Genomic DNA, 72089 nt, shown 5'->3' with positions numbered 1-72089 from the left:
ATGAATGTGAGTTCCTGTTGCTCTGCATCTCTGTCAGCACTAGGTGTTCTAAGAGTTCCAGATCTTGGCTATTCTAATAGGTATCTAGTGCCATCATATTGCTGTTTTAATTTCTATTTCTCTGATTTCAGATTATATGGAGCATCTTTTCATATAATTATCTGCCCTCTCTATGTCTTCTTTGGTGAAATATCTATTAAGGTCTTGGGCTTATCTTTTAATAGGGTTATTTGGTTTTTTATTGTTGATATTTAAGAGTTTTTTGTATATTTTGGATAACAGTCCTTTATCAAAAATATCTTTTGCAAATATTTTCCTTCTGATTCTTCTGTTATGTGTATTTTACACGTCTTGTAGTTGTCCCACAGTCCTTAAATATTCTATTCCCCTTTTTTTCAGCCTTAGTTCTCTTTGTTTTCCAGTTTTCAAGGATTTTACAATACTTATATATCCTCTAGTTCATAGATTCTTTCTTCAGTTAAGTTCAGTCTGCTAATAAGCTCATCAATGCATGCTTCATTTTTACAGTAATTTTAATCTCTAGCATTTCTTTTTGGTTCTTTATTAAAATTTCCATCCCTCTGCTTACATTTCCCATCTGCTCTTGCATACTATCTACATTTTCTATCAGAGCTCTTAGCATATTAACCATAGTTGTTTTAAATTCCCAGTCTGATAATTTCAACATCCCTGCCATATCTGATTCTGATGTCTTCAAATTGTGCTTTCTGCCTTTTGATGTGTCCTGTAGCTTTTTCTGGTAGCCAGATAACATGGCCAGGTACAAGAAATTGCTGTGAAGAGTTCTGTAATAATGGAGTGATGAGATGTGGATGGAAGTAAAGTATTCTATAATCCTATAGTTAGTTACAGTTTTTTAGTGAGCATGTGTCTCTGAACTGTGAACTTAATAAGAATTTCTTAGTTTTTTCTCCCCCTTATGTAGGACATAATGGATAGAGTGGGCTGAAGTTAGGTACTTCCCAACCGCTTTGGTTATTTACATTTTGATAATACAGCAGATAACCAGGGCTCTGGTCTATCTAGGTTCCCTGAGGTCAGTTCTTGTTAAAAAGAAAGGAGCACTCTGTAATATGTCATAATGTTTCCTCTTCCCCTCCTTCTGTATGAGCAGATTTTTCTTCTGTATTTACTGTGGGAACCTGGTTGAGCTTTTGGAGGTAAACCTCACAATATTCACCTCCTTGTCTTTTTTCCTGACTTTAATGCCTAGCTTCTAAAGATTTACAGACACATTTACTTGTTGTAGGAATGAGATAAACACATATTATCAAATTAAGGAAGTTAAAGGCATGTGTCTATTAAAAATTTTAATATAAAATTTAAATTTGTTAGAATAAAGCTTTTGGTAGTTTCAAATGTATCTGTTATAAATTCTGGGATTTTATGGCTGCAGTTGTTGCTTATGGATGTGTTTTCTTCCTTTTGTTATAATAAACCTACATTTATTCATTTTATTATTTTCTTCGGTGAATTAACATCTGACTTTCCTGATCTCTATATTTTATATTTCCTTTCTATTACTTTATTTTCTGCTCTTATGTGTATTATTTCCTCATTATTTAGGTTAATTCTAAAGTTAGTTGCTTTATTCATTAATTTTTCATATGTCATATTTATAATATAAAGCATTAGGCTGCATCCTATGAGTGGGCTAAATTAATGCAACCACTTTTGTCCCATAAATTTTAATTTGCTTATAACTATGAACTAGTAGTTTTACTCTTAAGTATATATTCTAGAGAAATACTTGCACACAAATACCAAGATATATATAAAATAAAATCCATAGAATAATTAGTTGTTACTACAAAAAAGCCATACATGTGTATATATTTCTTTATATATAGTTAGATATAATGAAGTTATATATTATAAAGATATATATATATGTGTGTGTGTGTGTGTGTGTGTATAGAGATATATGAGAGAGAGATTTATTTAAAGGAATTGGCTCACACAATTATAGAAGCTACAAAGTCCAAAATCTTCAGGTTGGGTTGGCAGGTCGGATACTCAGAGAAGAACCAATATTGCAGTTCAAGTCCAAAGACCATCTGCTGGTTTAATAATCTCTTGTTAGGGTGAGGTCAGTCATTTACTCTTTTCAGGCCTTCAACTGACTGAATGAGAGTCACACACGTTGTGGAGGACAACCTTCTAAACATACGTTGCACCAATTTAGGTGTTAATCTTATATAAAATCACCATCACAGAAACATCCAGTGTAATATTTGATCACATATCTGGGCACCCTGGCCCAGCCAAATTGACACATACAATTAACCACCATACAAGGGATAGAAGCAAGAATGGATCTATTTATTATAGCTTCCAATGACCCACTATGAGACATTTCACTGTCTGTTCCTACAACTCTAGGATCTACAGGCTTATATATTCTGATTCAGAAAAATTGGTACACTTTAGCTAAGGGTCATAGCAAGAATCTCAGTGAATTATAGCTATGGCTTCTTCCTCGTACTTTTGGCTACTAGTACCAAAGGAAGAGGAAGAAATGAGTTATCATCACATCATGAATAATTGCTTCCAGTCATCGGAAGTAGAGATACTATTAAACAGTAAGAGAAAGGAAGAATATGTGTGGGATCCAGAAAAAAATTAAAAAGGCATTTATTTAGGTGTCTCTTGATAATCCCTTGCCTATTTTGTTTCACAAACTTATCAAATGAAGCTTCAGAAGAGCAAGCTGGCAGAGATTAGGATCATTGGTGATGAGGGTTTGGGTTACACCACCAGGTAAACCCTCTCAGACAATCAAACATGGTATCTGAGGGCAAGGGGACTTTAGAATAAATACTAGGAAAGAGAGGTGATGAGTATCAATTGCAGCATTGAGTTGAGGTCAACTTTATGGGTACAGACTCTAGTTTGTCCAGTTCACATCTTGCTTCTAAGAAATCCGTATAATGAAATACCCACCAAACACTAAGAGGAGCTGTCTTTCTATATATATATATATATATATATATATATATATATATATATATATATGGAGATTTTTTTCTATGCAACAGTAGTGCAACAGACATGAGGATGTGCCTCTCACTTTCTCCACTAAGGAAGGAAGTTCTGCCATTTGCAGGTAGTGTGGTCAGCAGACAGCATATAGCTGTCATCTCCTTCAGGGTCTGCCTCAGCCTCAGAGAGCCTGTTCATCCAAGGTCATGTCTTTCTAGGGCAGCCCATATCCTGAGACTGAGCAAGGTGGAGGTTTAATAGACTGAATATTTCAGGCTGAGGGAGGATGACCCTGAAGAACAATTCTTATCCCAGAGCTCTCTACCAGGTTGGCTGTGGTTTCAGTCAGCCTGCACAGCAATTTCATTTCTTTCCTTGTTCAAGCTACTTTTCCCCAACTTCCATAGCATCTTCTTGCAGAAGACTGAATGGTGGACATACACTATAAAAGAGAATATGGAAGATAGCATAGGAAACTTTATACACAATAGACGTAGATGCATTTACTCAAACTTGAAATAAAACATATTCCATTCAAGTATTTTGAAGACTATACTGTTAATATGGCTCAAAAGCATCTCATCTGATAATATTATTATTTTAGGAACTGGATTAAATGTTTAATGGGCATCAAAATTGGAAAAAAATCTGGAGCTTAAAAATCAGCTCTAGGACTTCCCTGGTGGCGCAGTAGTTGAGAGTCCACCTGCTGAAGCAGGGGACACGGGTTTGTGCCCCAGTCTGGGAAGATCCCATATGCCATGGAGCAGCTAGGCCCATGAACCATGGCCCCTGAGCCTGCACGTCCGGATCCTGTGCTCTGCAACGGGAAAGGTTACAACAGTGAGAGGCCCACGTACTGCAAAAACAAACAAACAAACAAACAAAAACAGCTCTAATATTAGTTTGATTTTGAGGGGAAAAAATTATAAAAAAAATTTCAAGATTAGACTGATGCTCATCAGTAGTATTCTATGGCAAAAATTACATGGGCAGTACATGACAAAACATGATACAACTCCTTTATTTTTACATAGAATGTGCTTAACAAAACTAAAATTCTGGATGACAAGTATTTCTTGGAGAACACACATAAGCTCGAACCCGCGCATGTGCAGACACACACACACATATCTTTTAGTATTTAAACTACCATGTAAGACTTGACATCTAATAATTAAGCTAAGTCATCAAGAATATGTGTCAGACTAAATGGTAGTGACATCTGGGTAACTAAATAGCTCCAACTTGGTGTGGGAAGAGAGTTGATAATTACAGAGGTCCATTTGTATCTATCCATCCTTTGCTATGATCCATTGTCATATAATTGTATGACATCAGTTATAGAAACATACCAGAAAAGTTTGTATGAGTATGAATTATATTCTTTCCTTCCTAAAATGCATATTTGTTGAATTTCTGCCACTAAATAAATGGTCTGTCCTCAACCTAAATCCAAAAAATTTATTTCCAAAGTCAGGTTTTCCTTCTATGTGGTTATAATTTCCAAATGACTCCTGAGAACAAAGTCTTTTCAGCTCCATAGAGATGTTGTCCCATGAGGGGCTTTTAACTTCTGAACTCTCCACATGTCAGCCTAGGGTTACAATTGTGTTTCTCTTGTATACCTTAAAAATCTTTAAATATAATACCTTGTACCCACAATTTGTCTTGAGAACATGATATAGTTGTGTAAAAGATATAATCAGAACACAGATGTACATAAATATAATTATTACATAGATATAAAAAATAGCTTACAATCATGACTATTTAGCATTTTGTTTAGCTCTTTGTCCAGTCATGAACATATTTTAGTTGATTCAATTCTAAACTCAAACATTATGAAGCTATGTTTTGAAACTCTACCATATCCTGAGCATTATATAAAACCATATATGACTTATGGCCAAAGGTAACAGACATACTAATTCTAAAGGACACTTCAAAGTGGGTTAAAGTAAGTGTTCTATGTACTGACTAGTTCAGAGGAAAGCAAAATCACTTAAAGTTAGGAAATTACTTTTCTAGGGCCTGGGGAGGTGGATACAACTTAACTTTACAATTAAAATGTACATTAAATTGACCAAATAATGAGCCATATTTCACTTGGTTTCAGAGATTTAGATGGTCTGAAATGTGGTTTTCTGTTAGAGTCACACATTAGTTTGCCCACCCCTAATGGACTATAGAAAAAAAGACCTACTTACATTTGTTCTTTTTTACTTCAACAGATTACTGCTCAGAGTCTCTTCATTTTCCAAAGATTATCCCATTTATATTGCAGTGACTTGTTCAAAATTAATCATTCATAAGAACCACTTTAATTTCTCTTTAGGTAATAAGGTAGGAGTTTGACCAGAGAAGGCAAAATCAATTTTTTTTTTCTGATTTCTTAAATTAAAGTGATAGGCTCTGTGGGTGCCTCTTCATAGAATTTTCAGCTTGAAAAGGAAATTTTCTTCAGTGTGGTGCTAAGCACAGAAATAAAGTCTTCTTACAGGGTTGTCATGGTAACATGCATGTATCATTTTTCCTGCTCACATGTAAAATTTGTTCCCTAACATCTTCTGTATGTGTATTTGCTTTTTAAACTTTGTATAACTTGTGCTACATTTTGGAAAGATTCATCAAGTTTAGATTACAACTAAATTCAATAATTAAATTAATTGATTTGAAAAAATGTATGTGTAAGAATCTACTGAGTTCATAGAAATAAATGTGAAAAAAAAATAGCAATTAGTAGCACTGTGTAGGTTAGCATCAGGCAAAATTAAAAAAAAAAATATATATATATGGTTCATCAGTTTAATTCACTTCTGATGTGGTGTACTCATTCACATACAGTTAAGTAGAAACAGGTCTGTTGGAAGAGATTGCTTACAAGTGAATCAGGGCAATCTTTTTGCTACTGCTATAGCTGTTCCTACTTTAACCACCATTATTATTACTATAAATATATAGTTTATTTAACAGTGTGTGTGTGATGTATGTGATAAACACCTTACATTTCCTGTTTCATCATTAAAACTACTCTGTGCCATAAGCAGTGTCATTATTTACAAAAAAAAAAAAAAAAAAAACCTAACCAAAACAAAACGAACAACAACAACAAAAAATGCTTAAAATTTTGAGCTCCTACTCAATTTGGAAAGAAAACAAGCTTAATTCCAAAATGTATGTTTTTGACATTATGCTACACTTCCATTTCAGGAAGATCATTATGGAAATCCACTAGAAAAGAAAAAGCAAGAATTGAGTTAGAAACCAAGAAATGCAGTTTTCTCTCAAAAATGCTGTTAAAAAAAAGTGCAAACAGAAAGTTCCATGACCAGTTGAAGAAGCTGTGCCCTGGATATTTCATTAGGTCACATTTTGAGTCATGAGCACCATACTAAAAATTATAAAGTATATATAGATATAAGTAATTTCAACTTGTGTACTGAAAAATTCCCTGTGGTGCATAACATGATGTTAGTTTCTCCTTGAACAAAAAATTATGTCTATCATTCAAAAAGTATATGTGTCACAAAACCATTTTGCAACTGAACCTCATTCTGTCACAACCTGACCCTTCTGGTCACAAGAGAGTTCTTGCCCTCTTTTATTTTTCTCTGAAAGATTTATCACCTTCTAACATACCTATTTCCTGCAGAGAATACTACAATATTCTGCCTAATATGTCTTCAGGTGGAATCAGATAATCATTGAATAGCTGCTACAAATTTCAGCTGCAGATTGATTATAGTTTCAACTGTCAATGAGAAATGCCTTGGTCAAAGTTTAACCTGAAAATACACCCCCACACAGTTATCAACCAGTGTCCAGTGATAAAGGAATCCAAAGGTAGGCAGCCTTGCCTCAATTTGGAACGACTCTGAATGTCTCTCCAAGCTCCAAAGCTTCCTGTATGATTGGCTGAGCCTCATGTGTTACCACATTAATAATCAACTCCCTGTCCTTCTCAGTTCTGTTGTCCACAGTACTCAAAGTTATATAATCTCCTAGAGGACTGTCCAAAAAACTTCTCCATGAAATATTTTATTTCAGAGTATGAGATTTTTATATAAATATAGCTATGGAGCAGATAAACATTTGCTTTCCCTTGAAATTGTAAAGAAATCTACTGTTCTTCTCAATTTATGTGTGGAAGCCAGCCACACTAGGGTCTAACCCAGACCATCCACCCAGCAAGCACCAAATGAGGTAAGTTCTAGCAGCCAAACAGGTCAGAGTTCAGTATCACCTACCAGCATGTCCACAATAGTCAGCCTGCCTCAAAAGAAGGGCCCACACATACCATATATACTCTGGTCACACTAGAGCATATAGCTCAGGTGACCAGAAGGGAGTGTGTGGCTGAGACAGATATGATATCTCCTACATAAGGTGACTTCTTTAAAAATCAGGAAATGAAAACAACCAACCTAATACTTAGAAATAAACACAGATTAGGCAAAATGAGGAGACAGAGAAATATAATGCAAGAGAAGAATAATACAAAACCCCAGAAGAAGAACTAAGTGAAGTGGAGATAAACAATCTACCAGAAGAGGAGTTCAAGGTAACAATTATAAAGGTGCTCAATGTACTCAGGAGAAGAATGGATGAACGCAGTTGCTTATCAGAGTTAGAAAATATAAAGAAGAAGAACCAAACAGAGCTGAAGAATAAATAATGAAAATGAAAAAAATACATTGGAAGGAATCAACAATGGATTAGATGATACAGAGGAAAAGATCAGTGAACTGGAAAATAAAGTAATGGAAATTACTGAACAGAAGCTGAACAGAAAAAAAGGAAAAAATAATTTTAAAAATTGGGATTGTTTAAGAAACCTCAGGGATAACATCAAGCATACTAACATTTGCATTACAGGGTCTCAGAAGGAGAAGAAAAAGAAAGGGGCAGAGAACTTATTTGAAGAAATAACTGAAAAATTCCCTAAGCTGTGAAATAAAACAGACATCCAGGTCCAGAAAGCACAGAGAGTCCCAATAAATATAAACTCAAAGAGGTCTAACCAAGACACATTATAAATAAAATGGCAAAAATTAAAGATAAATAGAGAATATTAAAAGCAGCAAGGGAAAAGCAACTAGTTTTATACAAGGGAAAGAACATAAAACTGTTAGATGACTTTTCAACCTAAACTTTGCAGGTAAGAAGAGAGTGGCATGATATATTTAAAGTTATGAAATGAAAAAAAAATTTATAGCCAAGAATACTCTACTTGGAATGATGACATCATTCAGATTTGAAGGACAGATAAACATTTTTGTAGAAAAATAAAATCTAAAAGAGATCAGCACCACTAAATTGGCTTTACAAGAAATGTTAAAAGGACTCCTCTAAGCAGAAAAGAAAAGACCACAACTAGAAATATAAAAATTATGAAAAGAAAAGTCTCATTGGTAAAGTCAAATATGCAGTAAAGGTAGTAGACCAACTATTTATAAAGCTACTAGGGAGGTTTAAAGACAAAATAGTATCATCATTAACATATACATGAACCTCATAATAACCACAAACCATAAATCTACAATAGATACACACAAGTAAGAGCAAGGAATCCAAGCATAGCACCAAAGGTAGTTTTCAAATCACAAGGGAAGTGATCAAAAGAAGAAGCCAGAAGCAAATAGAAATAAACAAACAAGCAAAACAAACAAAAAAAAACCCCACAGAAAACAATCAATAAAATGGCAATGGTACATACCATACCCATTATTAAATACTTTAAATGTAAATCCTCCAATCTAAAGACATAGAGTGGCTGAATGGATACAAAAATGAGACTCATATTTTTGCTGCTTACAAGAGACTCACTTCATATCTAAAGAAATATACAACTAAAAGTGAGGGGTAGGTGGGAAAAAATCTTCATGTAAATGGAAAGAAAAAAGTAAGGTGGGGTAGCAATACTTATATCAGACAAAATAGGCTTTAAAACAGACTGAAATGAAAGAAAAAGGAGGACATTACATAATGATCAAGGGACCAAATCAAGAAGATATAACAATTGTAAATATATGTGGACCCGAAAAAGGAGAACTTAAATTCATAAAGCAAATGTTAACAAATATAAAGGGAAAAAATTGAGAGTAGCACAGTAGTAGTAGGGGACTTTAACACCCCACTTAAATCCAAGGACTGATCTTCCACAGAGAAAATCAGTAAAGAAGCACTGGCCTTAAACAACACTTCAGACCAGATCAACTTAATAGATACTTCCATTCAAAAAGCAACAGAATAAGTACACATGGAATATCCTCAGGATAGATCATATTCTAGGCCACAAAGCAAGTCTCAGTAAATTTAAGAAGATTGAAATCATATCAAACATCTTTTCCAACCACAATGCTATAAGACCACATCAGCTACAAGAGAAAAAAAAAACTGCAAAAACTACAACCACTTGGAGGCTAAACAATATACTACAAAATAATCAAAGGATCCCTGAAGAAATCAAAGAGGAAATTAAAAAAGTACCTAGATACAAATGAAAATTAAAACAAAAAAATTTAAAATCTATGGGACACAGCAAAAGTAATTCTGAGTGGGAAGAGTGATACAAGCCTACCTCAGGAAAGAAGGAAAACATCAAATAAGAAACCTAACCTTACACCTAAAGAAACTAGAGAAACAACGAACAAAACCCAAAGTTAGTAGAAGGAAAGAAGTCATAAAATTAGAAGAGAAATTAATAAAATAAACACTAAAACAATGAAAAGATCAATGAAATTAATGGCTGATTCTTTGAAAATATAAAGAAAGTTGATAAATCTTTTTCCAGACTCATCAGGAAAAAAGAGATGGCCCACATAAATAAGTAATAAAAATGGGTGATGTTATAACCAACACCACAGAAATACAAAGGGTCATAACAGATTGCTACAAACAATTATATGCCAATAAAATGGACACCTAGAAGAAATGGATAAATTCCCAAAAATGTACAGTCTCCCAAGACTAAATCATGAAGAAATAGAAAATATGAACAGACCAATTAGCAGACCAATAATGAAATTAAATCAGTAATCAAAAAACTCCCAATGAATAAAAGCTCAGGACATGTCATTTTCACAGATCAATTCTATCAAACATTTAAAGAAGAGTGAATAAATATTTTTTCTCAAAGTATGCCAAAATATTGAAAAGGAGATAACACTGCCAAACTCATTCTATGAGGTCAGCTTTACCCTGATACATAAGCCAGACAAAGACAGCACAAAGAAAGAAAATCACAGGCCAATATCCCTGATGAACATAGATGTAATAGATGAACAAAATATTAGCAAACCAAATTTGGCAATACATAAAAATGATTATACATTATGATTAAGTGGAATTTATTTCAAGGATGAAAGGATGGTTCAATATTGTCAAATTAATCAAAGTGATACAACCCATTAACAAAATGCAAAAAGGATAACATAAAAAGGATAACAATCACATGATCATGTCAATAAATGCAAACAAAGCATTTTATAAAATTCAATATCCATGCATGATAAAAACTGTCAGCAAAGTTAGCATAGAAGGAACATACCTTAACATAATATAGGCCATTTATGACAAATTACCATGAACACCATACTCAAAGGTAAAATACTGAAAGCTTTTCCTCTAATATTAGAAACAAGACAAGGATGCCCACTGTTGCCACTTCTATTTAACATAGCATTTGAAATCCTAGCCACAGCAATCAATGAAAGAGAAATAAAAGGCATCCAAATTGGAAAGGAATAAGTAAAACTGTCACTGCTTGCAGAAGAAATGATACTATATCTAGAAAACACCAACAACACAACAAAAAAACTATTAGAACTAATAAACTAATTCAATAAATGTGCAGGATACAAGATTAATATACTGAAATCTGTTGCTTTTATAAAAACTAATAATAAACTAGCAGAAAGATAAATCAAGGAAACAATCCCCTTTATAAACATACAAAAAGGATAAAATACCTAGAAATAAATTTAAACAGGAAGGTTAAAAACCTGTACTCTGTAAGATATTGAAGAAGGAAAGAAAAGAAGATATAAATAAATAGAAAGAAATAGCATATCATGTTTTGGAAGAATTAGTATTGTTAAAATATCCATACTACCCTAGGCCACCTACAAATCTGATGCAATCCCTATCAAAATACCCATGATAATTTTCTCAGAACTAGAACAAATCTCCTCATACAGTAAGTCCCCTACATGCTAACTTTCAAGTTGAAAACTTTCAAAGAGGCAAACGTGCATTCCCATGTCCAGTCATGTAAGTTAGTTCATGTCTCTGATGTGCATTTGTCACATGCATGCATCTTCTACAAGTTGTTGTGCTTTTGTGTATTTTTCTGTACAGTACTATACAGAGTACAGGAGTACATTATCTTTATTTCAAGCTAGATCTGCAAGAGGATGACTCCTTGCTGTGCAACATGAGGAACACACTAATGAAGACCTGATGGAATTGGAGGCCCAGAGCAAGGACAAATAAGAGACAAGAGGAAGAACTGAAGAACTGAAGAGATTCACAAGGCAGGAAATGGCAAAGGGATTTTCTTTATTTGAGGAGGCACTGTTAGTTTTTGAGGCACAGGACCCAAATGTAGAATGGTACATGAAGGTTGCAGCAGCCATTCAGAATGCAATCCAGTGCTACCATGTCATCTATGATGAGAAAAATAGAGCTACTACCCAGATATCACTGGATCACTTTTTCAAGAGAGTAGATAGAATTGAATCCAGAAGGAACAAGAACCTGTGCCATCATCAGGCATGAGTGAAATTGCAGCTTGCCCTCCATTTCCTATTGCTGATGATCCTTCAGCTCTACCATCTCCCACCTCCTCTCCCTCCTCAGTCAGTAACTCTTTTTGCCTGTTCACTCGATGACAGCCCATGTGTGCCAGCTGTTGTACTGTACTACTGTACTTTTCAAAGTACTGTACTGTAAGATTAAAAATGTTTATTTTTTGTATTTGTTTGTTTTTTATGTATGAATTGTGTGAAAAGTATTATAAACCTATTACAGTACAGTACTCTATAGCCAATGGTGCTAGTTGGATACCTAGACTAACTTTGCTGGACTTACGAACAAATTAGACTTACAAATGCATTCTCAGAAGAGAACTAATTCATATGTAGGGGACTTAGTGTATTTGTATGTGAACATAAAGAACCCTGAATAGACAAAGCAATCTTGAGAAAAAAGAACAAAGCTGAGGAGGTATCACACTTCCTGACTTTAGACTATACTACAAAGCTACAGTCAGTCTCTTAGATAGGTGGTGCTGGGAAAACTGGACAGTTACAGATAAAAAATTGAAACTAGAATATTTTCTCATTCCATATAAAAAAATGAACTCAAAGTGGATTAAAGACTTAAATGTAAGACCTGAAACCAAAAACTCGTACAAGAAAACATGGGCAGTACATTCTTTGACATTGGTCCTTATAATATGTTTTTGGATCTGTCGCCTCAGGCAAGGGAAAGAGAATCAAAAATAAACAACTGGAACTACATCAAGCTAAAGTGCTTTTATACAGTGAAGGAAACCATCAACAAAACATAAAGGCCACCTAGTGAATGAGATAAGATATTTGCAAATGATACATTTGATAGGGGGTTAATATTCAAAGCACCAAAAAACTCATACAACTGAACATTGTAAAATCGAACAACACAGTTGAAAAATGGGCAGAGGACCTGAATGGACATTTTTCCAAATAAGACATATAGATGGTCAACACGCACATGAAAATGTGCACAACATCACTAATCATCAGGGAAATGGAAGTCAAAACCACAATGAGATATCACCTTACATCTGTCAGAATGCCTATTATCAAAGAGACAGCAAATAACATTTGGTGAGGATTTGGAGAAAAGTGAACCCTCGTGTAGTTTTGGTGGGAATGTAATTTGGTGCAGCCACTATAGAAACTGTGTGTATCCTCCTCAAAAAATTAAAACAAGAACTACCATATGATCCAGCAATTCCATTACTGGATATTTACCTTAAGAAAACTAAACTTAATATGTAAATATTAATTATATATATGTATATATTATATATATATGCAATTTGTCTACCACATTTAAATGTTGCTTATAGTGATTTTTTTGCTTGCAATACAATTTAGACTTTGAATCAATATTTTTATGAGTATCTTAGAAATACTTTTCAATATCAAATGCTCACTTTATTTACTTTTATAGCATTTATAGTTTTCATTGTCTTATTTTAGAAAGTAATAACCCTTCTAATATTTTTTCCAAAAGTTCTTTAGGTTTAATCTTCATTATTTTCCAAGGAACACTCTAAAGGAGAGGTTTGACTTTTATTAAAATTAAACTTACTGAAAATTTATTTTCATAAAGCATTAAGAAAAGTTTCCTATTTGTACTTGAACATCCTCATAAACAATTTTTATACAACTAATTTTATTCAAATCTTTAAAAATCTCCTTCAGATATCCATTATTAACTATCAGCTGTCCAATATTCCTGTGGTCTATGAATATAGCTTAAATATACCAAGAGTGAGGTACCTTCAATAAATATTTGTTGAATGAATGACTTTATCAGCAAATGAATATAAAAATGGAAAAATATTGTGGACTGATCCAGATACCTTTACTTTGGTATATTCTGTATAGAACAGGGGGAAAGGAAAAAATATTGAAGAGACAATAATATTTCTTGATCACATAACAGAGTGCTCAAAGCTCTACTATACAAATCATTTATTTCCTAAATATAGAGTCAGGGTTATTATTTCTCTTTGTTTCATAAAAAAAAGAGAATTTTTAATTCAATTAAAAATGATCAGAGAAATGAGTTCAACTCATCTCTGATTTAAAAGTCAAGGCTCTTCCATATACAGCAATAAAGATCAGTTTTTTAGACTCTGGGTTATTCATAACATCCTTATCCATGTTGGGACCACAAATGCAATTTCAGATGAGAAGTAAAATAAATTCTATTTTAATTTTAAGATTAACAACAATTCTGTCACCGACATTCGTATTGTCCTTAACATAATTAACCAAATTTTGAGATTAGATTTCTCTTACAAGTCTTCTTACTATTTTTATTTTTGAATGAAAAGATTCAGGCCTCAGATAACTTTTTTCCTGAATTAGTCTACTTTCAGAGAATGCTACTTTCTGTCCCACCAGATCATACTGCCTCCTAACAGAAATTTGTTGTTGCAATAAATCAATATACATTAAAACGGCTGATGAAGAAACAAGAGTAAAGATGTTGAAGAAATTATTTTAACTTTTGAATTATTATTATTTTTTTACATCTTTATTGGAGTATAATTGATTTACATTCTTGTGTTAGTTTCTGCTTTGTAACAAAGTGAATGTTATACATATACATATGTTCTCATATTTCTTCCCTCTTTCATCTCCCCCCCTCCCACCCTCCCTATCCCACCCCTCTAGGTGGTCACAAAGCACCGAGCTGATCTCATGTACTATGTGGCTGCTTCACTCTAGCTATCTATTTTACGTTTACTAGTGTATATATGTCCATGCCACTCTCTGACTTTGTCACAGCTTACCCTTACCACTCTCCAAATCCTCAAGTCCATTCTCTAGTAGGTCTGTGCCTTTTTTCCTGTCTTACCCCCTAGGCTCTTCATGACATTTTTTTTTCTTAGATTCCATATATATGTGTTAGAATACAGTATTTGTCTTTCTCTTTCTGACTTACTTCACTCTGTATGACAGACTCTAGGTCCATCCACCTCATTACAAATAGCTCAATTTCGTTTCTTTATATGGCTGAGTAATAGTCCATTGTATATATGTGCCACATCTTCTTTATCCATTCATCTGATGATGGGCACGTAGGTTTTTTCCATCTTATAGCTACTGTAAATAGAGCTGCAATGAATATTTTGGTACATGACTATTTTTGAATTATGGTTTTCTCAGGGCCTATGTCCAGTAGTGGGATTGCTGGGTCATATGGTAGTCTTATTTGTAGATTTTTAAGAAACCTCCATACTGTTCTCCATAGTGGCTGCACCAATTCACATTCCCACCAGCAGTGAAAGAGTGTTCCCTTTTCTCCACACCCTCTCCAGCATTTATTGTTTCTAGATTTTTTAATAATGGTCATTCTGACTGGTGTGAGATGATATCTCACTGTACTTTGATTTGCAATTCTCTAATGATTAATGATACTGAGCATTCTTTCATGTGTTTGTTGGCAGTCTGTATACCTTCCTTGGAGAAATGTCTATTTAGGTCTTCTGCCCATTTATGCATTGGGTTGTTTGTTTTTTTGTTATTAAGCTGCATGAGCTGCTTGTAAATTTTGGAAATTAATCCTTTGTCAGTTGCTTCATTTGCAAATATTTTCTCCAATTCTGAGGGTTGTCTTTTGGTCTTATTTATGGTTTCCTTTGCTGTGCAAAAGCTTTGAAGTTTCATTAGGTCTCATTTGTTTATTTTTGTTTTTATTTCCATTTCTCTAGCAGGTGAGTCAAAAATGATCTTGCTGTGATTTATGTCATAGAATGTTCTGCCTATGATTTCTTCTAAGAGTTTGATATTTTCTTGCCTTACATTTAGGTCTTTAATCCATTTTGAGCTTATTTTTGTGTATGGTGTCAGGGAGTGATCTAATCTCATACTTTTACATATACCTGTCCAGTTTTCCCAGCAGCACTTATTAAAGAGGCTGCCCTTTCTCCACCATACATTCCTGCCTCCTTTATCAAAGATAAGGTGACCATATGTGCATGAGTTTATCTCTGGGCTTTCTATCCTCTTCCATTGATCTATATTTCTGTTTTTGTGTCAGTATCATACTGTCTTGATTACTGTAGCTTTGTAGTATAATCTGAAGTCAGGGAGCCTGATTTCTCCAGCTCCATTTTTCGTTCTCAAGATTGCTTTGGCTATTCGTGGTCTTTTGTGCTTCCATACAAATTGTGATTTTTCTTTTTCTAGGTCTGTGAAAAATGCCAGTGATAGTTTGATAGGGATTGCATTGAATCTATAGATTGCTTTAGGTAGTACAGTCATTTTCACAATGTTGATTCTTCCAATCCAAGAACATGGTATATCTCTCCATCTATTTGTATCATCTTTAATTTCTTTCACCAGTATCTTATAATTTTCTGCATACAGGTCTTTTGTCTCCTTGGTAGATTTATTCCTAGATACTTTATTCTTTTTTTTGCAATGGTAATGGGAGTGTTATCTTGATTTCACTTTCAGACTTTTCATCATTAGTGTATAGGAATGCCAGAGATTTCTGTGCATTAATTTTGTATCCCGCCACTTTACCAAATTCATTGATTAGCTCTAGTAATTTTCTGGTAGCATCTTTAGGATTCTCTATGTAAAGTATCATGTCATCTGCAAACAGTGACAGCTTTACTTCTTCTTTTCTGATTTGGATTCCTTTTATTTCCTTTTCTTTTCTGATTGCTGTGGCTAAAATTTTAAAAAACTATGTTGAATAAGAGTGGTGAGAGTGGGTGACCTTGTCTTGTTCCTGCTTTTAGTGGAAATGATGTCAGTTTTTCACAGTTAAGGATGATGTCGGCTGTGGGTTAGTCATATATGGCCTTTATGATGTTGAGTAAAGTTCTCTCTTATGCCTACTTTCTGGAGGGTTTTTATCATAAATGTGTGTTGAATTTTGTCGAAAGTTTTCTCTGCATCTATTGAGATGGTCATATGGTTTTTCTCCTTCAATTGTTTAATATGATATATCACGTTGATTGATTTGCGTATATTGAAGAATCCTTGCATTCCTGGAATAAACCCCACTTGATCATGGTGTATGATCCATTTAAAGTGCTGTTGGATTCTGTTTGCTAGTAATTTGTTGAGGATTTTTGCATCTATGTTCATCAGTGATATTGGCCTATAGTTTTCTTTCTTTGTGACATCCTTGTCTGGTTTTGGTATCACGGTGATGGTGACCTCGTAGAATGAGTTTGTGAGTGTTCCTCCCTCTGCTATATTTTGGAAGAATTTGAGAAGGATAAGTGTTAGCTCTTGTCTAAATGTTTGACAGAATTCACCTGTGAAGCTATCTGGTCCTGGGCTTTTGTTTGTTGGAAGATTTTTAATCACAGTTTCAATTTCAGTGCTTGTGATTGGCCTGTTCATATTTTCTATTTCTTCCTGATTTAGTCTTGGCATGTGGTGTATTTCTAAGAATTTGTCCATTTCTTGCAGGTTGTCCATTTTAGTGGCATAGAGTTGCTTGTAGTAATCTCTCATGATCTTTTGTATTTCTGCAGTGTCAGTTTTTACTTCTCCTTTTTCATTTCTAATTCTATTGATTTGAATCTTGTCCTTTTTTTTCTTGATGAGTCTGGCTAATGGTTTCTGAATTTTGTTTATCTTGTCAAAGAACCACCTTTTAGTTTTATTGATCTATGCTATCGTTTCCTTCATTTCTTTTTCATTTATTTCTGATCTGATTTTTATGACTTCTTTCCTTCTGCTAACTTTGAGGTATTATTCTTCTTTTTTCTCTAATTGCTTTAGGTGCAAGGTTAGGTTGTTTATTCGAGATGTTTCCTGTTTTTTAAGTTAGGATTGCATTGCTATAAACTTCCGTATTAGAACTGCTTCTGCTGCATCCCATAGGTTTTGGGTCATCGTGTCTCCATTGTCATTTTTTTCTAGGTATTTTTTTGTTTTCCTTTTTGATTTCTTCAATGATCACTTCGTTATTAAGTAGTGTATTGTTTAGCCTGCATGTGTTTGTATTTTTTACACACCTTTTCCTGTAATTGATATCTGGTCTCATAGCGTTGTGGTTGGAAAAGATACTTGATACAATTTTAATTTTCTTAAATTGACCAAAACTTCATTTGTGACCCAATATATGATCTATACTAGAGAATGTTCCATGAACACTTGAGAAAAATGTGTATTCTGTTGTTTTTCGATGGAATGTCCTATAAATATCAGTTAAGTCCATCTTGTTTGATGTATCATTTAAAGCTTGTGTTTACTTATTTATTTTCATTTTGGATGATCTGTCCATTGGTGAAAGTGGGGTGTTAAATTTCCCTACTATGAATGTGTTACTGTCGATATCCCCTTTTATTGCTGTTAGCTTTTGCCTTATGTATTGTGGTGCTCCTCTGTTAGGTGCATAAATATTTACAATTGTTTTATCTTTTTCTTAGATCAAGCCCTTGATCATTATGTAGTGTCCTTCTTTGTCTATTGTAATAGTCTTTATTTTAAAGTCTATTTTGTCTGATATAACAACTGCTACTCCAGCTTTCTTTTGGTTTCCATTTGCATGGAATATCTTTTTCCATCCCCTCACTTTCAGTCTGTATGTGTCTCTAGGTCTGAAGTGGGTCTCTTATAGACAGCATATATATATGGGTCTTGTTTTTGTATCCATTCAGCCAGTCTGTGTCTTTTGGTGGGAGCATTTAATCCATTTACATTTAAGGTAATTATCGATATGTATGTTCTTATTCCCATTTTGTTAATTGTTTTGTGTTTGCTATTATAGGTCTTTTCTTTCTCTTGTGTTTCTTGCCTAGAGAAGATCCTTTAGCATTTGTTGTAAAGCTGGTTTGATAGTGCTGAACTCTCTCAGCTTTTGCTTGTATGTAAAGGTTTTAATTTCTCCATCAAATCTGAATGAGATCCTTGCTGGGTAGAGTAATTTTGGTTGCAGGTTTTTCTCCTTCATCACTTTAAATATGTCCTGTCAGTCCCTTCTGGCTTGCAGAGTTTCTGCTGAAAGTTCAGCTGTTAACCTTATGGGGATTCCCTTGTGTGTTATTTGTTTTCTCCCTTGCTGCTTTTAATATATTTTCTTTGTATTTAATTCTTGATAGTTTGATTAATATGTGTCTTGGCATGTTTCTCCTTGGATTTATCCTGTATGGGACTCTCTGTGCTTCCTGAACTTGATTAACTATTTCCTTTCCCATATTAGGGAAGTTTTCAACTATAATCTCTTCAAATACTTTCTCAGTCCCTTTTTCTCTTCTTCTTCTGGAACCCCTATAATTTGAATGTTGGTGCGTTTAATGTTGTCCCAGATTTCTCTGAGACTGTCCTCAATTCTTTTCATTCTTCTTTCTTTATTCTGCTCTGCAGTAATTATTTCCCTTATTTTATCTTCCAGGTCACTTTTTCGTTCTTCTGCCTCAGTTATTCTGCTATTGATCCCTTCTAGACTATTTTAAATTTCATTTATTGTGTTGTTCATCGTTGCTTGTTTCATCTTTAGTTCTTCTATGTCCTTGTTAAAAGTTTCTTGCATTTTCTTTATTCTATTTCCAAGATTTTGTATCAACTTTACAATCATTATTCTGAATTATTTTTCAGGTAGACTGCTTATCTCCTCTTCATTTGTTAGGTCTGATGGGTTTTTATCTTGCTCCTTCATCTGCTATGTGTTTTTCTGTCTTCTCATTTTGCTTATCTTACTGTGTTTGGGGTCTCCTTTTTGCAGGCTGCAGGTTCTTACTTCCCGTTGTTTTTGGGATCTGTCCCCAGTGGCTAATGTTGGGTCAGTGGGTTTTGTATGCTTCCTGGTGGAGGGGACTAGTGCCTGTGTTGTGGTGGATGAGGCTGGATCTTGTCTTTCTGGTGGGCAGGTCCACATCTGGTGGTGTGTTTTGGGGTGTCTGTGGCCTTATTATGATTTTAGGCAGCATCTCAGGTAATGGGTGGGGTTGTGTTCCTGTCTTGCTAGTTGTTTGGCATAGGTTGTCCAGCACTGTGGCTTGCTGGTCGTTGAGTGAAGCTGGATGTTGGTATTGAGATGGAGATCTCTGGGTGATTTTTGCTGTTTGATATTAAATGGAGCTGGGAGGGCTCTTGTGGACCAGTGTTCTGAAGTTGGCTCTCCCACCTCAGAGGCATAGCACTGACTCCTGGCTGCAGCATGAAGAGCCATTCATCCACAAGGCTCAGAATAAAAGGAGAAAATATAGAAAGAAAGAGGATAAAAGAAAAGAAAATAAAGTAAGGTAAAATAAAATAAAGTTATTGAAATAAAAATATAATTATTAAGAAACATAAATTTAATTTAAAAAAAAACAGACGGATGGAACCCTAGGACAAATGGTGATAGCAAATCTATACAGACAAAATCTCACACAGAAGCATACACATACACACTCACAAAAAGAGGAAAAGGGAAAAAAATAATAAATCTTGCTCTCAAATCCACCTCCTCAATTTGGGATGATTCGTTGTCTAATCAGGTATTCCTAGTTGCAGGGTATATCAAGTTGGTTGTGGAGATTTAATCCACTGCTCCTGAGGCTGCTGGGAGATATTTCCCTTTCTCTTCTTTGTTCGCACAGCTCCCGGGGTTCAGCTTTGGATTTGGCTCTGCCTCTGCGTGTAGCTCACTGGAGGGCGTCTGTTCTTTGCTCAGACAGGACGGGGTTAAAGGGGCAGCTGATTCAGGGACTCTGGCTCACTCAGGCCCGGGAGAAGGAAGGGTACGGATGTGGGGCGAGCCGGCGGCATCAGAGGCCAGAGGGACGTTGCACCCGCCTGAGTCGTGCCATGCATTCCCTTGGGGAAGTTGTCCCTGGGTCCCGGGACGCTGGCAGTGGCGGGCTACACAGGCTCCCCGGAATAAGGGTGTGGATGGTGACCTGTGCTCGCACACCGGCTTCTTGGTGGTGGCAGCGGCAGCCTTAGCATCTCATGCCCATCTCTGTGGTCCATGCTGATAGCTGCAGCTCATGTCTGTCTCTGGAGCTCCTTTAAGCAGCGCTCTTAATCCCCTCTCCTCTCACACCAGGAAACAAAGAGGCAAGGAAAAGTCTCTTGCCTCTTCGGCAGATCCAGACTTTTCCCCTGTCTCCTTCCCAGGTAGCCATGGTGCACTAACCCCCTGCAGGCTGTGTTCACACTGCCAACCCCAGTCCTCTCCCTGCGCTCCAGCTGAAGCCCAAGTCTCAGCTCCCAGACCCTCTCACCCCGCGGGTGAGCAGACAAGCCTCTCAGGCTGATGAGTGCCAGTGAGCACTGATCCTCTTTGCGGGAATCTCTCTACTTTGCCCTCTGCACCCCTGTGGCTGTTCTCTCCTCTGTGGTTCCGAAGATTTCCCCTCTGCCACCCACAGTCTCCGCCCACGAAGGGGCTTCTAATGTGTGGAAACCTTTCCTCCTTCACAGCTCCCTCCCACTGGTGCAGGCCCCGTCCCTATCCTTTTGTCTCTGTTTATTCTATTTTATTTTGCCCTACCCGGGTATGGGGGGAGTTTCTTGCCTTTTTAGAGGTCTGAGGTCTTCTGCCAGCATTCAGTAGGTGTTCTGTAGGAGTTGTTCCACGTGTAGATGTATTTCTGATGTATTTTTGGGGAGGAAGGTGATATCCACATCTTTCTCTTCCGCCATCTTCCCCCTCTCTCCTTTAAGTTTTGAATTTTTAATTATTTATGTTAAATCTGTGGCTCTACAGCATATTTGAGAAAGGAAGCTCTAGAGTCCTAGTACCTGGGTTCAGATTTCAGTTCTTCAAATTACTAGTTGCAGATTTGAGGCATGTGTTGTTTACCTTTTCTAAATATTAAATGACTTTTTGTAAGTTAAAATAATTAACATTTAGTTACCTTGAGTGGTGCAAAGATTAAATTAGATAATGTATATTGGGCGCCTGTCATATGATTGGCAAGAGCAAATTTTAAACATGATGAGCAGCAAATGAAGCACAGTGGTCTTAAAGGAAGAAACCTGAAGAGGACCATGCGCTGTCTACTATTTCCCAATGTAGGGCAGAAACAGTGTTCAAGTAAAGTTGCTGGTTGAATAGAGCTGCCAAATTTGAGCAGAAAACAACACACATATCATAGGAGCAATAAAGCATGAAAATAAGCAGATGCTGGGAAAATTTATTCCAAATCTATACCAAAAAACAAATGTCTCCACACATATCAACATATTCTTTACTGTGAAATTAAGACCTTTGAAGGAAAAATTTAGAAGCATAAAGAGAGAAGATCGAGATCATTTGGTGCGTATACTTTACTATGTCACATCTGAACTTTGCCTCTCTGCATTTAGTGTATATTGTAAGCTATGATTTCTAATACATTTGGAAATGTATTTCATCTTTTGTCATATAAGCAATTTTAAATCTATACAGTTTTTAGATTTATTTGAATACTTCTAGAGATTTTTCCTTGGGCTTTGTTCTGATAGTCTGCAAAATGTTAGCATTTTATTACCTTTATCATAACCTGAGAAATCAATACACTAAAGATAAGTACAACTTACGGCTAAACTTGTTGTTTCCAAGAATATGTCAGGTAGATACTTAGGAAAAGCAAGTTAATAAGATTTATTCAAATTATCTTAATTTTGTATGGAGTAAATCTTGCTCCAGAATTTTACTGACTACATTGTAATTAAGTTACCACTAGATATTAAGCATTTCTTTTTCCATCTTATATATTTTAAAAGTTAGAATGCCCTACAAATCCAAAGTTCTATCAAGCCTACTATAAGAGCAAACAAACTATGGTTTGGATTAATAACTGAAGAGATGTTTGTTCTTTAATTTTACTTATTTTCATCTTCCTATTTGAAAGCTAAATAGAATTATAATAACAAAAATAGAATTATGCAAACACAAGGAAGTAAACATACTCAAGGAAAGCCTTCTGGGATACAGAAAACTAATCTCTAGGGTTAAAAAATCTGGAAAACTGTCTTATATTGACTCTTGTTATTTTCAAAGGAATTTATTTCTCTGTATTCCTTCTGGTCTTCGCTCAAATTGGGAGGTAGCATAGAAGCATTATGTTGTGGAAAATCAGGAGGATAAGGATGCTCTGTGTGACAGTGTTCAAGTACAAGAAGAAGCCCAGAGCTTTGCAGAGAATGCATAGGGGAATGAGAAAGATTCTAAATGGCTAAGCATGAAGGTTGCTGAAAAGGGTATGAGCAGGAGTAAAACTGTCATTGCTTCAAGGAATGTTTACCTAATGCCTAGTCAATAAAGGACATGCATTAGTTTAGACAGAAATTACACAGATGGGAGGCAATGAGAGCAAAATTTCTCCTGTGTTAAAATGTGTGTATAATATATGACTTACATATGCATCCATAAGTTTTATTATATATATATATAACTCCCTCCCATGTTAAAATACATGTATGTTTAAATGTTATAGAGATATATAATATTTTGCATATATTGTTATATGTAATATATATGTTATTGTTAAAAATTAGAAAACAAATTGTAGAAAATATTTTTATTCATATGCTCTTGAGAACGTATAAATGCTTTCCCTCTGCACTTTGGTCAAAATGTACTTTGGCCATTTTATTATTATATTCTAACTCTAATCATTATCAGAACATTATATTTTATGGTTTTCTTCCCAGTTTCTTCCTTTCTCTAAGACAAGTTCATTAAAAATACATTGAGAGTGATTCTTACATAACTGGAGAGTATATCATGAATTGTTTCCACATTGAAAGCCTTGCCAAATGAAACCTATGACACATAGCATTTTCATCAAAAAATTGACATAAATCCTCTTATATTAAATCAGAAATTATCTCATTAAAATGTCTCAAAGCTTCATTAACCCAGTTAGATCAACTTGGAGTTACCTTTGTGTTGTGGAATTAAAGTGATTCTACTCACAACTCGCATGCTTATGTTTGAGCACCTGGTGTAATTGAGAATCACAAAATGCATCATAAGAATTCGAGCTGGGAGGGTAAAAATCAACAAAAGCCTCTACCCTGGAGACTTTCATCCTTTGCCACCATGTCACCTAAATCAGGTTGGTGCCTAGAGGGAGTAAAGAGTGTATGGAGAATGATGTGGTACAGACAAAATATTAAAATAAGATAAAGGTAAAATTTTCCTCTCCAACCTTTACAGATGGTATCACTGGCTAAAATTTTCAGTGGGACTATTCCTTATTTTTAAAGTCTGCTAAAATTCTAAGGAAAAAAACCTTACAACACTCTAAAGATATGTTATTTATAACATTTATTTCCAAAATGAGCTCTAGCTTATGATCATGTACCAGTTATAATGTGGGCAAGGCCATGCAGTCTGAAAGAGAAAATAGCATAAACCCATTTGATAGTAATTGCGATAATAAATTTTGGTATTTATTGACACTATTTCCATTATACACACCCAATATATACAAAATTACAAAAATAAATATGTAAAATAAATAGCAAAATGTGCTCAAGTAATTTAAATTTATTTTATGGAACTCTTTAATGGTGCTATGATGACACAAATATGACAAAATTCACCTTTCCTACTTATCCTCAAAGAATGTAAAATCTACCTTGGAATAGTTTTTTTTTAATATGAAAATAACAACAATTTATATTAAAGCATAATAAATACTCTAGGACAGAAAAAGACGCAATGCTCTATCAGTTCAAAGAAAAAACAGTTATAATTTAATCTTATGAGAGCTATTATTTTTACTATATTTCTACTAATAATTTTATTGCCACTCATTTTTACTATAATCATAATTTTATTTTTACTTCTATTATTTGGGGATTTTTGCAATGAGAATGTATTACTGATTAGTGTTTTCTAACTAATTAAGGTAAAAAATAGGTAGGATTTAAACAATAGAAGAAAAGCTTGTTATTACTGGGGAAAAAAGCATAGTGGGAGGAAGTAACAGAATGGGTTGGAAGTATTAAAAGTCAAGTCTAACTGGAGCAAAGGAAAAAGCAGAGGTTAATCCAAGTAAGTTGCAATTATTTTTAAGAAAGACCTTGAAAAGAGATTTAGATGGCAATAATTATGAAAAGAAACTTAATAAGTGGAGAAACAAATGCAGCCTGAAAGATAAACTATTTTTATCTAAAGAGATTTATATTAAAAAAGCTAAAGCAAAACACATGCGTGGCACAAATCCATATGCATTTTCTGTAGATTTTGGCAACTCAAAATCGATTGCCCAGCTTTTAATATTAAATATATTTTCTCATGCTGTTTTCATTATTTTATTAGAAATCACCTTTTATTTGAAAAATAACAGTCACACTATCATTTGCTTTGTCTGGTTAGTAAAAGCTTGCATCAATTGAAATGATTTTAAAAATTAAAATTGCAAAGCAAAATACAGAAGATATTTTATTCATATGTGTGTATAAATACAAATTTTTTTTTCTTTGCACTTTGACCAGAAATACATTTTGATCATGTTTATTATTATGTTATCATTTCCAATTAACATAAAATTACTCTCTGATTTTTCACCTGGTTTCTTACTTTCTTCCAAAATAATTTTACTCAGATTCTTTGGGAATATTTTTCACCTGACACGAAGATAATTTATGAAGAAAATTTATGAAGCTGAATTCAGTCAGCCTAGTTTAATAATAAAAGTTTGGTGTAAATACCCTAATAGCAAAAAAGGCATCACCACAAATAACAAAACTCTTTCTTGCATGGCATATACCATAGAAAAACTGGGACCTCTGGAAATGGTGGCAACCTCAGAAATGTCAGTTTGTGGTTAATCTCATTTAGTCTCTTCTATCCAACTCTCTTAATATCTACCCTACACTGCACTCCCCTCCGGCTTCTGTTTACCTAGCATCCTCTTGTTCATAGTCATGGATCTTCATGAACCTTATGCTATTTCATGAACTTTCACCTTCAATGTCACTTTCTGTTTCTAACCAATCTTACTATCTTGATTTTCCCACAATCCAATTGAAATTTATTATTATACTAATCTAAATATTGTTGCTCATTTCACAGGAAATTGTTTTCTTAACAACGAGTTTATTCATAACTTAAAATTTTGCTGGTTGCAGGAATACCAATTTATGGCTAACTATGGAGCTCTCTGCAGGCCGCAGGTAACACAGGCTTCTGATGATCAAGGGTCTGTGGCCCACGTGCCTACTGAACATACAAATGGCAAAATGATGCCGATGTGGAAGTTTGCAGCTAGCTCCCTCTCAGAAGTTTTTCCATTTGGAGAAATTAGAGATGAACTTACAAGAAATCATGATTAACGTCCTTAGGATTTTAGTGCTATTTTCTGCAGTGATTTGGTACCCGTTCTGTGGCAATTGCAACTTTTTGGGGTTTTCTTCTTGTATGATGCCTGTATATACATATATATTTCTTTATTCTTGATTTTGAGATTTTCATTATCTAACTTATTTTCTTTTACATTATTTTCCTTAAGCCCTTATTGCAAATGTTAACTTTAAATGCCCCGTATCATTCTAATCTTAAAATTATTTACAAAATTTTAAATTTCTTGGTTTATCTGTGTGCATAATTATTTACAAGCTGTGTGTTTTACTTCATGCTGCTAATATTTATCTTATTTAAAATTTTTTTATATCTCTTATCTCCATTGTCTAAAAGTAAGTCATAAAAAGCAAAAACGTAAAACATAGAGAAAATTGTTGATGAATTTGAGTTCCTCAAGCTTAAAAATAAATCTAAGGCAATTTGTATTCTAAATGAAGTTAAAAAACAAGTTACAGACTATGAAAAGGTGCTCACATAAATTGACAAAGGATAGCATATTAATACAGATAAAAATTATTTAACTACATGCAAAATAAAACAACTAGGAAGAAACATCAGCAAAATATATCAACAGACAATTATAGAAAGGAAATACAAAAGGCAAAAGGAATCTGAAATGCTATTTGACTAAGAGAAATTCAAATGATTATCACAATGAGATAATATTCATATCCAATAGATTCTCAAAATTAAAACTGTCCATTATGAAATGTTGTGAAATATATGAGAAATTAGGCCTTCATACACTGACAGAGGAGTATATGTTATTACACTTATTTTGGAGAACAAATTGAAAAAGTCTAGTCAGTCTTGTGATATACACATTTTTACTTCTGGTCTGAAAGGTGATTTTAAAATCACAAAATTACTGGATTTTATACTGTACATATTTAAATACATTGTATATATTTACATATGTAATTCAAAAGAGAAAATGGAAATCAGATAGATACCAACTTACATATAGAATTACTTCTGGGAGAGAGAGGAATAGGTTTGATGAGGCTTCCAATGCATCTTTAAGGTATAGTATCTTCTTTATAATAGTTACCAGAATTAAGTATGGCAAACTGAGTAATCTGGGTGAAATGTTTAGGGGCATGGCTTACATTATTTTCTATACTTGTCTGAATGTTGGAAAATTTCTCAATTAAAAAATATATTTTTATGTATAAAAACATTTTTGAAAGAGTGACTCAGCATGAAAAACATGGGCTTTATTATTATTTTTTTCTTCACAATCGTCCTTAGAGTTGCCCTCAGTCCTCTCTCAAACAAGGGATAATTGAAAATAACAACAACAAAATAAATGGATAAAAATTTTGGAATATATACATTTTGATTAACATATTTAAAGAAATTTACATGCATTATCTTACTTTCTCTTTTTAATAGGTCCATGAGGAAACTGTTATGTTTCACATTTAACAGTTGAGGCAATAGTGAATTAAATAATTTCTCTGAGCTAAATAAGATTGGTTCAACCACACAGATAGTTAGTGGCCAGGATATGCCTTGGCCCTCCTCAAAGGCCACGTTCTGATCCACCATGAAGATGGTCTCCTCTATTATCTTATAAAGGTTGACTTTTTATAATGGTCAAGTAAAACCTCAACTTTAGTTTATACTTGAAGTCAAATGGCTAGCAAGTACCTTTATCAAGAGCCAAATACTAATAACACTAAATTGCATTAAATCAGTTTTAAATGAGATGATACATGTAAGGCCTTAGAACAATGCCTGGAACTGTGTAAGCACTATGCACGTGTTCACTGATATTGTCATTGTCATGGTTTTCATAGCTATTGTGTGGTACTAAGTGTTGTGAGCAATACAAAGATGAAGACAACATCCATGACTGTTCTTTTTTTTATCCCTAACTTTTTTTTGTTTTGTTTTGTTTTGTTTTTTTGCGGTACGCAGGCCTCTCACTGTCGTGGCCCCTCCCGTTGTGGAGCACAGGCTACGCACGCGCAGGCTCAGTGGCCATGGCTCACGGGCCCAGCCGCTCTGCGGCATGTGGGATCTCCCCGGACCGGGGCACGAACCCGTGTCCCCTGCATCGGCAGGCAGACTCTCAACCACTGCGCCACCAGGGAAGCCCTCCCTAACTCTTTAAATGGAGAATTTAATTTATTTCAAATTCAAAAGCAAATGGAGAAGCAATTTCTTTATAAAACTAGGTACACACCAAGGCAAAATGAAATAGATACCATAATAAAGGTGGAAAATATGACACTTTAGATTAAAGAGAGGTTAATTTTCCCTTTGAGATTTTGGGAAAAATATGGTAATTAGTGGAAAAGTTATCATTCTGACTAGCTTTGTACCAGGAGAACAATTATGAGCAAGGCAGAAAAGGAGTCTATTTCAGGTTGAAAAAGTAGTATGCCTAATGGGAGAAGCAAAATACTGACTTGTGTGGCTTGAGGTTTTGGGAGACTTATGCAAGAAGAGATGTTAGAAAAGTACCTAAGAGGTTGTCCTGCAGAGTCAAGCCAGGAATGCCAGCTACAGAGTTCATTCCAGAGTCAATGAGAAAAGTATTCAAATAGTTTCTTCTGTTATTAAAAGCCTTATTTAGTCAATTTGGTTAAATGTACTTCCTCTAGACATGATATAGACTGAAAAGTTCTTAATGAAAAGCTCAGGTTTTCACACTTTCCTTTTCCCATGTATTTAAACATATACTTTCAAGTCTCCCTGCATTTGCCATACATATTGAAAGGTCAAGACAACTGTGAGTACTAGGCTTATTTTCCTTCACAAACTAAATAAGATTAGATATTTCACATCGGTGCCAATTTATCTTATTATTATTCTATGACTTTTATGTGTCTTTCTTTTCTTCTTGCATCTCACTGCAGTAAAAGCGTATCTGAACCAGTATCTCTCAGAGGATAAGAAATGTTCTTAATGACCATATTTTTCTTCTCTTGAGAATTTACATAGATAGATTAAGTTATCTCTCTTTGCCTGAGAATACAGGAAGACCTCCAAAAGACTGCATAGTTAGAGATTTGGGGAAATCAAAAATTCATTAGTAATTAGTAGTAATCCAAGTGTGATTTAATGATGTAAAATTTCAGAGACACACCTTGCTCTAATCAAATTGGATTAAAATATTGCAAAACTTAGCAGAATTCTGCCAGTTCTGAACTAAAATAACCTTGAAAATGTTGGTTTCCTGGTATGCATTCAATGTAAATTATTCAAGAAAAATATCAAATAATATTTAGAATGAATTACATTATATGGAAAATATTATGTTTGCATAAAGGGGTAATAACCAATTCAAAAATTTAAATTTATAGTTATCGTATGACAATGTAGGAAATGTAATTGATCTTCCAAATGAAAATTTTTGAAGGATAAATGTAATCAATCATAACAGTAAATCATATTGATTTAGATTTTATTCATATTGGCAGGATATAATACTTAATAAATTTACTTATAGTTACTAAAATTATTTCTATATCAATAATTCTTTATTTTCAACACTTTCTATCCAACCCCGCCTCTCTCTGCCGGGTTACAGATTTGTAGACTCTTCTATAATTACACGTGTTTAAATGCATTTTAATCATTCAGAAGACAAGACGGAAGAAATTCTAGGGAGTCCTTTTGGCATTCTGAAAATATCTCATAAGAATCTAAATAAACACACTGGTATCATTAGGACACTATTATATCTGTCAGGGACTTTTATTCCAACACTCTTCTAAATTCATCCTCATTTAGTTACTTATCCTGAGGCAGTGTTAATCTTTACTTCTAATGCTTTCTTTGCCTGCTCCCTCATTTTCAATTTTATATTCTTATCTGTTTAATAATGTTTTACTTATGGTGCCATGAGGTTTTAGAAAGAAATTTAGTTCTAAGAAAGTTAATAAGTAAGTGTAAGAATAAATATATAAACACAATATGTTATAAAAATCCATAGGTTACATGATTTTATATTTAGACATATAAAAACTGAGTAAAATATTGAATTTTATTCTGAAGGCAGTAACAAGTAGTAGGAAAATTTTTCCATTCTCATTTATATTTCAATCCTTGTCACTAGAATAGATTAATGCTGTGTTAATTTCTGCCCTTTATTAAATTTTGTCATAAGAAATGAAGCACTGGAATTTTTATACCCCAAAGTGTTTAACAGTTAATGAGCCTGATCCTCCCAATGCAAAATTTACTGCCTAGAACAAATGTCAGATACACACAGATGAAATAACCGAAATGCAGTAGAGTTTATCAGATGCGTTTCATCATTTTCCTAGTATAGGTGATCACAGTCTATCTGACTGATACACAGTTTCTGTTATCTTGTCCATGGTCTATGTAGATTTTGTTTACTTTGGTTGTTTTAAATCTGTTTGTGGATTTCCACAACAATCTGTTTAATTGTTTTTCCACAACAATCTAATTGTTATTTTTCTGTTTTTTCAGTCAAATAGAACTACCATATAGCTATATACTCAGTGCTATGTTTTAAGGTAATTCCTAAATCTTTAAATTTGCCAATTACTAAATTATTTCCCCTGCACAACACAGTCAGATCAATCAGGCTATTTTGTGGATTATTTTACCGAGTAATTAAATAGCTATTTCTACTTTGCTCTGTTTACCTAATGAGGAAGAGAGGAAAATTACTTGAGAAAAAGCTAAATTTAAGTCAAAAACTTGTGCAGATATAGCTATAGATAATTTTAGAACATGTAACTCAACATTCTTTTCAATCCTATCCTATTCTGTTTTTTTCTTTTTAAATTGCATGCCCTTTTAAATCACTAGGCAACCTTCAGACAAATAGCTCTCACCAAAGTGACATTATTCCAAAAAGATAGAATATAACACAGTCATACATACAACTTTAAAACTTTACTATAGAATTCAACTGGCTTAAAGTCAAGTGTCTACTTTAGTGTTTCTTTCTTCTCTGAAGTGCAGATTTGAAGTATTCAGGATAAATAGTCTAAATTACTTCTTAATAATGTATTTACAAACGTATCCATATGCTATGCATAGATTAATGTTAATTATACACTAATTGATTATAATTGCTCATGTCACACATCTTGTCTGTGTCAAGAAGCTAAAATAAAATAACCATTTTTGAAATCTCTTTACACATCAGTCTATTGACATAGTAAACCAAGGTTCTAAATCATTTTATTTGCATGATTTCTCCAGATTGTAATGTGAACATGTTGAAGTTTACCAGATAATTTATCCTTCGCTATGTTTAACTCTAACTTCTCTTAATGGAAGAGTAGAAGTCCCAAGCCTTGAATTTTCAGCGTGTTGTTTAAGATCTCAAATCATTTCTCTTGTCTAACTGATGTTTTCTAATTAGAGTTTAATTGTGCATATACTTTTTATACTTTGATTTAAAGAAATTACCATCTTTTACTTTTTATTATCTTTTTGAAAATCAACTTATTTAGAAAGTGTGACTAATTTACCATATTTATTATAATTAACTGGAAGAAAAGTCTAACAACTTCTCTGCCAAGAATTTAAGGAACTTAAAAAGTGTAAGTATCACTATGTGATATAATTCATAAATACCTCATAACAGTAATACTCATCAAAAAATATTTTTTAGAGGTCAGGACATTGACACTAAACAAAGTCAGGTATGTTAATTTCCAATATTACTTTATGCTAAGATTTGTAAACTTATAGAGTTTGTTGTGAGATTTAAGTATTAAAATAAAATTGCTTTTCCTTCTTATAGTACAGGAGTCAAGATTCAATTTCATCCAATAATGAAAGTCACTAAGTAGAATTTGGTAATACCAATTGAGGGAAAGATATTTTATCCTTTTGACTAATTCTGGAAAAAAGATTTCTAATGTATTTCAAAAGCAAATAATATTCTAATAATTTACAAAGAAAAAGCCTTTCTGTTAAGACCTGAGGATTTAATATAAATACAATAGTGAAATCTATATTATATAAACCAGTGCTAATACATGTGTCCTGCAATGGTCATCAGGCACAATAGTATTTATACTGGTTTTAATATATTTCTTCCAAATCAATTTTTCCTATTGACTTATTTTCCCTAGAGCTGCTATACCTTTGTTATTTGGATTTTTTTTGTTATATTGGAAACTGTGTTTTGTTCTGCAATACTGCATTCTTAAACTGTATCAAAGGCAGTGACCAAGTTGAATTTGGAAAGGACACAGAGAGTATAAAGCCGCATTGGATATCCTTGGTGATGGCAATCACTCAAAAATTCACACCTCATTTCACTCCTCATGCTATCCACTGTCTGACTTCCTGTATTTTCATTACCTCAGTAGGGCCTCTGACCCATTCTCCACTCTTCCCTCACAAATGTGATATTGTATATAAGTGACAAAAAGTTCAGTTCTGCAAATCTTACAGCATGTTTCATTGACTCTTTCTCTTTCTTGTTATTGTCAAATCCTTACCTCCATGAACCCATGAATTTTTTATTGGAGTGTCATATACAAGTTTTGTCTGCTGTGTATGGCACCTTCCATCCACTGCCTTTTGTACTGTTTCTCCTCCAGCATAATGACCATCATCAAGGGACTATGCTATGCAAGAAGTTAGACACCAAGAAAATGGTCTCCAACACAAACATATAACTATGTGTGTTGATACATAGTGTGAATGGGAAAAATAAGACCTAATAAAGTAGTAAATATATAAGGCATAGTTTAGATTGACAGGTCACAGAAACCATGAGATGTTTAAGCATTAGGAGAAATTATAAATAAAAGTAACTTTTTATTTTTCGAGTTTAAAAAAGTGTGATGTCAAATAGCTAGGAAAACAATATATAGGAAGAGCTATGAAGGAGAACCAGTCCTAAGAGGTATTAAAGCATACTACACATCCATCACAATTAAAACAGGAACATGAATAGCAGAAAGATTAATGGAGTAGAAAAGAAAATCCAGAAATAGAGCCAACAACAATTTTTTTAATGTATTATAAGATAACTAATTATATATCAAATCACTAGAACAAAGATAGTTTTTTTGAAAACTGATGTTGGAAACAATGAATATTTTTGGAAAAAGTTAAAACTATTTTCACCATACACAAGAAAAAACTCCACATGGATCAGTGATGTGAACTTTATTTTTTTCACTATAAGCTGGGTAAAGGGAAAGGCTTTTTAACTATTACTAAAATGCAATGAAAAGAAAAGATTGATTGACTTAATTAACTAAAAAGAAAGAAAACTCTTCTGTGGCAACAAGTGCCAGAAGCAAAATCAAAAGACAATGAACAAACCAAAAGAAAAGTATGTGCAGCATATATCACAGTTACATGGCTACTATCACTAATATATAATGAGCATTGTAAAAATTGAGATTAAAATATTCAAAAATCTAGAAAATAAGGAAAAGACAATGACAATCCACAATATATACATATATATAAATATATATATAAATAAATATATATATATAAATATATATATATATACACACACACAGCCCTTAAAGATATGAAATGAAATTCAACGTCACTCATAATGAGAGAAATGCCATAAAAAGTACACTGAAATTCCATTTCTCACCCACCGGATTAACAAAACAGCAGAAGCTGGAGAATCAGCAAGGCTGTGAGAAATCAGGCACTCATGTACTTTGTGAGACAAGGATGAAAATTGATGGAATTCCTTTGGAGAGGAATCTGGCAATATCTAACAAAGCTAAGATTTTTGAATATGCCATTGACTTTCTACTCAGCTATCCCACTTAGAGGAATGTATCTTGATTATACAACTCTAACAATACAAAAATCACATGAATCAGTAGAACATTATTTGTAATTGCAAAATATTGGAAAGCTATCATAAGAGATTGAGTAGATATACTATGGTACATACACATAATTTTGAATGTAAAATTATAGTTAGCAGCTGTACAAAAGGAATGTCTGTGAACTGATACGGACTTAGTTATAGGAGATATTTTCAAGTAAAAATATATACTATTATATATATATATATATATATATATATACCTTCATATAAATATCCTTTGTATAAAAGGCAAAGAAAAATAAGATAGCACAGTGTGCTTCTCTTTACAAAAGAAGTACAGGTAAGCATTAAATCGTTTACCTACAAGGCTTTGGGAGAAACAGGGTAGAAGAAATACTGATTTTTATTTTGTTTTGACTTTTGTAAGCATGCTAATATTCTAATTGGTAATAAAAATTCAATTCAATCAATAATAATGCAAAGGATATACATGTAGAAATGAAAACAAACATAAATGTATTCAGATGTATTTCAAATGAATACCATAACCATACTGAAGGGAAAAGAAAGAGACAGAGAAATAAAGATAAGGGAAGGAGAGAAAGAGGGAAGGACAGAGGGAGAGAGGGAAAGAGAAGGAAGAAGGTAAAGATGAAGGAAGAAAGAAAAGAACCAAATAATTTAAGGACTTATTATTTGACAATATATCTTAAGTCTCTGGTGGGAGTGGAAGTTGCAAACAAATCTTGAAATGTTTTTAGTAGGTTTATTTTTTGTAGTGGTATGGACAAAGAAATCTGAAACGATTTTAGACATATTATAGGATTGAGCAAAAGATGAAATGTGTTGATACTTTGGGGAGGCAAGGTTCACTCTGAGGAAAAAAGAGATGACAAATATGCAATGTAGGAAATAAGAAAGATCCATGGGCTGATGCACTGTAATTGAAGGTATCAATGAAACTCATGATTTCTAAATACGTCTATGCATAATTTTATGTACGCATATGTACACATATTTATATACATATCTTCGTGTATAAGCATGGCTATATATACATTTGTATGAGTGATGCAAATATGTATTTATATATACATATGCATCCATATATTTTCAAGCTCTGTCCCCTGAAAGGACCAAGTAACAATGATACATACTCTAATAGCAATTAGCCCATCTTGTACCTGATCTTAGTCACTAGTACTATTTTCAACTAAAAAGAACTAGAGATTCTAAGAGAAATTTATCTTACAGGATTATATCAGGGTTTGTACAAGATGTGCTTGGAATATTATACTAGAAAATAATTAAGTAATAATAATAGTATTAATAAAGTGAAGCATGTTATTGGTCAAATCTGGGACAACTTGGGGAGCAAAATAATTCAATATGTTAATTACATGTACATATTAAAAATAACACAGATGTGTGAGCTTATAAAGATAATCAATCAACCAATCTATAGGAATATAAATATACAACTGGGGAAGAGGCAGGGACAGCTAATGTTGAAAAACCAACACTATGTAACCACCATATTGAGTGGCTCAAGCAATCACCAGTGGAGTTAAGAATCATCAATGGATGTTATGTCTAGGGGGGAATTATGATGAGGAATAGGCTATCTTCATCTTCTTAAAGTGTCTCCTAAAAACTGCTAATTTGTTGCAAGGGAAAAATAAACTATAAATACAGTGAAAAAAAATTAGACGATTCCTTGATCAACTCATCAAAATTAACATCACCGGTGGGGAAAGATGGACATCATGTGGCTTCAGATGTGATACCCTGAAAAGAACAAAACACAACTCATCAGATTCCAGCCATGCTACTGAACCTGATCATAATCATGAGGAAATATTGGACAAACCCCACATGGAAAATGTTCTATTTTTTAAAATGAGGAGGAAACAGCACTATTCAAAAATGTCAATTTCATGAAAGACAGAGAAAAGCTGTGGAAATGTTACACATTACAGGAAGCCAAAGTGACATGATAACTAAATGCAACACATCCCCCAGACTGAATCCTGTACAGAAGATGGAAAATATATAATAAACAGCATTATAGCTTCAACTGACAAAAATGGAATTTGGATACACACTAGAATCAATATTGGATATTGGATATTGAATGGATAACTATACCTTGGTTTTAGAAAAAATATATTGCTATTCCTAGAAATTACAAACTGATGTATTTTGGGGAAAGGACCATGAGGTATGCAGCTTAACTTCAAATATAAGGAAACACAGAGCCACTGAAAGAGGCAAAGCAAACAATAAAGCAAATGTGGTAAAAGGTTACCATTTGGTGAATCTGAGTAAAGAGTATGCAGAAGTTCTTAGTACTATTTTAGTTCTTGCATTCTTTTTTTACGTTTGAAATTATGTCAAATAACAAGTTCAAACAGCAAAAAACTGTGATGTATTTGTTACCATATTTTAGCAACATTAAAGAAAGAGGGGGTTATTGAATTAGTTAAGGGTGATTTGATTACTATTAGAAAAAGGCATTACATATTTATTCATAGAATATGCTTTGTTTTGCTGTACAACTAGAGGAAGGCTTCATTCAAAAAATTCAAAACTGGGGAATTCCTGGGTGGTCCAGTGGTTAAACTCAGTGCTTTCACTGCTGGGTCCCAGGTTCAATACCTGGGTGGGAAACTAAGATCCTTCAAGCTGCTTGGTGTGGCCAAAAAAAAAAACAACAAAAAAAGGAAACCTGGTATTTCCATCATTATCAAATTTTAGTAAACTCCTTGCTTAGCCAGACTGTTATTAGCTAAGCAATCTGATCTCCAAGTAATCATGACAAAGAGAAGAAAAGCTGTAACAAAGATAATAAGAATTAAATTTCTATAAAAATTATTTAGTCTTCAAGCAAGTTGTTTTCCTTTCACATCTCTGAAGAACAAGAGACTAGTTAAGCTCAGAATGTCATATGAAAATCATCCTAACAAATGAAAATCGTCTCTAATGTTACATGAGAGGGTAGTAAAAAGACCAGTAAAATATTAATAGGAAGAGTATATCTCAGGTGTAAAATAATATTTACAAACTGCTTAAAGAAGACTGACTCTTTAGTTTGTGGATCTTATAATTTAGATGATCTAGTCACCATCTAAGTGACCAAGCAGCTTATTTCTACAGCCTAAAAAAATCCAATCACTTTTAATCTCTTGGAATGATAGTTGCTTCATTTTCATATTAAATTTAATACAGATACAATATAAATTTCATACTTTAGGTCTCAAAGAATAGGCCAAATTATGAGTTTCTTAAGTTTAGAATGCTTGATTTGTCATTTTTTCAAACTAAACCTACTGGGTACTAAACAAATATTTATTTTCATATATTCATCAAACAGGTGTTAGATATTTACTCTGGAGTCACTGTGCTAAGTTCTTGATGTGTAATAGTGAACAAAATATAGTGTCTCTTATAGGCAAGCTCAGTTTAGTGGAGAAGACAATCAAACAGGCAATTCCTATTCATTGTATGAGTACTAATTGCAGTAAGTATAAGGTTATTGCTACAGGAACATAAAGAAGGGGTATAACTAACTAATGTTTGGGGAGTCAGGAAATAACTACGATTGTGAAAAAAATAAATATATTTTTAAACCAGGAGGATGAATAAGAGTTCATTCATAGTATTATAGAAAGGATTGCCTTAGTTGTGTGTGTGTATGTGTCGGGTGAGGAGTGCTCCGGGGTAGGCAAAGAACACATGCACAGGCATAGGAGGCAGAGCTGATGTGAACTGCAAGTATTTCATTACGGTTGGAACAGACAAAAACAAATGTGAGCGATTAGGCTCCAGTGGAATCCAATGGCCACATCAGAAAATGCCTCAGGGCTATCTAGATCTGGGATCTTATCCTGAGAATTTTGGGTAGGTACACACTCATTCACAAATATTTATTAATCAACTACTGTTTGGTTATACAGTTCTAAATGTAGCAGTCTTTGTTCTCACAGAGTTTATATTCTGGACTCTAGAGAATATAGCAGAGAAAATCAGATAAATAAACAATTATACCATGAGAAAATACTAAAGGGATCAAGAATATTTCTATAATGGTTGAATAATTGGTGTATTCCATTTGTTAATTCTCTGTTTATAATATATATTCTGGCTTACATATCCTTGGGAAAGAATAGTGAAGAGGAGACATATAACTTTTACCGTCTAGTGTTGATGGTTTAGTGGGAAGCGGGAAAACTAATTAAAATAGTCATTTAGTATTTACTCTGTGTCAGGCACTGTGCTAAATACTTTACATATGTTAAGTCTTTTAATCCTTATAACATCTTTTAAAGTACTATTATCTTTTCTATTTTCTAAATGAATAAACATTACAGAGGTTAGAATCACACGCCCAGAATGTGATGGAGCCAGGCTTTGAACCAAGAAGTGTGGCTCCATTCACCCAACCACTGCACTATGGCATTTCTGAGATAAGTACGACGACATGGAAGTGACAAGAAACACCAAATGCCACAGGAACATGTTACCTAAAAAGGGGACAGGACAGCCTTCTCTGAGAAATTGATATTTAGGTTAAGACTGAAAAAAAAAAAAAACACACACAAAAAACGGAATTTGCTTCTTTAGAAGCAGTTGCAGGAACACTGTTCCACACTCAGAAAACAACATATGAAATAGTCACTAGAAAAGTAGAAACTTATAAGCAATGGTCAAACCTTTGAGCTTTTTCCTTGAGCCTAAGAATAGGGAAAGTACAATCCATGGGCCAGATCCATGTGCCATCTGCTTTTGTAAATTAATTTTCATGGAATTCAGCCACTGCTGTTGGTTGATGTGTCACCTATGATTTATTTTGTGCTACAACATCAGGATTGAGCAGTTATGACAAAGACTACATAACCTGAAAAGCCTAAAAATTTACCATCTGATCATTTACAGAAAATGTTTGCTGATCCTTGTTAAAGGCAATAGAATGAAAATCAATAGTGTCAAGTTGGAAAGGGACAGGATTAATTTGCATTTAAATATTTCTCTCCACATACAGTATAAAAAACGGTTGAGGAAGAGCAGGATTAAAGGACATAGAAGCCATTTCAGTTTACATTCACAGATAAGAAGTGATGTTGGCTTAGAATAGGGTAGACAGAGGGGATAGGAAACAAAAGGTATAAAGTTGAGAGAATGGAAAAGCTCTGATGATTAATGGATATGGAAAGTCATAAATAGTAAGAGTTAAGACGATATCAGTGTCCTGGTGTAAACAAGTGAGTAGATGGCAGGTGGAGTAAGGGAGAGACATAACATGGGTTAGGGTACTTTAAGTAAGATTTTAATAAGAGTTCTGGGTGGAGCTGTCTAAATGAGAATTGAAGCAAATTGTATCAGATCACTAAAGATAGTGGCAGAACCTGATGCTGATTTTGAGTCCAGTTTCTAAATTATCAGTAAATATAGAGGCGTAATACAGCAACTTTAAAAGATTTAACAACTATTTTAATGTAGATATACAATTGATGATCCAGAGGAGATATTAAGGAGTGAAGAAAAGTCTCATCCCAAATCCCAAGCCCAAATTCAAACTTTCTGAATGTGGTGGAAGGAGATTCAACCACCATTAACAGAGAACTGAGGGACAAGATGTTCCTATTACGTCAGTGAAGCAGAAGGAATATTCACTAAACAGTATGAGAATATATAAAGAGTTACTTTCCATTGAGTTATTTTCCTTGAAGAAGCTCCAGAATAAAAGTTGTATCAGAAAAAAAAAAATGGAAAGAGAGAGAGAAAGGAAGGAGTGGTGAAGGAATGGAAAAAAATAGATGAATATATGTGGTCATATTTAAGGAATTATTAAGCATTAAAGGGATGGGAGGCAGGGTGACACTAATTGGTCTCAGGCTTTTCAGAAAATATGACTTTATCTGATGTGACTGATATGGAGTGTGATGGTGGAGGATTCCACAGGATGAAAGAAAAATAGGAAGAATTAGCTACAGTATCTCTCTATTCTATTTCTTTCTGGGCGACCCCTCTTGCCTCATGTATCCCAGTGTCCACTACTTCTAGAATTTCCACTGAGATTGTTCTATCCCTTTTACTTCATGTCTACTACAAAAGGCCCAATATCACGGCAAGGGTAGTGTTCCTTCTGCCATCTTGCCCTGATATGCAGGCCTTGGGTCAGTATTCAGATACATTCAATCAATACTTTTCTTTGGGAGAAATGCATTTTGATATGTATGTGATGTATAACTAGATAGAAAACATTTCCACTTGAATGTTCTATTACTGCTCAGATCCAACCCATTCAATCTGAATATCCATTTCCAAATATGACTCACTGCTTTACTACATTATTTCCTTAAAGTGGCACCACTGTTCTTCAGATCTCCCAGGTTAGGTAGTTTCAAAATTATCTTCAAATTGTCTCTTGACTTTGTTTGCTATGGTTAATTGGTATCCAAGTCCAATATCTGCAAAATTAAGTCAAAAACTTAGCTCTTTTACTATATGTATCACTTTGGGAAAATTATTTTACACCCTGGGCCTCCATTTTTTCATTTAACAAATCGAAATGAGTACCTTTCTCTTGGAGAGGATAATCTAGTGAAGCTAGAATAGAGGCACCATACTGTAGCAATTCAGGGCATGGACTTTGGTGTCAAATTGCCTGAGTTCTCGCAGGCAATCCTAGCTCTACCTAGCACTTGTTATCAGAACTCTATAGCACGTTCCTAGCTGGGTGATCTCTATGGCTCAATGTCCCCACCTATAAAAGGCAGATAATTAGAGCATCCACCTCATAGAGTTGTAATGAGGATCAAATGACCAAATATTTACAAAGCTTTTAGAATTGTTCCTGACAACAGCACATGCTACACATGTATTTGTTAAATAAAGTCTGTATCTACATATACAATGGAGCATAGCTCCTGGCACATTTTAAGCAATAAAACATGCTAGTTATATGTCAAATGTTAGCTGTATGTATTATTCATCTTCTTAACTTCCAGTATCTCTACTCTAACACATGTTTTCATAAGCTTGCTCTTGAATTACAGCCAAGAAGAATGTTGCCTCTAACCTTTGTACCCTTCTCACCAGCTGCACTGGATTGTCTGTGATTAGTTCAGCATCATATCTGTGCCCTTCTCTACCTTTATAGTTCTCAAGCTATATTTCCCAGAATCTCCTTCTACTAAGGTTCAGCTAATGAGAAGCACTCATGCAAGAGTCTGTGATGACATGGAGTATTACCAACAGCTTCAAATCATCCTGCTTTGAAAATCACTTATTTAAGTGCTGTTAACAGCTGAGGTCATGGTCAATGGCTTTCTTCCCATATCTTCATTTCTGAAGTTCCTTGAAGTTAGAAATGTTCTTCCTAGCCTTTGCTCTTTTAGCCATTCCAAAGTTGCATACATTTCCAATTCTCTGTATTGATTTATTTCCTGATCCGAATACCTAGTTTTTTTCTCTTTTTCCCCCACAATTAATAATAGAATTATTAGTATGATTTCTATATTATCAAACTATGTTCCTATGAAACCTGAATGGTTTTCTCTCAGAAACACTTTTCCTGTTATTCTTAGACTCTTTAAATAGATACTCCTACTGATCTTGTCCTAAGATAGTATAATTAAGGATAGGCTCCAGTATTTCTAAAAACATAAACATTTCCTGAATGAAGAATTTCCTGTGTTCAGTACCTTTTCATCTGATTTTTTATTTCAAGTTTCATCTTATTTTGACTCAGATATTTGAAAACGTATTGTCCTTTATTTATTTTTATTTTACATTTCCTCTCCTGTCTTTACAGCGTTCCCTTTTATGCATTATATATATCTGCATTTTAGTTGCTTATTGCTGTATATAGATTTTTCAGAGCAGAGTTTTACACTTCTCGTTCCCAACAAGGACTTCACATCCATGGGCAGAATTTCATATGAGAAAAACTTGGTGTCTCATTTGCCCTACTCCATTAACAGCCTTCTCTAAGTATTAAAATACGTGTACTTTGTTCTTGTTTGTCTTTGTTTATAAGAACCAAGGAACCCTATATTCCAAACAAGAAGCACATCTAGAAATATATTCTATCTTCCTTAGTGTTGAGCTCAAAATAACTACTCCTGAAGGGGAAAAGAAAAAGTGATGGAGAGAACTTCTATAGGCAAAACTCCCTTTTACCTCAAAGCTTTCCACCCAACACACCTATCCCTAGTGATGTCTAACATGGTTCCTCCACAAGGGGGCCTGAGTGAAGCAGGAGGGCATTATGTGACATCACTGACCTGTCCTGGTCTACAGTTTTCTTAATTCATAACTCATGCTTGCTGATCTGTTTTCCCTTAATTTAAGTCAATCTTTTTTTCCTTTCATTCCAGTAAAAACATGTTTGCATAGTCCCAATTTTCCTTGCTTATATCTATTACCTAAGGGGGACTACTGCATGGAAAGAGGTGAGCATGGCTCAGTGATTAAACATGGCTGTGTGTGCTGTATCCCAGATCTAATACTCACTGGAGGTTTCCTTGGTCAAGTCATTTAACCTCTTGTGGCTCAGAAGCACCAGTTTTTAAATTTATAATTCTAGGATAATAATGGACTTTTCTTCATAATTTTGCACAATTAAAGAAATTTGTATGTGTAAAACACATAGGAGAGTGTCATGCAAATAAATTTCAAAACGTTAACTTATTATAACAGGCATGGTTATAAATATTATTGTCAAATTAATTATTTTTGAAGTATAGCTTTTTTTTTTTTTTTGCGGTATGCGGGCCTCTCACTGTTGTGGCCTCTCCCGTTGCGGAGCACAGGCTCCGGACGTGCAGGATCAGCTGCCATGGCTCACGGGCCCAGCCGCTCCACGGCATGTGGGATCCTCCTGGACCGGGGCACAAACCCGTGTCCCCTGCATCGGCAGGCGGACTCTCAACCAGTGCGCCACCAGGGAAGCCCCTGAAGTATAGCTTTTGAACCAATATTTCAAGCCCATGATTTCTGTGTTTTCCAAGTACCTTCATAATCTGGTGTATCCAATATATTAACACAGTTTTCTATTTCTTGTCAGAGTAATCCTTTTAGTCTCGTCAGGTTGAGCTCCCCGTTTCTCTCTCTCTCTCTCTCTCTCTCTCTCTCTCTCTCTCTCTCTCTATATATATATATATATATATATATATATAATATATATATTATATATATATATATATTTCTTAACAACAATAAAAAATAACTCACATATATTTGGAGATTTATACTTTACAAATCCTTTGCTCATATACTACAGTCTTCAATCCTGCACTATCCCTTCAAGATAAGTAGTTTTATACTTGTTTTTCAAGGGGAAAACAGAGGTTTAGAGAGGTCAGATGACTTGTTCAACAACACGTTTCAAGTAAAGCATTCAAAAACAAATCTCAATTTTTTTTCTGCTTGTCCTCACTTCATGTCTTGTTTTAGTCTGTCCCAATTACCTGAAATCCACCAACCAATATTATTTACATATCTCTCTTACCCAGTGTGAGAGTTTCAACTCAAAGTGACATCCTTAAACAATTCCCTGATATCATAACCTATAGATTTGTTTATATTTTTCATTTTTCTATTTAATTATAATTACTACCATATATTTTAACACTTTAATTTAAAAAATGAAGGCACAGCAGATTAAATAGTTGCATACTATTTATGCAAAAAAATGACTTTAAGTTGAATATAACTATCACTTCATTTATGTATATTTTTCATTTATAGTAAATGTTCAATACACAAAATATCCATATTTAAAAATCAACTATGAGAGATGTGAGTAATGTTGCCCTATACCATTCTCCAGATACAAGTTCTGCTGCTGATTTAAAATCTGTCTACACTATTCTTTGAGATTTATTAAACATATTATAGTATAGTGTTATAGTATACAGGCATATCTATATATAACTATGCATACATAAATATTATACATATATATTTAATATATATATTACACACATGCTCCCATTATTCTGTCCCACTATACTACCTGGCAGAGTGCTATATGGCTTTACAAATATGAGCCTTCTAAGTTACCAATATCATTCATTTTTTTAAAAAGCTACATCATATCCAATATTATAAAGTAATCATAGTTAATTTAGATCCTTTAACAATGGATAGTTTCCAATTAGGTGCTATTATAAATATTCAACTGTCAAATATGATATAAGATTTGAAATCAGACTTGTTCTCCTCTAGTGACCAAAGCTTGTATAAAACATGATTTTATAGAATATGTGACAGAAACTTAAGGGTTAGTAGAGAGGTGGTCTTTGTAGATACGATAAGAACTTGAGTTGTGTGATTTTCTGAAGGCTTTCTTATGTTTCTATTAATAATTTGAAAGCATTTTACTTATAAGTGGAGATAGTAGCAAAAAATGGAAACTAAAAGAGTAAGCAGCTGGTTTAAAACTGGTCTTCAGAATGCTGGATACAAGAATGACATGCCCCTAATGCAGGATTTGCCATTCTTTGTTTGGAAGTGGTCTTATACTTAGAGAAACAGATTTTGCTTAACATTTGCTAATTATTCTATACCTTTCTTATGTGAAGGGTTTTTTTTTAATAGTTTTTTCATTTTAAATATTTACTAGCTTTTCTCCTATTAAACATTCATTCAAAATTATTTTAATAGAATGATTAACAATAAAATGAGTTGTATAACTGAATGTGAAAGGAACATTTAATAATATGTGTCTTTGAAAAATTATTGCAAGGTAAATGGAGAATCTCTAATTAGAGATATATTCATAATATCTTAAGTACCAGTGTTCATCTGGTCTAAAGTTAGAGTTATTTAAATAATTTTAAAATGTAATTTCCTTTTCCTCATTTTCAGACTACTTAACTGTAGAATAAGAAAGTAAAGTATTTCCTGTTTTAAATCCTTCAATTCCTTCTGTATCAAACATTATTATATTTTGCAAGTTAGTACAGAGCTCCTAATAGTAAAGGTGCCTTTGGAAAGACAGATGAAATATGTTCTTTTCATAATTTAACATAATTTATTTAGCATCTTTAAATAGTAACTGGCAACTGAATAGTAACTGGCTATGAAAAATAACTCAGAATTAGTGATTCTTAATGATATGAAAACATAATTTGATTCCAGAATCGGAAATTGGAACTACGAAGGCACCTTTCATTAGTAAGTAGGACTAGTAATATATAAAACCATTTGTAGAAATAAGATCTGTACACCATATGGTTGATTCAAGAGGCAGAATGCATGTCTTTGAAATACATTTTTCTTAATGCATTAAGTGATTCACAATCAATTTAATCAATAGATTAAAAACAAGCATTGGAAGAAATTACCTGGTGCCTAAAATATTTTGGTCTTTCGGTTCTTGAAATATTCAGTATTCTTGGTCTTCCTTTGCTCTTCTTGGATCATTTGACCTATATATAACTTTAAATAGCTCCCTGGCTGGCAGACAGGCTATCTCATCATATGGTAAATGGTAATACACTCCATTACACAGTAACTTAAAAATCATAGACCCACAGAGAAGCTACTCCAAGAGTTTAACTACTCTCCTGGCAGATATCAGCCAATATCTAGATATATTATCAAGGGAGACTCCACTGACCACAAAAGTATCTGAGAGGGAGTCGGGAACTTATTTCAGTTCTATATTAAAGACTCTGGGGCTTCCCCGGTGGCGCAGTGGTTGAGAGTCCGCCTGCCGATGCATGGGACACGGGTTCGTGCCCCGGTCCGGGAAGATCCCACATGCCACGGAGCGGCTAGGCCTGTGAGCCATGGCCGCTGTGCCTGCGCGTCTGGAGCCTGTGCTCCACAACGGGAGGGGCCACAACAGTGAGAGGCCCGCGTACCGCAAAAAAAATGCCTCTGGAATTTCACTTGCTTAATCTATTTCTTATTGAATGTATACTGAAAAAAAATTTAAATCTCCATATCAGATAAGACTCTGCCACCAACTCTGTCCTTGATCAGTTCTCTAAAGACTCCTGACCACTTATATACTGAAGAATTTAAAAACTGTTAAAATTCTTATTTTTCTGAAATTTTACTGGTTTTATATCACAATGCCTGTATATTATATAATATGAAATTGGCAGAAGGAAGAGAGGCAATCACCAAACTGATTACCTATGTTCAAATACCCAAATACTATTTTTAATCTTGCAGAGATTCCTAGTGATGTGCTATTCTTTATTTAATGGTCACTTTACATTTGGTGTGCCATTTCCAAATATTTAATTGTGTAGCAATGCAAACATCACCAAAAACAGATTAGAGGACAAGTACACTGTAATTATTCTTCTTTTATTCCTACTACAGAAAGGCAATATGGTGGCTGTAGCCACCAGCATGTTAAAACAATACATTTCACTTAGCTGATATGTAAATACTTCCTATTGTTTTTATTTTCACTTCTAAGCATGATCTACTTTTAAAGGCTCATTTTGATAATCAGTGAGAGAGTTAAGTGTGGGACTTTGAATTCCTTGGAAGAAAGCTATTATACATACATACATAGATGAGTGGATTTAAAAGAAAATTACTCTGGTCTGAAACATATGCAGTATTGAGCATCCTAATAATACTATAATTATTATCCCTATCAGTGTTAATAGCATGGAGGAGGAGGGTAGATCTTTCTCATGGTGTAAATCAAGGATGTTCAGGATCTGGCCATAATAAAGTTTCCTGTATTAAACATATTAGAGATAAGGGTTAGTCTTGAAATTTTTCACATTTTTGGTTTTTAAAAAACTGTGAAGTTGCCTTTCCTTCAAGACGTGTGATTGCCTAACATTGCATCATATTATTCTTGTGAATAAAGAGGTCTTCATTGATTGCATGTTCTAAGGAGAGAGTAAGTCACTGTAAAGGATAATGAAAGGAACCAGTGGGAAGGAAAAGTGAAGATTGAAACCGGGTGTCCTCCTAGAGAACAGCGGTCAGTCCCCTTCACCTGCACAGAAAGGGTTCAGCCAAAATGGAAAAAGCTAAAACTTGAAGAACTAATAACAATATTTATATATCCCTTATTCATAATTCTGAAGTCATCATATACCTCAATTGTTTATGATAGAGAGAATTTGCACATTAAAGTTCATGATTTCAATACACGAACACATCAACTCTCATCTAAAAGAGAAAAATTCTGTTTCAACACACAGAATATTTTACAACCTTGTAAATGTGTAAAAGACTGAATAACACAAAATGAATGCCTTTTTATAACCCACTACTACTACTGGACAGAAAAGAGAAAACTATATACTAATACTGAATTTCTTCCAGTGCACCCAAGTATTATATACACCATTTACATGTCTAGTTTAATTATTAAGATCATATTGGGTCAATTGTGCAGCATGTGTGCGTGTGTGTGTGTGTGTGCGCACATGTGTATATACATATAATTTAGATTTTCAAAATATCTGAAGTAAGGCTCAATGTGCAGCCAAAAAGATAGATTCTCAAATTTAAAATAAATTCAATTATGGTAAGTGAACATTTCATGTTAAATAAACCAAAACCCAAGAGAATGCCATTCTCTAATTCAAAACTCCACCTTTTACTGAACATAGAATTGACTTAGCTTTAAAAATTATAAGCCTAGTGATGTATATGGCAGTTTGTGTAGTATATTACTCTGTATTTTTCTGGGAACGTATGTGGAGAGCACCAAAAAACTTAATATAGTTTTATTTCTCTTTATCTTATTCTTTTACACTGGTAGAGTGCTTTACAGATTACAAACCACTTTCCTATGTACTATTTTTCCTTACCCTTACAAAAACAATCTTATGAGGTCAATAGGGGAATATAATTTCCCAGTTCTATGATTATTATAATATTTTTCAAGCTCTGAGCAATTAAGAAAACTCTCTGAACCCAAACCTCTACAAAATAGTAGAGCTAAGATTTGTAATAAAACCATGCTTATTGGAGGGAGATCACGCTCAACTGCACTTCAAAATGATTATTAGTTACATTGTTTTCCTAACTAGGGTAAAATGATTGGTTTCACCAGTATTTGATTTTGTACTTGTTCCTTCTGCAGAAGTATGACCTTCGGAGACCCAGAATCTCAAACCTTGTCAAATCTTGGTTATTCATTGTATTTGAATATTTTCTCCTCTAGGCTGCATGTTCATAATTGAAACTGGTTCCTCCTGAATGAAATGCTTAAAATTTTAGGGACAGTGACCAATAAATAAAATTTGAAAATAAAGACAAAACATTTTAAAAAGTAAACAGGAACAAAGTTTTAAAATATTACAAAAGAAAAGTAGAGTGAAAGTTAAGAATAGAGAAAATATTGGGGGCATAGGAAAAGGGGAAAGGGAATATAAGAGAAAAGAAAAAGAAAAGTCATGACTGTCACCGTTTTAGCATCAATTAATTGCAAATTTCATAGAATATTTTAAAGTAACAATTAAAAATGAATTTCTATATATCTGTCTTCCAAGTGTCTGCATGTTTATGGTGTGCAATTATCTTCTACCTAGCAGAAAGACTAGGGGTACAGCCATGCCATGTGCTTTATTTACTTTTAGCCTGTTTGAATCAGCTACTAACCTGAGTTACTGCTTCTAATACCATTTTAACTGTCACCACTGCTCTACAAATAATAGCGATAATAATATGCTGTATTTATTAAATGATTTTTATTAAGACATTAGCTCAGATCAGGAAGGAATCACTCTGTGTTTTTATAGTTATCTTTGAAAACCAAAAATCAACACCACTGGGGATCAAGAAATCTAGGAGAGAGTTCCTTCTCACTCAGTTTTTCATTTGCCTTATCTCTAAATGGTGTTGGTCCATTTTGATTGTCTCTTTACCCGTTAATAACCTCTGTAGACTATATAAATCAAGTATTAATCTATAAACCTATTGTCCCGAGGCATGAATATGTGACTTGACATGAATGAGATAAATTCTTTACATATTTCAATTTAATTGACATTTTGAATGACAGCTCTGTGCTTATTAAATTATATTCCATCCTCTCTCCTAAGTTTAAAAGAGTGATACTTGGAATTACAATGACTCACAGAATTACTCTTCCTCTCCCCTTCTGCTATGCAAAACCCTCTGAAGATTTGTTAGAGAACCTAGTCCTTCCACTTTCTTTATTCTTTTTTAATTGGAAATTCTCACCTTCCAGTAGACGATCTAGGTTTAAAGATACACTTTAAATATTTCAGTGGCCTCTGAAGAATAACAAGTCAAGTATAACTACTGGATAGAATGGCTTGTGTGACTATTTTTTCATATTTTTATGTTTACCCACTATGTAACCAAAAGAAATTATTTTGCACTAATATATTTATCCCAGTATTCTACGTAAAATGTTTCCCAGGATTGTTCTTGCTGTATTTTATGAGTTAGTATTTTGGATTTTTATGTGTCTGTGGTTTTTGTTTGTTTGTTTGTTTTATTTTGCTTTTCTAATTCCATTATTTGAAATCACTCTGGTGAGTGTAAAATATTTCAATGAGGTTTGAGTGGTACTTCTTTGACCCTATCTATTTATCTATCTATCATCTGACTATCTATCTATTATCTATCTATCATCTATAGTGAGATCTATTATTATAAATAGCTGGCCCACATGATTAAAGAGGCTGAGAATCTCCAGATCTGCCATCTGCAAGCTGAGATCCAGGAAAGCCAGTGGCATAATACAGTCTGAGTCTGAATTTCTGAGAACCAGGGGAGCTGATGGTGTAAATCCCAGTCTGAAGGTCCAAGAAGTTGAGATGAAATGTCCCAGCTCAAACAGTATGGCAGGAAAAGGGGCAAATTCCTCCTTCCTTTGTCTTTGTTTCATTCAGGGTCTTAGTGGACTGAATGATGTCCAACCACAGTGGGGAGGGTCATGTACTTTACTGAGTCCACCAATCCAAGTGCTAATCTCATCTAGAAATACCCTCACAGACACACTCAGAAATAATGTTTAATTTGGGCACCACACAGCCAGTCAAATTGACACATAAAATTACCCATCAAAATTACTCTCATTTTTCTTTAAATATTTGATAACTGGTGAAATCATTTGTGTCTAGTTTTCTTCGTGGGGAATAAATTCTTTATTGTATAGGTTGTGCTTTTAAAAAATGTGCCAATTTTATTTTACTTGCAGAATTATTGACATAAATGTGTTCTTAATACACTCATATCTCTAACGACTTGTAAGGTTTGTAGTGATGTCCACAATTTTAAAATTTCTGATTTAAAAATTAATATTTATTTATTCTTCCCCTTGATTAGCCTTGCTAGGCCTTATCAATTTTATTAATCCTCTCAAAGAAGAGGTTTTGACTGTTGATTTTTCTCTTCTAATTATTTATTTTTATATTATCAATTTCAGGTTTTATATTTACTAATTTTTTCTATTTACTTACACTTAATTTGATTATAATTTTCTCTTTCTTAAGGTTGAAGCTTAGAACATTGATTTTTCATATTTCTTGTTTTCTAATGTAGGTGTTTCATCTTAAAAATATCCCATAAATAACAGTATGAAAACAAACAATAAACTTTTATGTTTTGTTTTTATTTCCATTCAATGCAAACTATTTTTAAATTTCTCTTTTAATTTTTGTATCATCTATTGATAATTAAAAGAAGAGATGAATTAAATAGCTTACAAATATTCTTTTTTAATTTATTATTTTCTTAGATTACTACATTAAACTATTGTGGTAAGAAAACATACGATAGGATTTGGGCCTTAGAAATTCATTGATACTAGTTTTATGATCCAATCTTTGAATTTTATTTGTGCATCTGTGTGCAATTGAAAATAATATGTATCCCATCATTATTATTGTAGTATTTTGCTTAATATACTGTCCGAATATTCTACATCCTTAAAGATTTGTTTTACTTATTTTATCAACTTCTAAGATAGTAGCATTAAGAGAGTCAGATAGTTTGTATATCTGTCAATTTCACATTTTAGTTCTATTTTTGTGCTATGTATGTTAAAGATTTGTTATTATGTACATCTGCATCTAGAATTATATTATCTCCTTGATGACTTACCCTTTGATTCATGCGAAATGCCTTTCTTTATCTCTGGTAATACTCTTTGTCTTAAACTCTATATTTTTGTTATTAATAGAGCCATAAACTCTTTCTTATATTTAGTGTTTTCATGATATATTCTTTCCCAAACTTTTATATTCAACTATTTTTCTTTTTACTTAAAATGTATTTCTTTCTTTTTATTGTGGTCCAATCTATCTCTCTCTGTATATGTAAAACAAGATTTTCCATTTTAACAATTTTTAAATGTACAGTGACATCAATTACATTCACAATGTTGTAGAACTAATTTCTATCTTGTTCTAAAATATTTCTGTCACTCCAAAGTAAAACTTCTTACTCATTAAAAGCTATTTCTCCGCATTCATTCCCTTCCCCTAGATCCTAGTGATGAGCAATCTGTGTTCTGTCTATACTGTATACTTCATACAAATGGAATAGTGCAGTGTGTGACTCTGTGTCTTAATTCTTTCAAAGAGAGAAAGAGAGAAACTATATAATGATAAATTTATTTACTTTACTTATGGCCACATATTTATTCATTCTGGTGTTCTTCATTTCTCCCTGTAGATACGGAATTCCATCTGGTATGATTTTGCTTCCACTTAAATCTTTTCTTTTAGCATTTCTTGTAGGACAGGTGGTCTAAAGGTAAACTCTTTCACCTTTGTCCATGTGAAAAGATCTTTATTTTGCATATATTTTGAACTTAATTTTTCCTCCCTATTTAATTCTAGGTTGTTATTTTTTTTTTCTTTAGTAATATGCCACTATCTTTTGGGAGTCATTGTTCCTCTGTATGTAATATGTTTTATTTGTTGTTTTTCTTTTTCTCACTTTCTTTTATTTCAACAATTTTACTCGATATGCTTAGGGGTCGTTTTCTTTATATTTATTTTATTTAGATTTCTCTGAGCTTTTCTAACCTGTCAGTTTCTGTCTTTCATCCATTTTAGACAACTCTTGCATTATACTTTCATAAGTTTCTTCTCTCCTGTCACTCACTTCTTTAATTCTAGGATTACAATTAAACATATGTTATATCCACAGTTCCTAGAAGTCGTTTATTTTCTTTTTGGTACTTATTTCTGTTTAGGCTTTAGTTTGAATAGTTTCCATTGCAATCTCTTCAAAGTCAATGTTTACATAGTTTTCATCTCTCCACTAAAATTTCACATCTAATTATGCATACTTACATTTTATGAACTAAATCATTTAAATATTTTGATAAATATTTCATAGTCCTTGTCTGATCATTTCAATTTCAACATCTGGACTATCTCTGAGTTTGTTTCTATTGATCCATTACTCTATTTAATATGAGTCAAATTCTAGCTTCTCTCCAAGTCTCACAATTATTTACTGCATTCCAGATATCCCCTCCTTGTTTTTTTTTTTTTTTTTCTGGCTTTGTTGGGTTTTCGTTGTTGCCCATGGGCTTTCTCTAGTTGTGGCCAGTGGGGGTTACTCTTCCTTGTGGTGCGGGAGCTTCTCATTATGGTGGCATCTCTTGTTGCGGAGCACAGGCTCTAGGCATGTGGGCTTCAGTAGTTGTGGCTCGCGAGCTCTAGAGCTCAGGCTCAGCAGTTGTAGTGCATGGGCTAAGTTGCTCTGCCGCATGTGGGATCTTCCTGGACCAGGGCTTGAACCCGTGTCTTCTGCACTGGCAGGCATATTCTTAACCACTGCGCCACCAGGGAAGTTCCCAGATATTCTAAATAGGGAATAAAATGAACAATTCTTATACCAGAAAAGACAGAAACATTTTTTATTGTGATTAAATAAATTTGTGTACATGTGCCTACTCTATTTCTCCCTTTGGAGATTAGTACAGTGTGTGGTCATATTGAAGGTTTTAAACAATTTCACAACACAAATATATTTAACTACCTTTAAGCAAAGAGTGTTCTAGGCTTATCAGACCACAGAACTTGGGGAAGAACATGTTACATCATGTACAATTTTTGTTTGGTAAATGTTAAATTAATTTATTTAGAGAAAATAAAAACATAGCTAAGCAAGTTTTTTGTAGTCTCTAGTACTTAACTGTTTTTAAAAAGATTTTGTCATTATAGATTACTTCATTAAAACAAATCTGAATAGGTAAGAAGAGCAGCATATTTGAAATTAATAGGATGTTCCTAAATTACATATATATTATTTTGGTAAGTTAGTCATTTTGCAGGGTTCTACATGGCCACACAATGATATTTTGTTTTATTTTGCCACCAGGTGATTTAGATTAAATTGGGTTAATTTGTAAAAAATGTATAAATAAAAAGAAATATTTCTCCATACAACCATTATATTTTGATAAGAAAAATCATATGCCACTTCAACCTATTTCCTCAACCTTCAAGAATATTAATTCACATGTACGAGATTTATGTAGAATCAAATGAAAGTAAGAATTAATATTTGATTACTATACTCTCCTAAGGAACACCCAATTAAATTTAAAAGTGGTGGTGACTAAAAATAATATTTTGAAGCAACAGTCAAATGATCTGAGTCTTGATTTAAATTTTGCAACAGTATTACTCAAATTATAGAAAGAGTTTTGGTAGTGTGTGTGCAGTTTTAATAGATTTGGTTTCCAGTTCAATGCCAAATATCTCATAAAGGCAGACTAAGAACTTCAAACCAAATATTTTCTTGAAAGAAAAAAATATGTATGAACATATGTTAAAATATATCTTTTGAAAAGCATCAAGAAGCTAAAAAGGTAGTGAAATCTAAGAACACCGAAATCTAAGAAAATACGAGAATGAAGCAAGATGACACCTCTGAAAGCAGATGAATAGAAGTTGGGTCCCAGGCCTTTGTTCAAGTAGTGCCATTTGGGGTTGGAAATTTGATGCAGTAAGTATGAACTGGAAGGGCTTCCCTGGTGGCGCAGTGGTTGAGAGTCCGCCTGCCGATGCAGGGGACACGGGTTCATGCCCCGGTCCAGGAGGATCCCAAGTGTCACAGAGCGGCTGGGCCTGTGAGCCATGGTTGCTGAGCCTACGTGTCCGGAGCCTGTGCTACACAACGGGAGAGGCCACAACAGTGAGAGGCCTGCATACCGCAAAAAAAAAAAAAAAAAAAAGAATGAACTGGAAGTAAACAGTCCTCACCAACAATGCAGCAAGCCTGGATTCTAGGTTGCCCATAAAATTTCAGATCCTAAGACGTGTGATCACATAAATTATTTCTGAACAGTGACAGCTTTAATAGTGTAAGAGGACACCCAAAAAGTTGAATTCATATAAAGCTTTTAAAATACAGTATTGACCAATAAACTTGTTTACCATTATTCATAGCATACATATAACATACTTCCCTCATAAACTAAAAACATAAAATGATTATTTAAAAAATTCCATATTCATGTACATTAAAGCAAAATGGAACAAATTATTAGGTAAACACTTTAAATAGCATAAACAAATTATTCTTGATATATTGATATATTTGTATACTTTAAAATTTAGTAAAACAAACTTTAATATACATTCAATAGTATTTTCTGAGGATGTTTTCCCAATACAGTCTTAATAGCAATGGTTTTAATTGAAAAAAAATGAACAACAATTTTCTTTTCAGTTGCATGTTATAGTTAAAATGAAGTTAAAACTTGTTCTAAATAATTCTTTTCTTCATATAAAATTTTGCTGAAGTCCATAAGGTTTTGAACTGAGAAAGCACTCTTTTTAGAGCTGTCAATGCCTGGTAAGCTCAGAAGAAATTCTGCTAAATGGAAATTATTCTCAAATCTAGTTATTTTTCATATTGAAACATGTTAATAACAAATAAACATGTAATAAAACATGTAAATAAAGAAATAAATTAAAACGTAAATCTACTTATTTTTGTATTGAAACATGTAAGTTGTTCAGCCAAAATATTTTCACAGGTAAGTTTTCATCTTTTTGCCTCCATTCAGAGTACCCTTTTTCAAAAAATTCTTTTACAAGTCAAAATTATAAGTTACCTCTTCAGAGTTACTGAATGTCTTGCCAATTTGATTGGCAAAGTTATAGAACTTTTCAATTTTTGATTCATCAGTGTTAAATATATATTTATCCAATTAAAACAGAACATTCATAAAAAATCTTATAGGTTGAAATACTTGAAATATTGAATTTCAGAATTAAACTTTGGGGCTTCCCTGGTGGCGCAGTGGTTGAGAGTCTGCCTGCCGATGCAGGGGACACGGGTTCGTGCCCTGGTCCAGGAAGATCCCACATGCTGCGGAGTGGCTAGGCCCTTGAGCCATGGCCGCTGAGCCTGCGCGTCTGGAGCCTGTGCTCTGCAGCGGGAGAGGCCACAACAGTGAGAGGCCCGCGTACTGCAAAAATAAATACATAAATAAATAAAATTAAACTTTGTATACCATTAAAACTCCCAACTTCTAATTTTAATTGATTCTTGCTTTTATATGGATAAATTTTAATGCTTAAAATTTTTTAAATTCCAGTTTGCAAATTTTGAGTACACTTCTTTAATTTAGTAACAGTATTATTTTTTTCAAGATGTTCCACCATAATTCTTTTGCATTATCTCTGAGTTTTAAACTGGACTTACGTAGCATTCACAATAATATTGGATGTTTTACTTCAACAAATGTACTTCCAAAGATCTACTTTTATTCTATCTGTCGGGTAAAAATATCAAACAATTATTGGAATTACTGACTTTCTATTTGAAACCTCTGAGGGCATTGGAATCAAAGGATAACCATAGAAAAAGGATTAATTGATTCTTTAAAGTAAAACACACTCTTAATTTAGAGATTCAAACTTATGGTAGGTTTAATGTTACCCTATAAATATTTTTAGTTTAAAATACGTTTGATATTTAAATATGATTTGTGTTTCTTACCTGTGACTATTAAAATTATGCTGGTACAATCAACTGAATAATAAAAAGTTCAGTTAATGAGCCTGTTTTCCATATGCATATTTATTTTTTTAATTGAAAGTTGACTATTTTAGTATCAAATATATATGAAAATTCTAAACACTAGTCAATATTAGTTTATGGTAAAATAGGTACAAATTGGGATGGGGCAGGGAAAGAGAAGATCAAAATAAAATAGAGTATATTTTTAATGAAAAACAATTATTTTTAAAAAGGAAGTAAGGTGTAGTTTCCTTATTTTTTCCCTGCGATTATACCTGTTCATGAAAGCCAAAAATCTGAAGCTGCTGTAAGTCACCCAGTAATGGTAAACTGAAAAACATCCCCAGAGTAAAATTCATCAGGCGCCAGCTCATTAAACCGCAAGGCCTTTGAGTTGCTGGTTCTGGGAGATGTTTGATGGCTGAACATAGGAGAGTTAAATGGGCCCAAACAGGAAGAGAAATATTTTCAAGAAAATATTCTTCACACAAATTGGAGTAAAATTGCTCATCCTACGTCTCAGGGGCATGGAGAATGCCGAGGCAGCAGCAATACTGCAGCCAACAATGTAAAGACAGATTGATTAAGATGAAGAGACAGTTCTGTAATTCTATTACAGTTGGTATTCAGAATTTCAAAGAAAATATTGAAAGGAAGCCAAGTCTTCAACAGAAGCCATCTGATAGAGACTCAGTCCGTAAAGACTCCTTTTAAGGGAATTGCAGCAAATTGTGTAGGCAAAGAACTCTGCCTTTAGTGAAGAAGCCAGACAACAAGAACCTTCCATCCCAGCACAAAAAGCCATTGCGGGTACAGAGCTGGAGTGCAAATCTTGCAGGAGAATGACTTAAATTATAGTAGAAGCATCCTCTTAAACCAGAGTTACTCAAGATTTTCTGTATATCAATATCACCTGAGAAATTGTTGAACCATGACATAAACGAGCCTCAGCCAGCACCAAATTACAATTTCCGGGTGATTCTAATGGACTACTAATTGCTGCCATTGAAGTGGCTGGAATTTCTCATTAAATTGTTACTTTACAGTAACTCTGGACCATTATATCAGACAACACTTCATATTCATTACTGCTTAATGCATATAATTGAAAAATTCCCGAGAACAAAATCCCCAAGAACACACGTATAACCTAATAAAATGGGATTTAGCAATTGCTTCATCGGGAACGCCACACCCTATTTGGAACCTTGCTGTGTGGTGTCTGAGATTGTCCTGGGTGATTAGAGAGAGGGCTTTTGGGAAGATGGGGTGTGTTCTGGATTGGGTGCTCTCAGGACCCAGGGACAACTTGATAATCAGCCTTCATCATTTTTATCTAGAAAGTGAAAGAAATAAAAGCACTAAATGTGTCATTTGTAAATGTGAGAAGCCACTCAGTGAGCCAAGAGGGGAGCTTATTGGATTATTTCCTGGTGGCTCCCTGTCCTTTACTTTGGCTTATGTTTAGAAAAGAGGTCAGATTGATCTTGTTTTTGAATGTAACCACATACTCTTGACATTCTGTGAATTTTTTGTTAAGTTCAGTAGAGAACACTATGGAACTTTGAGTTGTCAGCTTCTGGAGCCTTTTGACCTTATGTGCTTATGTAATAAAATAAAATCCATTATTTTATTTTAGGATGTGTTCAGTCATCTTCAAGAAATCTTGTATGTGTCTAAAAAGTTTAAAATTTTAGGGCTTCCCTGTTGGCGCAGTGGTTGAGACTCCGCCTGCCAATGCAGGGGACACGGGTTCGTGCCCCGGTCCAGGAAAATCCCACATGCCATGGAATGGCTGGGCCCGTGAGCCATGGCCTCTGAACCTGCGCGTCTGGAACCTGTGCTCCGCAGAGGGAGACGCCACAACTGTGAAAGGTCCACATACTGCAAAAAAAAAAAAAAAAGTTTAAGATTTAAAAATATACTTTCTAGGGTCTATACTTATAGACTGGAGTGGAAAGACCCTGTTTGAATTTCTAATATGGAGCATTGATAAATTAAGAAAACAGATACAACATATGACATTACTTTCTCCTTTCACTTAAAAAAAAATGATGTGTGCCACATCCATACATCTATCAATGGATAAATACATTTATCCATACATCTGTCAATGGACATTTAGCTTGCTTCCATGTCCTGGCTATTGTAAATAGTGCTGCAATTAACATTGTGGTACATGTCTCTCTTTCTCATGGCATATGCCCAGTAGTGGGATTGCTGGATCATATGGTAGTCCTATTTTAAGTTTTTTAAGAAACCTCCATACTGTTCTCCATAGTGGCTGTATCAATTTACATTCCTACCAACAGTGCAGGAGGGTTCCCTTTTCACCACACCCTTTCCAGCATTTATTGTTTCTAGATTTTTTGATAATGGCCACTCTGGCCAGTGTGAGGTTATACCACTTTTTTGTGTGACAGAGGCTAGTACAGTATTTTGAATCAGTTATACTCCAATAAAGATATATTTAAAAAAATTAAAAAATTAAAAAAAATATTTTCTATTTGGGGTGTGTGTGTGTGTGTTAGGGTGTTTATGTGTATTTTCATATCAAAGAGGAAAATATTTGATCCTTATCATTATAGATAATATAATGATATTGTGATAATCTTCTGGTTTCAGATGTTAGAATTTCTAATACAAGTTCGAGGAGAAAAAGGGAAACACTAATTTAAAATTGAATCCAGGATTGACATCATGAAAATAAACTGGTAAAGAGACAAGAGAAAGAACATGCCTACTTCTTTAGATCAAGCAATCTAGATATTACAGATGAGACTAGTGTCTAAAACTTTATTCTGTATGTGGTTTAGGGATTCCTCTACTGGGAAGTTAAGATACTTTGTAAATATCATGAGGAAACGCTCAACCCCAAACAGCAATAGAAATAAGCACAAATAAAATAATATGAGAAAAGTAGTTTCCTGTGACTTAGGAACAGTGCAGTTTAAATGACAAAGTACAGAAAGAAGAAAGCAGGATACAGTCATTTTTCAAGCAGAAAGTTTAGCATAAAAGGGCAGGGCAGTGTGAAAAATAATTCTGCATAAAGAATACTGCAAGAAGTTTGGACAAAGAACATCACAAAGTTAAATCTCTAAAAGTAGACAGTCAGAAATATTCCTAGGTCTTCCCTCGTGGTGCAGTGGTTGAAAGTCTGCCTGCCGATGCAGGGGACACAGGTTCATGCCCCGGTCTGGGAGGATCCCACATGCCACGTGGGAGCCATGGCCGCTGAGCCTGCGCGTCCGGAAAAAAAAAGAAATGTTCCTAATGTCAAAAATGTTTAGTATTAAAAAAAAAAAATCAGTAGCAGCATTCTCAGATAACATCAAAGAATGTCAAGGTTAGATTAGCATTTGCAGTGTTCCTGCACTAGCGGTTTTAGTGTGAATTCCAGAGTAGTAATAGTAGACTGGAAGGTAACTTTTCCAAAGGAGAGGTAGCAGCAAGAATCCAGAGGAAGAATGATTGGGGTTAAATTCAGTGGGGAAAAGGAGGATGGGACAGAAGAGAGCAATGTAAATGAAGTGAAATCAAAATGCTTTGTTTGCTGTCAGAGAGAAGGCAAGAGGGAGATGACTCTTTAGCTTCTGATTTGTTTGTTGGGGAGGAAGTTGTACTTAACGAAGATTGGAGATGTGGAAGATGGAACAAGATAATGAAATGAATAGATGATTGAAACTTTTTCAAGAGACAGCTTGGTGGAGAGGTAATTTGGGAATTACCCAGGGTTTGAAATGGTAGCTATAGAGAACAATAAAACCCAAAAAAAAGACCTGATGAAAGTTCCCAAGGTTAAAGGAGCAGGTAGAGGAAGGGGAAAAAACATAAGTGATGGAGCAGAGGTGGTCTCTCAGACATTTGGTACTGTCTGAGGAACCATAGAGAGAGATCCCAGGAGCAGAGGGGGGTCCACAGAGTGAAATGGGGCAGACAACACTCGTGATGAGACTGCTCAGAGCTCCCTGGATGTAGATGCTGAAAGATCATTTCACATCTTTACCAGAATATTTTAGTGGAATATAGAAGTGAAAACCAGATTGCAGTGGGTGGAAACAGCAAGGAAATATGCTCTCTTATATTGAAAAAAAAATTACATAAACATACAGAGCAAAACTTGTTCTTTGGAAAAGAAAACTAAGGGGACACAGTGAGGGAAATTGATGTTTCAGAAAGAACGTCTTTTGATTGTTTTAATACTTAAAAGACTTTGTTGTTTTGTTCATCAATGTAAATATTATTACATAGCTAATATGTTCCAGGTACTTCATAAATTGACATCATACTATATATGATACTGTTATGTAACATCCCCTTAAAATTCAGCACTATCTTCCTGCATGATTAAATGAGATTTGGAAATAGATAGATAGATATAGGTATATAATTATTACATATAGTTTCATAATACACTTGTGTAGATATTTTATATGCTATGGAGCTTCATATTTGAATATTATTAATAAAATTTATTTGATATATTTGCACATGTACTTGAGTACCCAGCTAAAACTAGTTATTGTTGAAAAGTGCATGAGGTTTCTTCCTCAAAATGCTAGGAAGCCTTTATCATCATTTTATGCTGGAACATTCCACAGTGTCTATAAGGCACACCTATCTGCAATGGTTCCCTGGGTCTTACTGCCATGTTGCCAAGTCCCACAATTCTTTGCCCTGTAGTCTAGAGACATTTTATAACTTTTGGTCCGTATTAAAAATACCAGCTGGTAAAAAAACCAACTATCCGCTAAGTATTTTTTTTTCCTTACTTTATGGAGGAGTAATCTTAACAGAGCACTGAACCCTCAGAAATGTCATTTAGTAAACAAGCCTTTGTATTTTTGTAGGGTTTTAGTCTCATGCTTCAGTAAACATGTGTCTTGCCCAGGTACCTAGCGTGTCTGTTAGTCCCTGCACCTTAGGACCTGTCAACATAAGATTGTCACTCCAATGGGCCAACAGCATATCCTGTTGCAGGGTTAGATGATTAAGAACTCCAGGATGAAATCATAACAGAGAGACAAGAATTGGTGCATATTGAGTATAATTTAATTCTATTTTCTTTCCATAATTAAAGTATTCCACTGTCCTTTGGCATTCAAAAATCTGATGTGCACTCTAATTGTAATTCCTTTGTATGTAGTATCTCTCTACCTTATAGCATTGTTTTTTTCCCCCTTTATGTATGCAACATCACAATGATATGTCTAAATTTAGTGTTTCTTCAATCTTAGGATTCAAATTATCCATTCTGAAGAACTTCAGCCGTAATCACTTTAAACATTGTCTGGCCCCCATTTTTTCTATTATGTCTTAATGGAGCTCATTATAGATTAATGCAGGATCTTCTCATTCTATCCTGCACTACCCATCCTTTTATCTTTTGAAACACATTTGATGATAACACATAATGGCTCTCATTATTATACACTTAACATGTGCCAAGAACTGTGTAAGCACTTTACATTAAAAATCACATTGGAATCTGAAAAATATAGATTCAATAACTTGCTGATGGTCACATGTGAGCTCTTGTGCCACATTTGGATGATTTCTCCCTTTCAGCTCTGTGTACAAGTTACCCAATCAATTCTTAATATTTATTTCAATTGTTAGAGAGTTCTTAAATAAGAATTTGCTTTGTTCCTTTCAAATTCATATGCTTGTTCAAATGCCCTATTCTTGCTTTATCAACTCTATTTTTAATTTATCTTTTTGAATATGTTAATATACATCTTTTAAAGTATCTCCCATGTTATTATAGTGTCTGTTTCTTGTGTGTCAAATCTTGTGTTTGTTTTATCTACTGCTTGAAACAAGCTTGTTGAAACATGGAGTCTGTTTCCTTCTGTGCTTCTAACTTAGATGGTGTTTCTAAGGCTTTCTAACTTATGAGATTCTATTTGTCCTCTGAGTTACCTACTTGTGTAGCTTCACAGGCTATAGAATTAGGGAAAGTTTTGAGTTTCCCTTGCTTGAAATACAACTCTATTGTGATGTTGTATACTTTTACTAATTATGAGTTTCTCATGTCTTGCCAGTAACAGTTTTTACCACACACATAACCCAGCATGAGTAGCCTACTTCTTTGACATGTCACTAGGCCAAGGGATGAAATTATTTAATTAATTAATTTATTTATTTAAAAATTTGTTTTAACATATTATTTTTGTAATTATTTTTTTGTAATTATTATTATTTTTTAAATTTTTGACTGAGTTGGATCTTTGTTGCTGCATGCAGGTTTTTCTCTAGATTTTCTCTTGCAGTGAGCGGGGGCTGGTCTTTGTTGCAGTGCACGGGCTTCTCATTGCAGTGGCTTCTCTTGTTGCGAAGCATGGGCTCCAGTTGCCCGGGCTTCAGTAGCTCCGTGGCATGTGAGATTGTCCCAGACCAGGGATTGAACCCCTGTCCCCTGCCTTTGCAGGCAGACCTTTAACAACTGCACCACCAGGGAAGTCCCTGAAATTATTTTAGACTCTCTGCCCTTCCCTGAAGTTTCAGCTCCAAACAGGAGAGGAAATTTTTGGCTCAGCATTCTAACTTTTTATTAGATTAAACAAAGTCTTGACCAAGGGAAATAGCCCATTTTATTATTCCTCAAAGCTTTGTGGCTTTACTTTTGTCTCTATAATGCTATCTTCTTTATTTCTAGAATGTGGAAATTCCCTTTGTTGCTGTACAGTTTACATGTACTTTTAAAATATCCCATTGTATTTCCTCTGGGCATTCAACGTGTTTGGAGTGAGGGCAAGATGTCCTGAGTTCTCTCTTTCACAGAAGATGGACTTCTGGGGTGGGATACTAGAAAGACAGTTTACTCTTATGTCTTCTTGGTTCATGGCACAGGGAAATCTACCTATACACATGCAGACCTACACTGTAGAAATATAATAGGACTCACTGGCAAGCCCATTCACTGGAAAATTCTGCAATTTCTCCCCAGCCTCTTGCTCTACAGTTCTGACTGTATGGATTGGAACAGAATTTCAGTCAACCACAATTTTGGTACCTCTGTCAGGCAGAGAATGGGATGAACAGCTCCATTTCAAGAATGACTAGGTCCTCAAAGACACTATGTCTTGACTGCCATGTTCTTCCTTCCATCCTCTATATAAACTTGTTAGTGAATATTATGGAGAGCTTGGTTTTGGTGAAGTGGGACAATTTAGCCTACATAACAGAAGAATAAACAGAAATGAAAGAAGAGGCATTACAACTGACGCCAGAGAAATACAACAGTCATAAGAGACTACTATAAACAATGACATGCCAAAAGTTGGATGAGTTCCTCAAAACATATACCCTACCAAGACTAAGTCATGAGTTCATGAATATGATACTAAAAGCACAGGCAATAAAAGCAAAAACAGACAAGTGAGACTATATTAAAGTAAAATGCCTCTGCAAAGCAAAAAAACCAACAAAACAAAAAGTAAAATGAAAACAACCAGCAGAGTGTAATAGCCACCTATGAAATAAGAGAAAATATTTGCAAACCATATAGCTAAGAGGTTAATTTCCAAAATATATAAGGAATCCCTACAGTTCAATGGTCAAAAAAATAATAATCAAATGAATATATGTGCTAAAGGTTCAATAGACATTTCTTAAAAGAGAACATACAAATTTGAACAATAAATGAAAAGATGCTCAATGTCACTAATCATCAGGAAAGCACGAATCACAACCACAATGAGTTATCACCTCACACCTGTCAGGATGGATCTTATCAAAAAACAGAAGATAAGTGGTGGCAAGGATGTGGAGAAATTTCAAACCCTGTGCACTCTTGGAGGGAATGCAAAACGGTTTAGCCTTAATGGAAAACAGAGTGGAGGATCCTTAGAAAGTTAAAAATAGAACTACCATATAATCTAGCAATTTCACTCTATTTATTTTAAAAAATTGAAATCAAGATGTTGAAAACATATTTGTACTCCCATGTTCTTTGCAGCACTGTTCACAATAGCCAAGATTTGGAAACAACTTAAATGTTCACTGACAGATGAATAATAAAGAAAATGTGTTATATACATACAATGGAATACTATTCAACCTTTAAAGAATGGAAACCCTGCCACATGTGACAAAATGGGTAAACCTGGAGGACATTATGTTAAGTAAAATAAGCCAGTCACAGAAAGCAAAACACTGTCTGATTCTACTTACCTGAGGAATCTAAAACAGTCAAACTCATAGAATCAGAGTACAATGATGGTTGCCAGGAGCTCATGGGAGGAAGAAATGGAGAGTTACCAATCAATAGTCATGTAAAGTTTTAATCATGCAAGATGAATAAGTTCTAGAGATCCGCTGGAGAACAATGTGCCTATTGTTTAAATACTGTATTGTATACTTTAAAAAATTTAAGAACATAGATCTCATGTTTAGTGGTCTTACCCAAATAAAATAAAATAAACCAAAATAAAAGACAAAGAAACATAATCTATGTTTTATTTTCAAGTCTAAATTAGAGAAAATAAATTCCACTAGAACTGTTTCAACAGTTTTCTGAGGATTCCTAAGGTAAATCAGAATGTTTACCTTAAGACAGACTTGCCTACTGCCTCCCACCAAGTGCTAACTGTAGCATCATTTATTACTGTTAATATAATTACACATCTCAGAGTATTCCCCAGTAGATTATAACTTCCGAGAATACATTGACTGGCACAGAGTAGTTCCTTAATAAATAATATTTTAAAATAATTTAAATAATAATAAATCATGTTAGAAAGAGTAACATTGTTCAATGAAAAATACTTCAGATCATAAGTTGATCTTCAAAAACACTGCTAATAATTTAGAGATGACATAAAAAGTCAGTCTAACTTAAAAGTAATTATAAATCTTGGAAAAATATATTTGATCATGTTTTGGGGATGTAACATATTTCTGCTCCTAGAATCCTCAGTGACTATTCTAGGTTTTCAGCATGTATTAGAGATTGACAGCTCATTAACAGCTCATTAAGAACGCTGTTAAGGGTGCAAAAGAAATAGATTCTGCACAGTAGATTCTTACTTGTAAAAAGTATTGAAATTCGGGCCAGTTTCAGCGTTTCAGGAAGGACAAACATCTCGGCCTTGCTGTAATGAAAAAGCTCACACGGGACATTCCTGGTGATGCAGGAGTAAAGAATCTACCTGCCAATGCAGGGGACATGGGTTTGAGCCCTGGTCTGTGAAGATCCCACATGCCGCAGAGCAACTAAGCCTGTGTGCCACAGCTACTGAGCCTGTGCTCCAGAGCCCGTGAGCCACAACTACTGAGCCCGCATGCCACAACTACTGAAGTCCGCATGCCTAGAGCCTGTGCTCTGCAAAAAGAGAAGCCACTGCACTGCAACAAAGAGTAGCACCCTCTCGCCACAACTAGAGGAAGCTTGCGTGCAGCAACGAAGACCCAACATAGTCAATAAATTAATTAATTAAGTAATTAATTAAAAGAAAAAGCACAAACATGCATGGTTAAAATAACAACAAAATGCCATAAATTTCATTATATTTCAAAATATACCCCAATGTGACATATTTTCTTTCTGTAAGTTTTTCTCTGATAATTTATAGAAGTTGTCTGTCAATCTTCAATTCACTTCAAAACATAGGCAGTCTTCACTCATTCCAGTATCCTAATTATTATATAAAATCATTTCATCTAAATTTGGAGATTATTTGGAATCATTTGTCAATAGATAAAGTCAAATCACTTTTTTACAAAACACACATGAAAGGAAGATATGCTAAAATATTTTTAAATAAAGAAAAACATGACTACAGAGTTTAAAAAATATCCATACCTATGCTTTGAGCCTGATTTTAACTTAATAGAATTAAACGGTAGTCCAGGCTAAGGGTAGGGAAGCTATCTCCCACAGGCCAAAACCAGCCCACTGCCTGTGTCTGTGGATAGAGTTTTATTGGAGCACAGCCATACTCACTCATTTTGAAATTACCTATGGCTGCTTTCATGCTGAAATAATAGAATATAGTAGTTGCAAAAGATACTATATGGCCCATAAAGTCTAAAATATTTACTGTTTGGCCTTGACTATTTTGTTGACCCCTGATTAGACTGAGATATTATTTTATTTATCTTGAATTTATGCCATTTGACTTGTAACATAGTATACAGGTATAGGGAATATTTGTTTGGCTGGAAAGCCCACAGAATTGGATGCCTATAACTTTGGCCTTTGGATACCTTTATATCTTTAGCTATAAATAAGTTATAAATAAACCATAGAGCAAGATTTAAGTCTAGATTATTATTCTTTTTACTTATAACAGGGATGGGGTCTCATCTCACAAGTGTAGTGTATCATAAGTGTGCTTTTAAATGTTTTTAATATAATTTATATTTTGAACCCCTAGTCCTCCAGGGTGGTAAAATTTTAAACTTGTGTACCAACTTGTAGGCTTTCCTCATTTAAATTTCTGTGTTGTTTGATCTACAGAAATATTGTGTGGAATAGTTATGGACGTTGAATGCTCTGTTCTAACTTGGTAATTGTTATTTTCCTGGCTTTACTTATTAATCCACACATGATTCCAGAGCTATCCAATATCTTGTATGACATTTGTTCCTCAAAATCTAGGCAGCTTATCATGAGACATTAATATATCTTTTGGCCCTTTCCACATCTTTTGGATATTATTTCTATTTCAGGCCATTCATAGGAACTTGCTACACATCCTTTTCTTCCTTTAATACTCTGTGTAGAGAAATCTCTATAGGCCCTACTAATTCTTACTCTATAACTTTTTCATTTTGGTTTCCTGCAGGCTCCCTATGGCTCTGCCTGAGAATTAGGAACAGAGGCACTTTTCTAGAACATACCCTAACACTCACTATTTCTGCTCCATCTCCCTCCACTCAGTTTCAGGGAATTCAAGAAAACCCTGCATTCCTCAAATCCTGTTTTTCCAATACATTTATTTATGCTCACCACTCCTTTCTTTTGAGAGATAATGGCCTATGAGAAAAAGAAAAAAGAAAACTCAAAGGGAGAACATGTATTACTGTATCTTGCCACATCTCACTTCAAAAACAGGGGACCCAAATATTATGTATGGTTAAATGAAGGTGAGAGAAAAAGTGAAAACAAAGTGGGAAATAAAAATAAAAGTCTGTTAATATTTCTGAAGTACTATTTCATTACACTGACTGCTAGTTATTGACATCTCAATCTTCAATGTTAATTTCGTATATGGATATCTCTTAGTGCAGGTATGCGGTCAGGATAGGTTAGTTTAGGGTATAGCTACCATTACCTCTCAAATTTTAGTAGTGCTATGAGATGAATGTTGATGCCATTTCAGCTGTGAGTTGGTATAGTTTACAGGGTCACACTGTCACTCAGGGCTTCACTATGGTAGAAGTTTCACTATTTTGAGATCTATCCTTTGAATCATGAGTTCTTTTTCGTCACCAAGAAGAGGATTGGAACCACATGGAGACTTTCCTTGGGCTCAAAGAGGTTGTGACATATACCACTTAAGCTCACTTAATATTGACCTGGGTTAGCCACACAATTCCACAGAAGTACAAATAGGCTGAAAGTGAGTTTTTTATGCCCAGGCAGGAGACATATTTGAAATGAGATATAGTATTATTATTATTATTTTTTTTTTGGCCGCGCTGTGGGGCATGAGGGATCTTAGATCCCCCTGCAGTGGAAACACAGAGTCTTAACCACTGGACAACCGGGGGAGTCCCGAGGTATAGTAGTATTTCTAACACAGGAGACACTATGGGATTTTAAGTTTCTAATTTTTTAAAACTCTTGTATAGGAAATCTCAGGGACTGTATTTTCAAACCATCTGATAAAATGGATCACAATGCAAGGGAACAATTCTATTTTGGAAAAAAAGGGAATACTAAGATGACTAGTTTTTCTAGCCAAGTGAGGCTATTTCCTCATTCTGATGGAAACCAGTGAAGGGGCACCCAGGCTTTCTCCTCCAGTGTGTTCCATAAATCATAACCTCAAAAGGCATGTGAAATTTAATCTATTCCTTCACTTGTAACCATAATGTAATGATAAGAGTCCATAGCAAAACCAATCCATTTTCAAGTTTTATCCTTGCCATGTTAATAAAATATATTCTTCAAAGAAAACGGTTATAGACAAATATGAATTTTTAATAAATAATACCTTCATTATTGTGGTTTTTTTCTCCATATATCCTTTACATAGCATATAAAATGCAAGTACATGTTTAATTTGGGATAAAATAAGGCAAACTAATGGGATAAGGAGGGTGGGAGGGAGAAAAGAGGGAGGAGATATGAGGATATACATATGCATATAGCTGATTCACTTTGTTATACAGCAGAAACTAACACAACACTGTAAAGCAATTATACTCCAATAAAAATGTCAACCAAAAAAAAAAAAATAAGGCAAACTAAAATAAAAGATTAAAGAGGAAGTAGTAAATTTGAATTTTATTTTAACACAATATTTTTCCAGTATGTGTATTCAGGATAATCATAAAATGCAAATTTTTAGAATATTTATTGATTTGAACCAAAAGACATGATAATGATTTTTCCAGAACAAATGTTTTTGTAAGTACTAGAAAAATAAAAGTAATTGTTTTAAGTAAGAATGTATCTGGAGTTATATATTATAGCTCTTTCAATCATAAGTCTATCACAATGTGGGAGAAACAAAAAACATTTGGTTGGAAAGAACAAGTAAAACAGAGTAGATTTGAGTCAGCAAATGGTCACATGGCTGTGAAGTCCTGATTCACTTCCTTTCATTAATTCCCCTATCAAGTAAACTGAAGTTTAAATTACCATCGTCAAAGTTTATTTTCTTAGTCAAGCAGTCAACCATATTTATAGAAGTTTGACCATTCTAGGAAGGAAAAGTGCTGATAATAGCACCAATATGAAGAGAGAGGGATTTTTAAAAATACATAAATCTCTATTTTAAATGCCAATAATTTTTTCTAAAAATCCATGTGATTATAAATTACCTAATTCTTTAACTTTTGGGGTGCTAACATATCAATTTATTTGATTTGTAGATTTAAGCTTAATGATGGGAAAAAGAGGGAATATTCTCAACCTGTAGGAAGATGTCATTCTTATTTCAACACACGCTGAAAAGCAATTCATGATTTGAAGATTATTTACAAGTCTTGTAATTCAAACCCTCATCCAATATAAGAATCTCCATCTAAAATACATCTCTTGGAGTTAGCTAAGTTTGTGCTCACTTGCTTCAAGTAAAAGAAAATACATTACATCATGACATACTTATCTAGTGACTTTAATTTCATAGACATGTTTCTTACATTGGGCTGCCTACCGCAGCAATGCTGGAGTTTTATTCTATGTAGGATGGGAATGTCCTTGGAATCAATATCTTTGGGTGAGTGAAGGAAGAAAGATTATGCAGAGGAAGGAATGAAACTGGAATGCAATTGTACAAAGGACTCAACCAGTGTGATTGAGAGCCCTAGAGCTAGGCTTGCCCTTCAGAGTTATCCTGCAATCCAACAGGGGTCTCATTGCTTATACCACTGTAAAAGCCAGTCATTGGAATTAGGGTGTCCCCTGGGAGGGCCTATGAACTTGATGGAGATAGCATTTCTTGGAAAGTAATTTAGCTGTGAGCTCTCAGCCTTCAACACACCCAGCAGCTTGGGGAATGGATGCTTCAATCCTTAAAGAATGGATCAGTGTGAATATTTTCATCAGCCTAACCCTTGCTCCACTCATATAAATTTTTATTTAATAATAAAATATTCAGACAACTCCACAAGATTCTAGTTGGTCTCCTTTTCTTTTCTTTTTTTCTTTTTTTATTTTTTTATTGTTTTTTTTTCCCTTAGAATTTTTCTCTTTATTTATTTATTTATTTATGTTTGGCCATGCCCTGAGGCATGCATGATCTTAGTTCCCCTACCAGAGATCAAACCCATGCCCCCTGCAGTGGAAGCGTGGAGTCTTAACCACTGGAATGCCAGGGAAGTCCCTAGTTGGTCTCCTTTCCTGAGAAATCTTTTAGGAAAGTTAATTGGATGAACTACAAACCCCTATCTTCCCACCCCACCATTGTCACTGGACCAGAGGCCTTAACTGATATCTATCTACAATATCAGTTGCCCCTTATTTGAGATTTTTCTTAACCTAGGCTAGTGCCTTTGTGGAGGGATGATCAAGAACCTCTTTTCTCATGGTCTAAGTTTCTGGGTACATACCTTTTTCAGGGCATGGCAAATACAATAGTCCATTTACTGTCAAATTTCTGCCAAAAAACACCAAGATATGCCCCAAAAGGTCACCTGAAGAGCCAAGTATCTCCCTCCATATACCCAAGTTTTAACAGTAGGACAACCTCCTGTTGATAATTGTGGTCAATTTCCCCAGACGGGAGACTCATTCTTTTTCTTGCCTCGTGGTTTCTTGGCACATGGAGTCTGAACTAACCAAGCAGCATTCATAAACTAAAGTCATTAAAACAACTGCTATGTCCTGGGGTGAAGTCATTTCTCTTTAACAATGAGCACCTCTAAACTCACAATGTTGGCATGGAAAGTACGGGTTCCCTAAGAAGGTAGCTAAGTGTGAAGGTAAGCAAGGCTACTCCTACTTTTACCACCAGCTTCCCAGATCCAAGTGTTCTACCTATTGGTTCTTATAATAACTGTTGACTTAGGATGTACAATGCATCCTAGAGGATGGCACTCCATTCTCACAGTACAAACTCCAAGTCAGCACTCCAGTTCCATCTTCAGAGACCATGCTCCACACTACTGAACCAGCAGCTTCTGGGTGACACAGTGTTTGATATGAACAGTGGACCTCTCCACTGTGTATCCATTTCCTTTGCTCTAAATTGGATTTCTTTGTCTGATGAGAAGTATCAAACACTTTGTAAACACTGATGGTGCTTGCTCAGGTCCTGAGAGCAAGAAAAGGCTAACCTGTAGCAGGAACGTGTGTGAATCCAGGCACAACACTAGGGTTTACAGGGCCCAACTGGCTGATTAGTTTCCTTGAGGGAAGTGCCCAGCATTGGTCTTTGTTGTGGACAGGTCAGATATTCAGCAACAGCAATAACTAGATAGCTTTGTTGATGAGGACCCAAATCATAGGGTCTAGTCCACTTCCCTGCTACCAGGATCACTCTAATCCAACAACCATCATGCAAGTACTGGAGACTGGTAAGGAAGGTTGGGTGGTAGAGTCATTCTGTTTTATTGGTTACTTAGTGCCTCTTCCATGATGGTTCTTTATTAACATATAACATATTTATTAATACATAATACAAAGGTATTTTGTAAAGTCCATTTATGTGTACTCCATACTGGCCTTTTCTCTAGTAAAGTTTTTCCCTAATGTTACAATCTTTCTACTTGCCTCTAGTCAACCAGCCAAGCCATTCATGAACCTGCAATATATCCTTAGCTCTGTGAATTTCTCTTTTAACAGAAAGCAGGTAACAAGGAAGATTACCCAACAATCTGGCCACTGGGTGCATTGTCCCTAGTCATTATGTTTCCTGGTCACTCACAGACTCTAGTGCAGCAGACACCTAGTTTCAGTTTGCAATCACTGAGTCAAACCATATCTTAACCAAAGGTGGCTTATTTACTCCTCAATCCATTGGTCATAAGTGACACCCACTCCCTTATCTGCCCACATGTGTGAGCTGAGGGAAATCCACTGGTGCAATACCGCTTAATGACACTGGGTTCTAGGTTACCTACTTGTGCAGCTTTTTTATGAACTTGGAACATTCTCATTTTTAATCCTTGACATACCACTCCTACCTTAAGATGGATTTACCTTGGGCAGCAGACTTAGTGGAATTGACAGAACCCAGGCCATCACAGACTGTTCTAACTTCATATTCACTTGATGCTCCATAGTCTGGTAATTTTTTATCCTCCAGGACTCAGTAACACACCAATAACTGTTTTTAATAGGTATAATTTGAATGGCTTAGATCTGCTACAGGGTCCTTTCTTGCTCTTAGGTTCACTAAGAGCTGGCAGCCTTCCACCTCACTCAGAAGAATGTGTTGAATCTATATTCCCAAATGTGAAATTGCTATTGTAATCTTACCGATCTAATTTTCCCAGTATTACAATAGCTAAGCGTCAACTCCCTTGCTTCTTTTAGTTAAACAGCAACATACAGCCTCTAAAATTCTGGGGTCATCCCCTTTGCTACTTGGGACAGCAGTTCTGTAACAGCACCATCTCCTCTTAGCCCTGACTTGCCGAGAACACCCACACTGAGTTTCTGTGTGATGTCATTGCATCTTTCTCCAGCATGGTGCCTACTGCT

The sequence above is a fragment of the Monodon monoceros genome, unplaced genomic scaffold (genome assembly GCF_005190385.1).
Source record: "Monodon monoceros isolate NGI ecotype Baffin Bay Population unplaced genomic scaffold, NGI_Narwhal_1 Super_Scaffold_15, whole genome shotgun sequence".
Classification (NCBI taxonomy): Eukaryota; Metazoa; Chordata; class Mammalia; order Artiodactyla; family Monodontidae; genus Monodon; species Monodon monoceros.
This window is presented reverse-complemented; position numbering follows the sequence as displayed.